The sequence below is a fragment of the Pagrus major genome, chromosome 3 (assembly GCF_040436345.1).
Source record: "Pagrus major chromosome 3, Pma_NU_1.0".
In the NCBI taxonomy this organism is placed as follows: domain Eukaryota; kingdom Metazoa; phylum Chordata; class Actinopteri; order Spariformes; family Sparidae; genus Pagrus; species Pagrus major.
Window position 1 is genome coordinate 8,444,469 of NC_133217.1, and position 64,270 is coordinate 8,508,738.

Here is a 64,270-nt window from a genome sequence, read left to right on the forward strand (position 1 = left end):
GTGGATAGACACCAGGATCGACATTGCAGCAGCAGCCTCAGTGCCTACACACGGGGGACAAAATGAAGGAGAGCACTTACAATGTGATATATTTATCTACTTTATACTGCGACTGGTGCAGTTTCCCTCAGGATAAATAAAGTGCTTTATCTTATCCCTACAGTAAATACCTTAGTGGTGAGGCTAAGACGTTTGACAGTAGGCCCTCACAAGCACTGAATGAATAACACTTATTGGCCTTAAAAAAGGGCAATTTAATTGTGATATTCAATGTCTTGTCTTCAATTATTACCCTTTTGTTTTTGCCAGGGGAAGACCACTGTCTCTTAAAGGAAAAGTTCACCCAAAAAAAGAAGATTCAGTCATCATCTACTCACTCCCATGCTGATGGAAAGTCGGGTGAATTTTAGTGGTCAACGATACATTTGTGGAGTTTGGCAGTAAAAGAAAAACACTGCAGCATTCTCCTAAACAACTGAAGTAGATGGGGACTTGTTTTAAAATGGAAGAAATAACACATGAAAAACAACAAAACAAACATAAAATGGCTCTGTACATTTCACCAGGTGTAATCTAAGTCTCTGAGATCCCAAGTTGATTTTAAGACATTATTTATGCCCTTTTTTAAGCTGAAATCTTCACACTAGTGGCTAAGCTAAAAGTATTAGCACGCACCTCATCTGAAGTGAGTGCATGAGCTTGACCCTGTTTTGCTATGAAGCCCCAGAATTGTTTTCTGGACTACAAAACTTCACCTGGCTTTTCATCAACATAAGGGTGAGGATATAATGACTGACTCATTTTTTGGTGTCTTGCACAAGGTCACTACAGATAGTGGATGCTTACCAACATGGGCTCAACACCTAGCGATCTAACTGAAAGAACCTCACCTGTAAGCAACTTTTGTCCTTCGTAATAATTCCCCTTCGCAAAACACAACTTTTTAATTATTTAGACTGAGGAGAGGAAAAAAAAAACAAAACAAAGGGAAGCCAGGTGGATGAATCCGAATAAATACACCTTTTATTTGACTGATTAACAGATCTGATTATACAAACGCCAACACAGAGCTCTGAAATAACAGGACCAATCAGCGAGACAATGACTGTACATTCTTGGTGTGACCCTCCCTCGTTCGGACCCCCTTGCCCACCCACCACCCCGCCCGCCCGCAGTAACTATGGAACTGAATCACTAGTGCTTCTTTCTGTACAAGTAAAGCTCAGCTACCCACCCACTTACTACCCTCTACCACCCTCCCATTCCAGTGCACTGTGTTATCTACAGGTTTGAGCAGAATGTATCACCACGAGGGGAGGTTTGGCCAATTGTAGAACTTGGTGCCCTGACGGACCCAAGAGTATTTCTCAGATGTGAACTCTGACGTGTATTTATTTGTCATGTTTGGTTCGTGTAGTGTAGCAGACAGGCCTGCTGTAATAATAGTGTATGCACTGTTTTAAGAGCTTGTAGTGTAAGAGCATAGTAATGTTTTTTTTTGCCTTTTGGTTGAAATGCAAACAGCCAAAAATCTCTCCTCGTCTAGGTTGAAGTAACTTCCTTAATATCCTAATCTGCGTCATTCTCACTCACACACACACACGCACACACACAAATACTGGTAAGTTTGTCCCTTCATCTTAAAAAAAAACTGTTTGCAATTTATTTTCAGGCATTTTTTTTTTGTTCTCAATCTCTTCCTCTGGCCAAGCGTGACTTGCCCCACATACATTAGACACACAATCACCCCTACAGTACCTAAGTGCAGATTCTTCAACATGCGCCCTTCAGCAGTTCCTACAGTAAAAACGCTAACTGTACCATCACAAGAAATGGATGGATAAAACGCCCTCGCTTTCACTCTTGCAATCAATCTTTTTCAACCTGCCTCTCACTTCATCCCGACCTCCACGCCCCCCCATTGGTCCCCCATACCCATTTACTCTCATGTAACAGACAGTCTCGTATGTAACAGTGACAAATACTCGCCCTCAGCCAAACAGCCAGGAGGAGAAGAGAGAGGGGGGGGGGAGGGGGGGGGGGGAGGAGGAGAACGAGGTGTGAGGAGAAAGTGAAAAGACGACGGGGAGGCAAAACTGTGTGTCCGCTCCTCCTTTTCCCCCCTTACACCCCTCTTTCTCCCCACATCTTGGTGATGGAGTGGAGGGTGAGAGCGGAGGGAGGAATTGACAAGGGAGGTGGAAGATGACTGAGGTGGAGGAGGGGGTGGGGGGAGAGAAGGAGAGCAGGGTGAAGTGTGTTGGTCTTCATGTGTCCTGGCCGTCGGTGGCAGGCGTGTCGTTGGCATTGGGCAAGTCGGAGTCAGTCTCCCGGCTGGATATGCGGTCCAGCTCCGCCTGTACATCGCCCAGGCCCAGTTTGGAACCTGCATCGGATACATGCAGACATACAAATGAGTTCTACGTCGCAGAGAAAACACCCAAATAAATAAAAACATTTCAACCAGTGCGATAAATAAGTGCATTTTCGCAGCAGTGAGCGGTTAAGGCACAATGCAAAAAGCACAAAGGCAATTACACATGATGAAAATAAGAGCTGGGTGAAACATTCTTATTGCACTAAATATGCCAATCATGCCTTTAGTATGAATTGTCCTTTTGTTAACCATTGAATGACAGGCGCATCATTTCATTAGTACGGAACAAGGTTTCATTCAGGTTTCTATGTTGTAGTATGTATGACATACTGAGAGCTACAACCATTAAAGCTGCTGGAAGTCATCATTTTTGCTAACTTGCTGTCCCTCCTCTCTACATCACCACATGAACACGCAGCGATAATTGCCAGACATAGCAGCAAGCAGGAGGACCTGCTCTCTGCATGACCGCCTCTTTATTTAGTTCTCTGTCCTGATTGGATAAAGTGGGCAGGGATACCAGAAAATGTCTTTTCTCTTGTCCTGCATGAGGGTGATTACTGTTGGAATATAGAGCTGTTTAACATTCAGTTCAATAAAAATTTATCACTACAGCAGTTTTAATTGATTAGTTGTCAACCATTAAACTAATCTCCAACTATTTTGATAATCGATTACTTGGTTTGACAAATTTGTGAGGAAAAATGTTTTAAATTCTCTAATATTAGTCTTTAAAATGTGATTTTCATTCATTCATCAGCTTTTTCACCATTTTATAGACCAAACAACTCATCGATTAATCAAGAAATTAATCAACAGACTGATCATAAACGAAAATAATTGTCAGTTGCAGCCCTAGATATACTAAATAGATATTATCTAGTTTAAACAGACCAACGTGGAAGACACATCGCAAATATATAACTTCCCTTATTGTCCAGCCTTAGTCAGAATCATGTGTAATGCTTGTGGCAGATGTTAGTCATGAGAAATGCAATGCAGCATGCCAAAACAAATGTGGAGGAGCAGAATGGAGTCAGGGAAGTTAGGAGGGGAGAAATTAAGAGGTGCAATTGTCATAAAATCATTAATCAATCAAGTGAAATCCTCTCATGACTGGGACTTTCTTCCCCAACCAAATAGGAGATAAGAAAAGAGTGCAGCCATGAGACATGTTGGCCTTTTTGCTTCTTTTTTAAACAGTTCACAAATCTTGCCACTTCTATGAAATCAATATACACCTATACTTATACATTAAAGCTAGATCCAATGAGACGTCTTCCCTTCACATTAACAAGACCCCTGAAATGCATATGGTGCAAAAGTGTTCAACAGCCATGGGATCATCTCCTGAACCACAACTGTGGAGATTTGCTTACTTCCTGACTTATAACTTTCATATAGTCTAATCTAATTATCTAAATTAATAAATTAATAGCTCATAAGACGTAAATGTGTGATACAGGAGGCTTGATCCCAGCATTGTTCCTCCTTGGATGCTGGAGAAAGTTGGAGGCTCAGGGGAGAGGGGGAGGGTGGGGGTCAAAAAGATGCTTCTGAGAGTGATGACGTACACAAGCGTTAATAAATGAGGATTATGTCTTTCACACACACCTTAACGTGGCCAGCATCCTCTGACTAGTGCACACACACACACACATTATGATGATGTTAACAGTGAGACTGCACAACAGGCTATGAGCATAGTTAAGAGTGAAAATATGTAAGATGATCATAAAGATGATGAGTGATTGTCCGTGTGGTTAGATGCACTCAGACCCTTTTATGACTCTTTACCATGTGTTAAGTTCATGTCTGGAGTAGAGGACAGGAGAGTGAAGAAGTGAGAAAATGAAAGATGGAAAATGGGAGGTGAAAACTGAAAAAAGAAGCTGAGTGATGACTGAAAATGACATTAAAGCCCAAAACACAATTGAATGAATTATTGTTAAATTATCCAACAAAGCCTCCAACACCTCGTGTGCATTCTCACCTGACTTGCGGACTGTTCCTGGAGTGTTGTTACCGCCACCTGGCGTCCCGGGCCCTCCTGTCCCCGCTTTCTTTGTCAGTAGACTGTTGAAAAAGTTGGCCAACACGCCCTCACTGGTCTGACCTGCAGCGAACAGCGACGAGAGTTAAAAACACACACACACACACACAAGCCACGCACTGACTGAGCGATGGTCATGGGTGCAGTGCTGAAATGCTCTGACGTACCCGACTGTGGCATGGCGTTTGCTACGTTGGCCGCTGCGGAGCGATTACTCGTTCTGGGGGAACCGGTGGGCGCTCTGCTGGTGGTGTCCTACGAAAAGCAAGAGTGTATTTCACACACATGGACACTGAAGGGACGGTTTCTTTATCCTAAGAGCCAAAACTAGGGGAAAAAAAGAGCACTCACCACTGGCCGCCCTGCTGTCACAGCGGGCTGTTTGGCAAGCAGCGACTGCAAATGAGAGCACAATATGCGCACTCACTCCAATTAGTATTTCATTAACATATCAAGACTCTCAAGTCACATTTAACTGGAGTACCAACAAGCAGCAAACCAAATGGCATCAACAAAATATGAATGTTTTCTGACCTGCAGTTTTACCAGAAACACTTGGTCATCTTCTGCCTGAATCTCCTTTTCATGTACAATCTGGTGACAGGGAGGAGAATTAAATCATTTTATTTAAGACCTTTTCGCATCTCCCCAACCTGCTGATAAAATAGATTGGATAAAACTGTCATGATCCCCGCAGGGATACTGGGTAAAGCTGAGTGCATCTGCTGTGAAAAATGATGTAGGAGGTAATGATAGATAATATTACGGCAGTAATCAATCTGTTAAGCTGCAAGCTTAGCTCGTTTAAGAGGATCTTTCCAAGTTAGACGTTTAATCACAGGGTGCCAACAGGTGTCAGACTCAGAAATGTTATGCTTTTTAAAGTATAAGTTCCCCCCAAAATGATAATTCAGTCATTGTCCACTCGGATGGAAAGTTTCCTAGTCCACAAAACATTTCTGAATGTTTTGCTGTGAAGCTCCAGAAATGTTTTGTGAACTATGAGACGTCACCTGACTTTCCACCAGCATGACGGTGAGTAGATAATGAATACATTACATGAATACAGCCTTTACCTTTCTGACTGGTGGTTTGACTACTACGTCCTCAAAGCTGTCGTCTGATTTTACTGTCTGGAAGTTCTCATGAAGTATGGCAATCTTCTTCTCATTGTCCCAACCTGATGGACTGATGGAGCAGAGGACAGGTTACAAACCAGATACAGGTGACCTCACAGTCCTCCTGGCACATATAAGCCCCGTTTCCATTGAGCAGCCCGGTTTAGTTTGGTTCAGCTCGTTTCACTTTGGAACGTGATTTTTGCAGACCACTGATTGGTCAGTCAGAACAGCCAGAGCCGTCTTGTCCTCTGCGCTCTGATGTGAGATCTCACTTCCTGCTTCTTCAGCAGTCTTCTGTCTCGCTGCCTGAAGCCTTTTCTCAAGTAAAGCTTGTTTCCTTGTTGTTATAAACAACTACACGAGTGTGCTGTGTGTAGAGATGAGTGAACGGCAGGAAGGCGACGATGAATGCGAGCGGAGCAGAAGGAACAGTTGCTATAACAGTCGGGCTGTAATGTAGAGTACAGGTCACAGTGTGTCAGCAGTTACCCCGAAGCCGGCCGGCCACCAACAATTAAGGGTACTTTTTGCAGTGGAAACACAAAGCACAGCCGGCGTTTAGGTACAGTTACCAGGGGTTACTTAGGGTTCAAAGGGTACTATACTGAAAGTACTTCAGTGGAAATGCAGCTATATACACACACAAAGGCAAGCTTACATGAAGACAGCATCTCTTTCCACCACTTGTGCCGGGCAGTGGAAGGGAAAGCCGTAGAGTCTGTGGACCAGATATTTGTACAGGATGTCCAGGTTCTTCATCTCCTTCACTGACGTGTAAACCAGAGACGCTCCGTCTGATACGGCTGTCAAGGATATTTTCAACAACACCATTTCTACATACAGGAACAGAAACAAAACGAACACCACAGTGATAAAACAAAAGCTACATCTCTTAATAACAGTAGCTAATTGATACCAGTACACAGAAAACAACTACCGTGCAGTCGTGGGATCGTTTGAAACGCAATAACCTTCAAAAATGTAATATGGTTTTCACTCGGCATTGACTAGAGATTCTGAAAAACAAACACTTTCAAACAATACTGGGGAGTCTATGACTTTTATCGAACTCTCGCTGCAACAAAGCAATATCAACAACAGCAGTTCGGATGCACTTACAGTGGCCAAAATCCAGCAATAATAAAACTGCTTTGGCCGGAGAACAAAACACCTTGTTATAGCGATCACTCAGCTGTATCACCATCCGTCATCTCTTAGCAGCTGGATGCTAGGAGAGCACAGGCCAAAATGTGAACGAATGCCTTAAATCTCAGCGTCTGACAGGAAGATCTGCAGAGTCAGTGGTATCGATCAACAGTTCCTTTGAAACCCCTGCGTATACTGTGCTGATCAATGGCTTCATTGTTATAAATCTGTTGTTTGTGCACCTTTTTGGCCGTGCACATCGGCTGAGGGCGGAGGCAATGTTTAGTGAAGGATACACTGCAGACAGAAACGTCTGATGTGAGACTGAATGAAGTCCAGGTGTTCGTCTCTGTAGTCGTGCTCCTTCTCCAACGTGCTGATGGCGTCACACTGAGGTAACATGAGCAGGTGTTAGACAGATGTGTGCAAGTACACGCAACACAATAAAAATAGAAAGACTTATCTTTAAATCTGCAGTGACTGAGTGTGTGCGCGCACCTTGGTGCAGACCACCACCACTGGTATCCCCAGGTTGTGTGTGAGTGTGTTGTCTCCTAACGGCAGCAGCACGCTCTCCTCATCTTCACTCCTCCTCTGCGGGGTGCCGTCCTCTCCACTGCCTGGCTCTGTGTACTCCTGGAACTGTTTTACAACTACACATACGACGATAAACAAAAAGTGAGACCTGACAGAAGTGACAGTTTTTTAAGAATGTTATCATTCTAATAGCTGGACTTCGTGAGAAAAATCCTTGGAGGGTTTTTTGGTCTGATGAAAAGCTTGAAAAATATTGATATTCGATACCATTAGATTTTTACTAAAAGGTAAATATAACAAAGATTGTGTACTGTGTGTCAGGAACAACAGCATGTAAATGAATACTTCTGTAGGAGGTGGGGCTTTCAGGTGGATTCAGAAGCGATATGCGTCAACACTTCACTGCTTTTGACAACACTATAAAGACGCTCTTCATCTTCACCAGGCTCTTAATGTCAGTGTGACTCACGTCTGTGCTCCAGCTCCCGCAGCGTTTCCGGGGCGACCCGGAGTTTGTCGATGTGTTCCCTCGCCACGGCGGCCCACTTCTGGAGAGAGTCTAGGGCGTTCCATGGCCGCGACATGTCAACTGTTATCAGCAGCAACGTGTCGCCGATCGAGTCCACTGGCACAGCTACGCCCTGCAGACCTTTGTGGTAAAGGTCTCCGTCTAACACCCAGGCATTACACCTGGTCTGGTCTGAACACACACGAGACGTATCGAGATAAATACACAATCCAGTCCAACAATACTGCTGGATTATTTTAGAGGTACTCTCTAGTGGAAAAAGAGACAACTGGTTACCATCAATGTCGTCGTCATGGACGCTGAAGTAGAGGTATTCCAGGCCACGCCCTTTCATGTACTCTTCAATCCCCTGTAGCTTCGCAACCAGGGTGGTTTTCCCCGAACCCACCTCACCTAAACACACAGACAAAATCAGTAAATAACTAAATTATGGATAGAGGACTCGTCCATACACAATCATCGGCTATAATGATAATGATAGAATAGTTTCGATTAGTAATTAATATTTGGCTAAAGCATGTTAAACGCCAACACGCCGGACCACAGCTGAAGGGTTACGATCATGTCTCCTGCTGTCCTCCCTCATGCTATGAGAAGTCCACAGTGACATTTCAAAATTGCTTCTTCTTCTTTTTTTTTTTTTTTTTAAACCAACATATCAAAACCAAAAGATAACTCAGTTTACTTATTACAGTTTATACACACTAGGGTTGCAGCAGTGTGACATTTTCACTGCATGATGACCATCACAGAATATATCACTGTTTCACGGCGTCAAGGTATACATACTATGACCGTTAAAAATATTGAAAGCAGAAGACGTTATTAGAATTTAACTAAATAGTGTGTCCTGACACGAAACTAGATATAAATTTAAATATATATCCAATAACAGACATTAAGCATGAGATGATTTGAAAATTTCATGTAATGATTATTCAATCCTACATAATTGTGATTCACAATATAAACCCGAATATCATTAATGTTCTTAAATCTTCAAAATAAAAACTAAAATTGCACTTTATCCTTACATTTTATTAGGAAACAAATATTTTATTGCATCACAGACAGGACACACATCTTTACTTTTTAGTGAAAAACAAGCAAAGAATCCTAAATAAGTCATCATAAATCATAAGGTGTTCCTGTACAAATAAAGGATAAATAAATGGCTGTAACCTCATCTCCCTGATATTTGATTTTTTTGACAGGCTCATCAATCCAAAATAAAATCAGGAAACCAATATAGGACTGTACGTCGGTGAGCTAGGCTGCTTTTTCAAGTCATTCATGTGAGGATATTCCCGATAATCCCGATAATGAAAATTCAACACAATCAACTTACTGTGAGTGCTCTTTATCACGATCTGTGATAAAAATCTTTTATCGTCCCGCGCCTTAGATAAGTAAATGTACATGCTAAGCTTCAGTTTTTATACCACTGTATACTCTGAAACCCAAATACACATAGGACAACTAAAAAGCTTCAAATCCAAAACACTGAGAATCTGGGAACATGTTTGGCATTTTCAGCAAAATAGTTGCAGATATATGTTCTGTCAGTGAGCTAATCTGTAAATCAACTCACGGATTCAGCTCTGCACAAACACATTTGTAGTGCACAAGTCCTGTAAACAATCCAATCTGTTTGACTAGAGCCACAGTTCTTGATCACACAGAGATTTTGCAGTTTTCATGCAGGATCAACAGCCTTAATATTTAGCTACAGTACATCTACAGACACTAGGCTGCACTTGTCCTGGCTTTTTGTTGCAAACCTCAGAGCACACAGCTGACATTGTTATTGTTTCTGTGCGTTATAAGGTCAAGACTGCATCCATCTTGCACCGTGTCATATTAACTCAACCGACAGGGGGACTCTCAATGCATCATAAAAGCAGAAGCTTGCTGATGTTGCCATTATAACATACCAGACAAATCTGTGCATCGGTAACCAACTCGCTGATTAGCTGGAATGGGTAGCAGGCTGCGGATTATCTCAGGCGGATGTGTGTGTTTGTGGTGTGTGTGTGTGTGTGTGTGTTTGACACGAGGACCGAGCGAGACAGGGAGGCACCCTGTCTGCTTGGTCACATAAAGCCCCGTTCAAAAACACACACACACACAGACACACACAGGCTGATGGTTTGTCTCATCCCCTCAGCATCATCTGCACCTAGCTGCTGCTGCTAGCATCGCTGGATGCTAGAATGACTTGCAGTGTTTCACAGCGGCCCGATGCTCCCCCATAACATGATGAGGGTGTGTGTGTTTGTGTGTGTGGGCGCGTGCTCGTGCGCTCAGAAAAATACACCTGTCTCTGTGTCTCTCTCTGTGTGTGTGTTAGTGTGTGCTAGCGGACGCTAGCGAGCTTTAAACACAAAAGCACCATCAGTCCGGTACAAGCTAGTTTAGCTATCGAGCAGTATTAAGTCTACCAGGGTGAGATGATCACCAGCTCCTGGGCTATTCAAGCTAACGATGCTTATTGGCTAGCCAGGAGGAGACTGCAGTCACACACACACACACACACACACACACACACACACACACAGGTACATAGATAGATAGATAGATACCCACCCATGACCAGGACATTTTTCCCAGACGGTAGCTTAGATCTTGAATGGGTTGACACTTCACTCAGGATGGTGGACCTGCAGACAGAACAGCCCCGTTACAACACGACCACACCAGGCTCGTTCATTCATGAGCAAACAACGGCTGACAGCAGAGAAGCTAAGGCGAGCTAGTGCTGCTGTGTCACCAGTCAGCCTGGTGCTGATGCTAGCTAGCCTCGTTAGCAAGCTAGCTGTCAAACCATCCTCCTCCCAAGCACAATGGAGCCCCTGCGCCCACAAAGCCCCCGCACGATAACCCGGCTCAAATAACATATCGCCCCACCATAAGTCCTGTCCGTCATCCTCCTCTGGGTTGGAGCTCTCCAGTGTGCTCTTAGGTCCAGTTGAGCTGGAGGATAATAATGCACTCCTCCCTGAAGTCGCCATCTTCGCAGGGTTTGTAAACCGAGCAGAGCGCCCGGATGTAGCAGCTGTGAGCTAACCTAGCCTGGTGCACCGCACGCCGGGGCCGGGGCGTGGTCCACCCGCACAAAGCTGGGGTCCCCTCTCCTCACATGGAAATGATCTCACCCGCAAAGTGACAGATCTGGGCTGACCATACACACCGAGGAAGAGAATCTAGACATGAGTATGCTATGCATGTAAAAAAAACCAACAAAAAAAACCAATCTGTGTTATAATGGGAAATGATTATGTATTTTATGTAACCTAATGTTTGTGCTAATTGGGATGCATAAATAATGAAACAGTCCAGTGGTATACAAACCCAGGGCTATTATGACAGTTACAGGCTATGATGAAATCAGTTGCCACAGTGTTGTCCTGGCCTGTCAGAATAAATTATCAGGATAAATGGGGCTTTCAAAAGAGCCACACAAATCCCTCTCAGACTAAATATCCTCTTAAAATGGTTGCTTCTAAATCAATGCCTCGATTTGTGAAGAGGTCTAATATATGGCACCGGGCCTAATCCTCCAGAATATAAAAAATTGTAATGCCATGTGGGGAATTGGAGGCACTTCAGATTGACTACCCTGTTATGCATAGACTATATTAGAGGTGGAGAAAAGGAGCAGCTGTGATTTAGATATGATAGCACATATCTAAATCTACATATTATGATAACACGAGGAGGCTTAAACAAGTACATCAGCCACAAAAAAAGTGACGCAACCCTTTTTAAATACATAAATACAGTTAAATAGGCTCACTTTGTTTTGTGTATATTAAAGGAGCACTATGTAGTTTTAATCAGCAGAGAAAGATCTTCATTGTCTGATTATTTAAGCCTAAACAAAGTAAATAAACAAACTCTCTTCGTTTTCATGACTGAATAAACAAGGTGACCTTAAAGGACAACGCAGTTTCATCCTGTTTTACTTTGTTTATATGTGGCGGACCCTGCCACCTTTATAGCTTCAAACAGTGTTCTGGGGAGTTTATTTTCCTCTGAGAAGAGCTTGTTTATTCAGTTATGGGGGGAAAAAAAATCTGTATTAGTCTGTATTATTAACGCATTAATATCTTAAATGTTAAAATTCTGAGTTTGATTTTCTTCTCCAAAATTAAAATCTATTATTTGCACGGCACCTGTCATACGAGACAGTACAAATATAAACTTAAAAACAAATGAATAATGACAAAAGTGTAATAATAAAACCAACAAAAAAGATTTTTTTGAAATGGCAAACAAAATATACACCTAAATGACCTCTAATATTCTGTTTATCACAGCCTCCTACATTAAATCCGAACCAGTGATTGTGGTGAGCAGCGTGAACTTTACATTAACCACAGAGTGGTCTCAGGTGTGCGGTCATCGCTTATTATAAACCCGCTGAGGCGCATCGCAGCCAATCAAAGCTGAGAGCCACAGCATCGCTTTCATACGTGGCAGCTGACCGACACGACCACCAGATGGCGCTGCCGCACCGCGCCCCGGACGCCGCTGGTCCCTGGGCACGGTGCGCTCTCTGCGGCCCCCGATGGAGCCAGCGGATTACAAACTCCAGTTAAGTGGCGCACCGTCCTCCTCCTCCTCCCCATCTTTCACCCCGAGTAAACCCAGGCGCACGGAGCGCATCCTCACCGTGCTCGCCCTGTGGGCATTCAGAAAGCAGCTGTGTGTCTGTCCGCGCCAAAACCGACTGAGCTCTGCAGTGTAGGGGGACCGAGGCAAACATATAGACAGAGAGTGAGGAGAGGGAGATGGGTCCGGAGGCGGCAGTGAGGCATCCGTGATTGTCAAGTAAACGGCGGCGAAGTTCCTCGGCTCCGCTCGGATCTTTTCTCCAGGTCGTTGAGGTGAGTTTTCTCTCTGCAGGAGATGCGCGCAGCCCGGATGGTGCATGTCCTACCTGGTGCATGACAGCTTGTACGAGCTATTCCAAACATTTGCCCTGGACATTTTTTCTGTAGATTGTGCTTTAAGTGACAGGCGTGCAGTGTGATGACATCAGATGTTAAAGCCTTGAAACATCTGCTTCATTTTCCAGGTTTAGCAGCTTGTGTGACTTTGTGTTAATTATTTGTTTGTGGAGCATTAACTATCATTTCAACAAAAACAAAAAAATCATTTTAAAGAGATGCACAGTGATCTGAGAGATTCTTTCTTGTTGGAAACACCTTGCCTGCTCCTCTTAGAAAAGCCTCTGCTTTAATGTTATTCTGCTGGAGTGTTATAAGACAAGATAAGCCATGTGAGAGGGGGAGATCTGCTTCAGCCTCTTGCTTCATTCACTCACTTGCCTGCCTTTCCCTCAGTTTTTTCTCTCACTCCATCTCTCTAATCCCCCCTCTCACAACCTCTGTCTCCCTCCCTCTCCCTCTCTCACAGCTTCTCTCTCTGTCAGCTCTAATAACACTGAGAGTTTGCAACACCAGGCTGCTTCACTTCTGATACCCCTCTCTCTTTGCTCACACCCAGCCGCCTTTCATGTGTCCACCCCGTCAGCTGAGCAGATTGCTGTCACCTGCCACGGTGATTAATAGCCCAATCCCTATAAGATTGCATAACATGCCACATAGTTTCTTCGGCCCATGTCTGTGCTTGTGGCTGGTGGGCGATGATGTTAGCCCTCTTTGTCTGTTAATCAATACGTGACCGAGCAATTACAGTGTACTTGAGTGTTGTGGACCTTCCTGCGGCTGAATCATTAGTGTCACATCTGTCACAGTCACTTTACACACGTGAACATGTGAAGGTGAATGGGCACACGCATGTACATGTATACACACACACACACTCGGTGAAGGGTCATGGCAATCGAGCTCTGCGATGATTGATTGGCACAGTGTGGAGAATAAGAGCTGACAGTGAGAGGCCTTGGAATAATTTGAAGAGCTCCAGCAATCAATCATTACTATTCTGGTTTTTGTTGCGGGGGTTATTTTGATTTACAGACACATTTCAGATCACACAAATCACTTTGTTGCAAAGTGTTCGGCATCTTATTCGGCAGGTTTCCCTTGTTTGTTTGAGACCATCGACAGTAAAACAGTGAAACGTTGCAATTCTCTGCCCGCCTCATGTTTATCAGAAAGTACAAAAGTACAAACCCTAATGCTTAAAGGGGCGCTATGTGGTTTTAAAGAAGAAATTCAAACTCAGAATTTGAATATAATAATAAAAACTCAGATTTTTTCCCCCCATAACTGAATAAACAATCTGTTCTCAGAGGAAAACAAGGGCCCAGAACACTCTGTTGCTAGAAAGGTGGCAGGGTCCGCCACATATAAACAGTGTAAAACAGTATGAAATTGTGTTGTCCTTTAAGGTCACCTTGTTTATTCAGTTTATTCAGTCATGAATAAACTGAATAATAATAATAATAATTGTTTAGGCATAAAAAATTAGTCAATGAAGATCTTTCTCTTCTTCCCCATAATGACATAGTGCACCTTTAAATCCTCCTTACCAGTGCATTCGACTGGTCTTACAGTACATAAACACAAAACCAAATCCAGTTGTCAGCCTCGGCAAAACCACCGTTTAGCTCTTTTTCCCCTCCCTCAGCTATTGCAAGATCCTGTAACGAAGTGCGATCTGAAAATTCATTGTCACCTCTGGCGATGTGCAACACATGTGACAGCTCTTATACAGTAGCTGAAGAAATCTTCCACATCCTCCTTCACTATCAGTGTCATCTGCTGTCAACCGGAACAGACAGGCATCTGCTGCTTCCCGCGCGCACACTCACATCCAGTGGCAGAAACGTAACCGCCGTGCAGGGAGGCACATAGGGGAAACACAAACCAACTGCACGCCACCTACACACTGGTCTGCTGTATGTGACACGGCTGCCCCGTGGCTCCGTCCACGTCCCTTTCACTGTATACGGCCCGTTCGGTCGGTGTGCTTAGCTAAAAATAATCAGCACCAGCCAACACACACATGAAACATGAATTATGGAAGACAGAGGGAAAGAGAGGGAGAGAGAGAGACATTCAGGTCAGAGTCAGACCCAGTTCCGAGAGCTTCGTTCCCTAAGGATGATACTACTAGACCGCTGCATTAATATTCAGTTTGTACCATCTAGCACATCAGACCTGCGGTTATCCTTTAGTTTAGACTAACTGGACTTGAGGCTACCCCAAGGTTTCAACCCAGTTCTCAATGCACATTAAGGGCTGGGAGAATGGATCCACGCATTTGGAGATTAATTATACATGCAATGCAGTGTTTCCAATATAAGTGTAACACATTTAGTGTGAGATAGACCCTGCCTTTGCAATTGTAGGCCTATTTGAAGGGTAGTGAAGGATTAGTGATGATGCTACAATGCTATAACATTAATCAATACCACTGTCATATCTTTCCATTAAATATGAAGCCACAGTCAGGAGAGAGATGTTAGCTTAGCTTAGCATGAAGACTGGAAACCGAAAATAGCTAGCTTGGCTCTATCTAAAGGCAACAAAATCCAAATAAATCTCACTCAGCAGTTTTTGTAAGAAATAGAGCAATGAGATTTAAAGGTGCAGTACGCAGATTTCCTTTTAAAATCCTTACACCTCGTTTTGATATAGCTCCTAGTACGTAGGTAATCCTAGTAATATGCCTCGGGTACGTTTAAGATTTTGCTTTAAACTTTTGCGAGAGATTTCAAACAGAGTGTATGCCCTCTGTGCCACAGGAAGTTAGCATAAAAGCGAATTAGCTAATTGATTAATGTAGCAAAACTCTATTTACAAGTTTTCTGGGTAAAAGTTTGATGGCGCAGTGAGCTGACATTGGCAGCATGCTAGCTGTGTAACACATCAAGTGCAAACATAGCGGTTCATACGTCACTGAACTAGCCTACGTACTAAATTCCATATTCTAAATGCTAAACTGGCTACACATCTGGCAGGCCAACCTCCTCAATGATTTGTCGCCATGCATTATTGGTCCTGTTCATGTCTCAATATTGCTCCATGAGCATATATCCACCTTACTCCTCACCTCCATGATACCTTGAACAAAGTATGGGCGCCACTTCTGCTGTGTGAAGTCACTTCCCCAGAACTGGTGTTGTCCATGGTAACACACTGCTTATCTTAATCCCATATTTTCATCCAGATGTAGATTAGTGTATGTTCGCGGTTAGCTTTTATTATTGCTTAGCCCATTTAGTTAACATATCTAAAGCCTTGAAATTCCCGCCAGTAGGTCAGTTATCTTAATACTTTGTTACTTACGCTAGTTCCGCCGAGCACCTCAAGTGTCACCAGTAATCATTTCCCCAGGAACCTCCCCAGTGACCTGTTTCCAGTCTTTATGCTAAGCTAACAAACTATTCCTTAAAGGTCTTGCACACCCACACATGTGTTTTCAGTACATCTGGATAATTACATCTCTGATCAGGGGTATACAGGAAATTACATTAAGTCACAAGAGGGACTATAAAGGGGCACTGGTTCTGCTCAAACAGGTGCAACAAAACTAAAATGAGAGTGATGGAGATGCCAATCAAGCTGAGCGTGCACACACCCACACAGCTCGGAAAAGAGGTTTAATTAAGCAGAATAATTGAAAACACCTGTGTGGGTGGCTGACGGATGTGTAGCACCTTCAAGATCAAGAAAGTTATCCCGTGTGATGCGTTCAATGTTATTGCTTTGCACGTGTGATGTTGACCATCATCGCTCTTGTGAGATGTTTTTAGCCATATTTTAATGGGTGTGGGAATACAAGGGCTCTCACCTTGAGCAAACGAAAAGCAGCAGATGTTTCCAGCATTTAAAGTGACGATGCGTGATGAAAAACCTGTTTTTGACCACTGACAGTTCATTTCACATTATCATGGGGAAAATCAGCCTGTGCCCAAGTGATTAAAGATGCTTGACAGGATTCTATTTAGAGCCCGTGAACACTATACACTCAGTGGAAACCTGAGGAGAATCCTGCAGATTTGTTCTGGTTACTCAGCAGAGCACACTGTATGTGTGTGTGTGTGTGTGTGTGCATATGTGCATTTGTGTTTGTTCGAGCTGATCTTAAAGAATGTGAAACATGCATTCAAATGCGTGTCTGCACTGACGTGTGTAAGTTGTTGTGTGTGTTTGTGTTTATATGGTACAGTATGTGCGCATCTGTGTGTATTTGGGGACCTTGTCTGATATTCTGTGGCTTCAGAGTCCTGACCTTGAACAGTTTGAGTACTGTCTGCTTAGTCAGGGCCACTGCATCTGCTCGAGTCAAAGCAAACAACGGTTCAAATGTACTGCAGTGCATGTGATTTTCTACTCTATCTATCTATCTATCTATCTATCTATCTATCTATCTATCTATCTATCTATCTATCTATCTATCTATCTATCTATCTATCTATCTATCTATCTATCTATCTATCTAAGAGACTAACCCTGTCTTTCATCCTCTCTCCCTCTCCTTCCAGTGTGTGATTGTGTGTTCAGCATGAGTAACATCTATGAGTCTGCCGAGGCCACTCTGGGCTTCATCAGCTCTCCGTGCCTGACCAAAGTGGAGCTGAGAGTGGCCTGCCGGGGCATCTCGGACCGCGACGCCCTCTCCAAACCCGACCCCTGCGTGGTGCTGAAGATGCAGTCGCACGGGCAGTGGTTTGAGGTACGGTAATGGGTTGGGATGAAGAGTTGAAGTGTTCGGTGGCGTGGGTGAGTGTGTCTCCAGTTCAGACAGACTGTTTCATGGACAGAAAATGACAGTATAATGGTCACATCAGTCAAAGACCCACGCTCATAACACTCGTTCGAAGGGCTGCAGGAGTGTGTGTCTGCATGCATGCGTGTGCAATCGGATACCTACTGCATATTGTTGCTGTATTGAATTAAAGGAGCCATTTGAAGTATTTTTTTATTCGCCGTGGGAGTAGAGCCCACACAACTGCTTGGCAACAATATGGCCTATAAACATGGGCTTTGAACCCTTTCAAACACTCCAGGGAAAAGAAGTCTCTTCAAGGTGACTTTGCTGTTCATGTTCAACATTATTATAATAATCTTCACCGTGTGTCCATGACCTGATGTGCGTATCAGACGTACGTGTCTTCATCTGCTCTTCAAGTTCTGCTGACTCTCTGTGATTTTTATTCTGTAGAAAACACTTGAAATTATTCATTCGTGTCATTGGGTTCATGTTTGACTAAATGATTGTGTGGAATCAAGGATCAAGTTATGTGTGGTGGAGAAAACATGATAAAGTACGCTCTAGGCTGCCCTTCAAGTGCCCTTTCTGCATGCTGGAGCCCAGCTGCATACAGCTTGAGCCCTTTTTATTTGTTTTGCCCCTGTCCCTCAAACATCCTGAGTCCTCCACTGGTTCTTCAAAATCATGAATGCTAATTATCATGGAAGGCAAGCTGAAATCATAACGTGCATAGATTGTGTTTTATCTATCCAAATGCTTTTGTCGCCCTGAAATAGAAACTGTGCTGGATTTGCTTCTCTGCTCGTCTTAGCCCTCCAACACAGTTTGTCTGCCCCAATCGATATATTAAAAATAATGAAAGCACCAAACACATTTCTTCCTGGAAGCATGGGCAGTTTTATCGGGCTCACTGTTCACAATGAAATGTTTAAAATAGATGAAGACAGTACCTTTCTGAGAATAGATTGTTTAACACTTGAAAAGTGGAGCAGAAATGCCAGTAAGTGCTCCACTTCCTCTCCTTTTTCAAGACCCAACCTGCTTTTTCAGACACTTCAGATGGAAACTCCACCGAAGGCTCACCGGCGGCAGTGGCACGTGTATTAGCCGAACTTTGCATGAACACAGCATGAGGGAAAGGATCAATCTAAAAAAAATTTCATCCATCTTTCTTTCTCTCTCTGGCTCGCTCTTATTTCTGGGAAAGTCAGACGTATGCTGAGTGGTTTGCCTTCCTTTTAAATATGTAGACACACACACGCCCACGCATGCACGCACGCACATCCTCACACATTCAGCGCTACAGTGACCCACTCTGACAGACAATTATACATGCACGTGGTTTCACACACACACATGCTACTCATTTACACAAACTGGCACAGGGACAAACTCGTGCACACACACACACACACACACACACACACACACACACACACACACACACATATTTCCACAGGGGCTCAAGATCAAGTGTTCAGAAAGTAGTGCAGCATTACTTTGTCTTTGGAGACTCCACAAAAAGCTACTTTGTACCACGCACTGGTGTGTGCGTCTGTGTGTGTGTGTGTGTGTGTGTGTGTGTGTATGTTACAGTAATCCACTTTGTGAGCATAGACAAATGTTATCAATGCCCATCAGATTCAGAGTCTCTTAATTGGATAATTGTTGAGAGAGAGAGAGAGTGTGTGTGTGTGTGTGTGTGTGTGTGTGTGTGTTTGTGTTTGCTTTAATGAGACGTCAGCCTATTGAGGTAAGTGTCACAAAAAGGCCAAATCTGTTTGTGTGTGTTTGTTGAGACTGCTGGTGTGCCATTCACTTTTGCGTCCGTGTGAATGTGTGTGTGTGTGCCAAAGGGTTATCAACAATAAAAGGGACCCAGTCGCCGCTGCAAGTGTTGGATTGGTTTTTGTTGTCAGCTCTGAGACAGACTTTTGTTCGGTTTTCTATTCCTTTCTGTGTCAGGCAGTTAGAGGGAAGAAAGTGCGAGATCAATGTTGCGACTATAGACACTTCTCTGTGTAGTCAAACAGCCTGTGTGATTTTGGCCATCAAGAGAAATCCATATTCGCAATTCTGAAGTTGATAAGTGTAAACAATGTGGTAATGGCTATTTGGGGTAATTGCTGCAGTGCTGAAAAGTCTGTTGAGGTTCACAATCAATGTTCCGTGGTGGTGTGTGGGTGTTGAATGAAACCTTCATACTTTGTGAAGACCATAAAAAAAAAACTCAATTTAAAATGTAGCAGGCAATGATAAAAGAGCACACATTTTATGAAACGCTACTTTCACACAGTCTGAGTCTGTGATCATATAAAGTCTGCGTCACACAAGAATAAGATGTAGTTGTTTATTAGATGTTTTGACCAGTTAGAGCTGTAACGATAAGTCGATTAATCGATTAGTAACTATTTTGATAATCAATCGTTTCAAGCTTTTTCATGCAAAAATGTCAAACATTTACTGGTTCAAGCTATTTGAAGGCGTCACTTTGGGCTCTTGGAAATTGTGAAGCATTTTCACAATTTTTCTACATTTTACAGACTGAACAATGACTCGATTCATTGTGAAAATAATCGGCAGATTACCCGATAGTGAAAAGAGTCCTTAGTTGCAGCCCTAAAATGTATGAGAGACCTCTGTGGTCCTACAAATGATTATAAAGTAGTTAATTTACTGATATTTAATTGGGCGATAAAACCAATAATTAATAGAGAGAGTTTACAGATTAGTGAATAAATACGTCAGTAAATAAATTACATAAAGCTATTGACATAAACTATTAAAGAGACTGATTCATACAGAAATAAAAAATGTAATTCGTATTTGTAATCAGTTTGACAAGATAGTTTTTTATATTTGTTATAGAATTTCCACCCACCAGATGCTTTATCGACCACATGATCCTCAGGTGGTGTTTGCTGTGGCAAAGCTGAGATCTTAAAGAAAATTGAGTCTTCAAAAAGTCCTTGAATTTGCTTCAGTTAACTTTGAGATTTGTGTGTGTGTGTGTGTGTGTGTGTGTGTGTGTGTGTGTGTGTGTGTGTGTGTCCATGCTCTCCTGCCTCTGTACACGTGCATGCAGGTGGACCGCACAGAGGTGATTCGTAGCAGTAGCGGCCCGGTCTTCTCCAAGATCTTCCTGGTGGACTACTACTTTGAGGAGGTCCAGAGGCTCCGCTTCGAACTCCATGACATCAGCTCCGGCAACAATGGCCTCCGCGATGCCGACTTCCTGGGAGCCATGGAGTGCACCTTAGGACAGGTCAGTGTGTCTTTTGTCTGTCAGTGCTTGGCCAAATGAGAGGCGTATATGAATGCGCCCGATCAGTTGTTTTCCTAGGATGGTGAAGGAATGACCTCACCTACTCTGCCTCTGATTGGCTAGTGCTCCTTGCCGTCGTTGGTTGAGTTAGTTAGGGTCAGAGCCCTTGAGTAGAGACAGTCACGTTATCTCCATCCACACCAATGGACCATTTTTTCACAGCGATAGCGGATCGTGGAGCCTCTCAATAGTTTCCGAAAGTTAGCCGCTAACACTAGCAGCGCAATGGAGTTTCAGCAGAAGACCATTTATGCATCTATTGACTACTAATTACCAAAAATCAACGTAGCACAGACTGGCGTGTATGATCCTTTGTAAAGAGCGTTGAGCTTGTTGGGATCAGCTAACGTGCACCATAATGAGGGTGGCAGTGCAACTTTAAGATTAGAGGTAGAAACTTTAGCCGTGCATGGAATCCTAATGTGATCTTTTCACTCGAGGTCGGCTACTGTCTCTATCTGCATTTACACTGAGCTTTCGTCGTCCTTGAGTGCCGAGTTACGTAAGGACCTGAGGGTGCTTTCAACTCTTTTCAAAGAATTTACATGAGCATATGCTAATACATATGGCCTTGTTTCTCCCATAATGGTGTTGTTGCCCCTCTTGATAATGATGTAGTTGGAATGAATGTGTAAAGATTTTGCTTTATTTATATTCTTCATAAATATATTAATAAGATCATTAAGTTGAGTAAGATGATTTCAGGGAATACCAGCTAAGCCACAGTGAGTAGATGGGAATAGAGAGAAAGCAGAAGGGACAGAGGCTGCACTAAAGTGCTTGTTTTCACTTCTCATTGTCGGAGACGCTATCAGCAACATAAAGCCGGTGGATTTACAATAGTTGGGAGAACTGAGATAATTGACATGGAAGAAGAGGATTTTGAAAGCGAGAGCCAGGGAGGTTTACAGAAATGCGATAGCACACTGCCAACATTTTATCTGGATCCACACTACAACATTCTGGATGCTGCTGCCTATTAAGAGCGATGTCAAAAAAAGACGGCATTATATCGGTGCAATATGAAAGCACCAGAGGCACGTATGAGAACTTCAGCAAGTGATAGAATCCGATCTGTTAATAGAAATCCATTATTGAGAAAAATGAGACTGACAGTGTCACATTACTGGTGTCATCACGGGGAAGTGTAGCCAGGGGGGAGGCGTGACACAGATGCATTGTGTCAGCAATATCGTCACAGACAGCATGAAAGCAATTATATGAGACATGCTGTCCTTAAAGTGTCTCTAATCAATATTTATACTGTATGGGTCACATGTGATAAAGTCACAGATAATTATCCCCTCAGTTTGACAGGGCTTTTTGTCTTTCAGCTTATTGTTTTGATTAGCTCGTGAATGTACTTGAGCATTTCACAGATGAAGATATTTTTCTTGGGGGCTGGTGGAGAGCTAAAAGAGAGTGAATATTAGACTTATATTCCTTCAGAGGCTAGAGCCACAAGACCAAATTAATGCTAATGCTGCTCTGTATCTGTTTAATGTGTAAATTACCAACTGCAACTTAAAAGTAATATGTCAGCGTTGTATTTACAAGCCTGGGGAAGGACCTCCATTTTGCTTGTACTGACATTTAATTTCAAAATAAAATATATTTAAAGCGACATTATGTAGAAATTGGCATTTTGTGCAATGCGGTGCCCAACACTGGGAACACAGGCAAGAACACAGTGGAAACAAGGGACAGGGTGAGGGGAAAACACAGGCTTTAATACACAGGTGGAACACAGGTGAGCAGGAAAAAACAGCGGGAAAACAGACAAAGACAGGAAGTGGAAAGTAAACCATGACACACCAGTAGAGAACCTACAAAATTAAACAGGAAATAACTGATTTAAAAACCCAAACCATGTCAGTGGTATAAATTTAATAACCGATGTGCTCCTGCAACCCTACCTGTGGACAGACTCTAAATCAAACGACCTCCTGTCATTTGAAAGCATTTCCAGTGCTGCCAATTCCACTGAGACCACCCACACCTCCCTCTGCATTTCACAGCTGCCAGGGTGGTTTTAGCTCATTGTTTCGGGTCGTACTTCCATGTGGTTGACTCCCAGTAGATCTCATCTACCTCCCCATGTAAACTTGAACAGCTGCTTATACAGCTCTTACAGCACCTGGCCAGCTCAGAATAGTAGCAGGTGAAAAGAGTCAATGAGCTGGCAGGTAAAACCAGTGATACAACAACAGAGAAAATTACATTTGACAGGTAGCGAGAAAGGTGACTCCGCCATGCTGTTTTAAGTCTGTTGGATGTGTAAGTAGGCAGTTGAATGCTAAAGTCGTTGACATCAGAGCAACACTAACAGGGCGAGCTGTCCCTCCGAGGGAGATTACCAGCGTATTTGAGCTGATTTTATGGAGTGTTTGTTTCAGATCGTCTCTCAGAGGAAACTGACCAAAGCTCTACTCAAACAGGGAAACACTGCTGGAAAGTCTTCCATAACGGTATGAAACTAGTTCAGCTCACCACACACACACACACACACACACACACACACACACACACGCACTCAAATCACACACGCACCACTTCTTGCACTCAGACACTGTGAAGATAATTAATTTGATGATGTTGCCTGCTCAATCTGTTCTGTTCCTCATTTCCATCTCATTTTCTCTCACCTCCTTCTTCTACCTCTCTGTCTGTCTCCCCCTCCTCCTTGTCCACCCCCTTTTTCCCCCTCCCCCCCTCCACTGTAAAGGTGACAGCAGAGGAGTTGTCTGGTAATGACGATTACGTCGAACTCTCCTTCAGTGCTCGCAAGCTAGACGACAAGGTTTGTGCGACTGTGTGCGCTCTCAAAAAGACTGAATTTTTTTGGGTTTTCCTTAGATAGATATGAGAGGAATTAATAATCAGAGATATGAGTTAGTTTGTGTGTGTGAGGCAGGTGTGTGTGGGTGGAAGCAACTCACACACACAGAAGTACAATGTGGCTTTAGAGGAGGCCCGCTGAGATAGGTGGGCACCCCCTCCCTTCTTCCCAATAACCCCCTCCTATCTCACCCACCCCACCACACACACAGATAACTATATTAATTTTCAGCCTCCGAATGCGCACACATGCACGCACGGCCACGGATGACTAATCCAAACAAGTTGTGCCTTAGGGGAAAATATAGAAGAAAGCATGGGAGGGATGGGTAAATTGGAAAGGACAGGAAAGGGATGGGTGGAAGAAACAGGGAAGAATGGGGTGAAAATAATGATTCTGTTATTATATGAATGATTTATGGTGATCAAAGGCAGTTCTGAGGCAGTGCCTTACATGCGTGTTTTTCTCTCTGAAGGATTTCTTCAGCAAATCAGACCCTTTCCTGGAGATTTTTAGAATAAATGATGACGGGACAGAGTCGCTCGTACACAGAACTGAGGTAATTACATCCACACACAAACACACATGTACATTTTCCATTTACCTCCTCAGATCTGTGTTTTACAAAAGCTGTGATGTTTTCTTAGACGGTCATGAACAACCTGAGCCCGGTTTGGAAATCCTTCAAAGTTTCCTTGAACACACTCTGCAGCGGTGACCATGACAGGGAGCTAAAGGTGAGTCTGCAGCTCTCACTGTTTTCTTTGCAGCTCGTAATAACGGCAAGATTATTTTATTTAACCTTGCAACAATCGGAGTGTGAAAATCCTTGGGCTGCAGCTCCCAGATAATGCACATTTGCAGGCAGAGGCCAAACAGCGGCCCTGAGGCATGCAGGCGTTCTTCCTTGTGCAGCAAACAAATAATACGATTTGTAAAACAGAAGTATTGTAGAAATCAAACCGAGCAGCCTCAAGCTTTTCCTTCCATTTTGTTCTCCGTGAGTTGACTTCAGGTCATGCGCCGCCTTTCCTCACGTCACTGTGTGGGATTTTGAAGAGTCGGACGGGTGTGAAACAGCTCGGCGGTTGTCCTAAACTCTCCCCTATACTTGCCAGAATAGATCTGCGTGTGCGCATTTATGTGCGAAAGCGGTGGCCGCACATCAGCTCCAAACAGTTATTCTTTCTCCATGAATAAACATGAGCTTGCTCATTAAATATTCAAAGGCGTCTTAACTCTGCATGGCTCCTGACAGCAGGAGAAAGGGCTCGCGCACACACACACACACACACACACACACACACACACACAGACGCACGACATCGGCTATGGTTTCCAGGGCTACCTGTTTGAAGCATCAGAGCTATAGTACGAAATGGCAGGGAAGAGATTTCTATTCACACCAGAGCTTCCTTTTCACTGGGCTTTTAACTGACCAATGCATAAATGCATAACCCTCCTCTGCAGGGTCTGTCTGTTTCCCCCCCCTTTGTATTTCGCCTTGTCTGGTTCTCAACCTTCCCACTTTTCTTTCCATCCCTTCGTCGGTCTTCCTCTCTCTACCTCGCTCTCCGTCCAACAGTTAGTATTCAGTGAATGGAACGTGGTTCTTCGTTTTTTCATTACTCTCTAGCACAGCTCTCGGCAACTTTAAGTGGAACCAAGGCTGCAAAAGCGAGCGCTTGCTCCCTCACATGCAAAAAACACAGACACGCACATGAAGCACAGATGATAACACACACACACACAGACCAAAAAAAAAAAAAAAACGACTTCAGGTGCAGGCACTTGGCAGCCTAAGTGGGAGACTGGAAATAAGGGGATTACCGCCGGTCGTTGTTTTTAATCAAGCGTTGTTGGATTGGTTCTGATCGCTTGCCGTCGGGGTGACCTCAGGCAAGAAGGTCACGCAGCTCAAGAACAAAATTACTCATTCACTCATTCAGCCATTAAAGGGGCACTATGTAGTTTTCGAGAAGACATTTAAACTCAGAATTTTAATGTTTAAAGTATTAATGAGGTAACAATACAAACTCAGAAATATTTATTTTGTCCATAACTGAATAAACAAGCTGTACTCAGACGAAAATAAGTTCCCCAGAACACTGTTTGAAGCTAGAAAGGTGGCAGGGTCCGCCACATATAAACAAAGTAAAACAGTCAACAGAAATTGTGTCGTCCTTTAAGGTCAGTTTGTTTATTCTGTTATTCAGTCATGAAATCAACGAGCATTTGTTTATTTAGTTTGTTTAGGCATAGAAATCATTCAGTTAAGATCTTTCTCTTCTGATTATAAATTTCTTCCCTAAAACTACATAGTGCTCCTTTAACCTTTGTATAAGCATTTTTTCTGTGTGTGTGTGTTAACATGTGTCTCTACTGACCATCTTTATTGAATATTATTGATTGTACAAACTGCAGCTGCCTTTTTTCCCCTTTTGAAGTGATAGGATTGTTTCTTTATGATGCGTTGAGCCTTGACCCCCCCAGACCTGCACTTGTCACTGGTGATTGAGGCCATTTTTCTTGTCTAGTAGCTCCTGACAGAAACAAACTATTACGCCTAAACACACACACACACACACACACACACACATAAAGCTATCTCTTAAGCCACGTCCCTCTCAGCATCCTCAGATTAATATTTCACCGCTCCATTGCCCCCCCACCAACACTGCCTTATCAATCATTCAGCATGGCATTTCCCTGCATGCCATGAGTGCATGTGTGTGTGCTGACAGTGTTGCAGCTGCGCTCTAACTGAATGAATGTGTGCGCCTGTGTATGCGTGTCTCTTTGTGTCTGTTCCAGTGCACGGTGTGGGACTGGGACTCTAATGGAAAACACGACTTTATTGGGGAGTTTCAGACCACCTTTAAGGAGGTGAGGGCAGAGCAGGAGGGCAAACAGGTGAGCACACACAAAAATGAATGGATAAAAGGGGGAGTGACTGCACACTGACTCACCACCAAGTTTATTTAGATCAGGGCTGCCCAAAATGGGGCCTGCGGGCTGAAGTTGGCCCACTATAAGGTTTGATTTGGACGGCCAGATGTTAATAGCGAAAAAAGTTAAAATACATTTTTTAAAATATTATGATTATTTATTATTTTCATGATCTGAGCACGGAGTGAAAAGTGAAAACAAATTAAGGAATTTGGAAAGATTAATCTGGCAAAACATTTTTTTTTCAGCTGATCCGTGTCTGGACTGCTAGATGCACTGCTAACTGAGCTAACTAGCTAATGGTAGCTACAATTGGCAGCAGTTAGCGGTTACTCTGCCCCCAAATAGTTTTTAGTATGAATTTGCCAGGATGCCAATTTTTACATATTGCACTTTGAAGTTATAAACACGGAAAATGGATCACCAGAATTTTTTTGTCTTTCAGAAGTTTTGCCTCTCAGGGCTTCCGTACAGTACCATTTTGCATCTCAATGATACTTGCTCCTTGCCCATGGTCCACCATTAAGTTTCAGTTGAGGCCCTCCAAAGGAAAAAGTTTGGGTTTGGGTTTTTCCTCACTCGAATCGAGGGTCTAAGGACAGAGGATGTCGTTCACTGTACAGATTATAAAGCCCATTGAGGCAATGTGATTATGATTTTGGGCTATATAAATAACATTTGATTTTGATTTGAACCCTGATTTTTCTCCGTTCAGTATGTTTCGAATGGTCACCATGCGTGTATATATACCAATAATTATATAATCTGCGCAGGGAATGATTACAATGGATTATAGTATACAATTAAATCTCCATCAAATATAGGTTGATATTATTATTATTTTAACCTCTTGGCATCAAAGTTTGAAGGCTAAATATAAATGTAATGTCCTCTCCTCTTCTTGGGCTCTAACGTTGTTGTTGCTGTGTATCTGATTGTTTCCTGGTGGTGACATTCTAAAGCACAATTAAACATGCCCACACCTCCGGACAACCCTGCAGGAAGTTGTCACGTTGCTGGGTTTTGTGTGAATTGTCTTCCTGTCTGCTGTTAATCTCTCTGCTCTGCGTGAGTGTCGCCCACTCCAACATTCAGCTCACACAGGCAGAGCCGGGGACAAAGACTAAACCTGGTTGCCATGCTTTCATAAAGTCCTGACCTCTTGCTGTTATTGGCTGCAGGGTATACACTATGCTCAAAGGCCAGAAACGTCCAAAACACAACAAAATATCACGAAAATAAAAAAATACAGCTTGAGGGCCAGGTTTCTGCTGATACAGACACTGCCACGCACTTCTAGATGGTCAAAAGTGATGATTCAGGGCGATTATTTTTGTATGTGTCTGTACATTGTGTTATTCTTTAGGAAATTCCTGCTTATTATGCCTTTAACATAAATGTGTGTGTGTTTGCCCAGATTCAATGGGAGTGCATCAACCCTAAATACCAGATGAAGAAGAAGAATTACAGAAACTCTGGTGTTGTCATTCTCAACCACTGTAAGGTGAAGTAACACTATATCCGCCTACTTCCTGCAGTCCCTCCAAGTCTCAAAGGGTCAAGAAGGGATGCAAATAATGATTGTTTTCATTATGAAAACAAACAAAAGTTATGTTTACATTCAGTGTTTTTCACTATGATTGCATTTTAACTTGATCATGATAGCGCTACTGATGGTCCAAAAACACCACAGGGCACTTTTAGTCTCTCAAATATTTTAACAAGTTCTGTCGATAGTTGTTTGAATTAATGTATAAATGAATGTCAGATAACTATGAAAAATGCCTTTCTACCATCTCCCAGTCCAAGGTCATGTCTTCCAATTGCCTGTTTTGTCCACCCTACAGTTCAAACCCAAAGATTTTAATTCACAATTAAGTAAAAAAGGGTAAATTCACCAATTTTACACATTAAGGTGTTTACAGGTCATGGAGAGAAAAATAGTATATAGTCCTTTTTGGCTCCATGTCACTCAGTGGTTAAGTTGCATTGTGGGTAATGTATGCACAAGGTTTTGAAAAGAAAAAGGAAAGTGTGGAATAAGTATTTTTAAACTATACATAATGAGTCCAACAGTGATATAAGAGTATAATTCAGACCAGTGGACTGCTTTTGTAAACCTGGTGCCTACATAACCCATGATGCAATTTAGCCACTGAGTGACATCACTGGAGGTAAGACCTGTAAACACACTTTAACGTGAAAAATGTGTGGATTTATCCTTTAATGTAAAGAAAACAATTTATTGATTATCAAAATTGTTATCAGTTAAATCTGTCTTAATTAGTGTCGAGTATCACCAGCACATCGACCTCAGCCACATGCACCTCATTCAGCTTTTAACATTCCCCCTGACAGATCATCAAAATGTATTCCTTCCTGGATTACATCATGGGAGGATGCCAAATCCAGTTCACTGTGAGTTTTCTCACATTTAATCTCCTCAATATAATCACAGCAGCATTTCATTGTCTCTGTCATGCCCACTCACGCTGTGTGCATGTGTGTATTTCTGTCCCAGGTGGCAATAGACTTCACAGCCTCCAACGGGGATCCCAGAAACAGCTGCTCCCTCCACTACATCCACCCCTACCAGCCCAATGAGTACCTCAAAGCTCTGGTAGCTGTGGGGGAGATCTGCCAAGACTATGACAGGTAGAGGCCACTCCATCAATCATCGTTTAGCTAATACTGACACACACACACACACACTTTCATGCACATACACACACTAGATTTTCCCTCTGAGGACCAAATCCTTTTGTGAAAGTCTGCAGGAAGAGATTTCTACGTGTTTATACATAAATCTCAAAGCTTTTGTCCATTATTTGCCCTTCCCTCAGTGTCTATTTTCCATCTTTCTCCAGCGATAAAATGTTCCCTGCGTTTGGTTTCGGAGCACTGATACCACCTGACTTCAAGGTAGGACGCTGCTGTCTTTCTGTGTGTTTGCAGTTGCAAGGGGGAGTTACGGCTTCTTTAGATTTTCTTGCAGAGGCACAGCTTGCTTTTGATCAACATGAAAGGAGAATGCATCTGTCAACCTGTAAATTGGACCCAACATGTTGTGCTGAGTGTTTGCTTTTAACGTGGCGTTTAAAGAGGCTTTGTGTTCTCCTCCCCAAATGAAGGTTTCACACGATTTCGCCGTGAACTTTGACGAGGACAATCCCGAATGTGCCGGTGAGCTGTCAAACAAACACACTTGATTTCTTCGCTCACGTTCATACATCACAGGATGGAAACAGTCCTCTGGTATCGCTGCTGAATACCTCTCATCTCCCCCTCGCTGTCAGTCCCATATTTCTCCCTCCCATATCTGTTCCCCACCCTCTGTTTCTTCCTCTCACACATGTAACCACACACATGCGGCTGGGAGATTTGTCGCTGTGCTGCAGGAAGTATTTCAGGCTCTAAAATACAGAAAACAACACTAATCTGTATGTGTGAAATGGGCTTCTGCGCTCGTCTCCCCACATTGCTGCATGCCTGCTGTGGATTTGTGTGTGTTTGTGTGTGTGTGTGCGTGTGCGTGTGTGTGTTTGGACTATATTGGAATGAAAAATGCCCAGTCACTCCGAAGTGCAATCACACGAGTCTGATATATTTTAGCAGATACTTTTTCATGTGCGAGGACTTTGACCTGGCGAGATCAGTGCAGTGCAACATACAGACACATAGACAGGAAGACAAATAACAAAGCAGCAAAAGTACACGTATGTGTGTGTGTTGCAGGGATCCAAGGCGTGGTGGAAGCCTACCAGAATTGCCTCCCCAAGATCCAGCTGTACGGGCCAACCAACATCGCCCCAATCATCCAGAAAGTGGCCTCGTCCGCCTCCGAGGAGATGCACACCAAAGAGGCCATGGTGAGAGAGAGAATGAGAAAGTCCGGCCCATTATGTTCCTGTTGTTGTGACTGTTTAGTGTTTGCACTGGCACTCGGGGAGACAAGGGCAAGACAAATTGCAGAGAACACACAAAAAGTGACACATCAGAGGAGGTAAAGGATGGGACAAAGAAGAGCAAAAAGAGATTAGTTTAGAAGGCGGGAGAGAAGACACTGATATTAATTTAATTCCAGTCATAAATTTTAGAGCAGAAATTCCTCTCTGCCTTAATGCCTCCTGCTTCTCCCCGGCCCTCCAGTGGATTAGAGGGAGTTTTATTCAAATTAGCCCCTGACAGAAAGCCACTTTTAAAACACAAAATTCATCGAACATCCATTCCTCCCTCCCCTCTTCCCTCCTCTTCATCTCCCACCAGGAATACTTCATCCTGCTGATCCTGACAGATGGCGTCATCACCGACATGGCGGACACAAGGGAGGCCATCGTGCACGCCTCCCACCTGCCCATGTCCGTCATCATCGTCGGCGTCGGCAACGCAGACTTCACAGACATGCAGATACTAGACGGGGACGACGGGATCCTGCGCTCGCCAAAGGGCGAGCCCGTCCTCCGCGACATCGTCCAGTTCGTCCCCTTTAAGGACTTCAAACATGTGGGTGATGGTTTGGGAAGAGGGGTGAAAGGGCTAGAGATAGAAGTCTTGAATTTCTGGAACGATCATAGAGCTTTGATAAATGCACTCAGGCAGAAAATGGGACTTATCTCTAGGGAAGTCAGTCAACATCCAGACATATACAAATGAGGCACTATATAAGAATGCAGCAGAATGGATTTTTGCACTCAAAGCAGATTTTTAGCTCTTTTATTCACCTTGCGTTGCTACTTCTTCACCGCCAGCACAAGTATAGAGGATACCGACTGTACTTAAAAACTTCGGAGCTCTCTCGAGCTGAGTAACTACATTAAAGGGAATAAGAAATGGGAGGTCATAAAAGGGGATCCAATCATAAAATGGTAAGGAGTTTCATAGCGGGGCCACAAGCTTAAAGTGAAGGCTTTGAATGGGGCTAAATAGGGCTTTAAATGTTTCAATACTGTTGCCAGTACTTAACTTGAGGTTCTGTGCTGATATTTATGATGCTGTGTGCACTTTCCTAGAAACCTCATCTTCTTTTCTTTTGTCAAAATAAGCAAAATTAACATATAGAGCAGTGGTAGGCTGAGAGCAACCCGTGGGTCACTTTTACATATGTTTTTGCATTCTGCTGCAGACAACAATGTAAACACAAGGCTCATGTAAATCCCAACAAATATGCTGTCATAACCTCTAATAATAATGTATACTCCTGCATGAGGATGAGCATACAAACCGCAGCTGCTGCGCCTTGTTCAGCAACAGGCTGTTTGAACAGTGTGTGCTGCCGAAATGAAGTCTAGTGAACCTACCAGTTGAATAACACGGATAAAATTATATAATCCATTTAATATAAAGGGACTTTGTAAGATTTGAGATAAGAATAATAACACAGTCCTCCTCTTTCAAATGAAAAGTGGAAGCCATAAGCAATAAAAATGAAACTCACACTGGGGTTTTGCTTATACGGCCTTAAGGCCCCGATCACACTGGGACTCGTCGCTTCAGGCCCAAACACTTCAAAAACACCTTGGAAAAGATTTGTTCAGGGCAGAACAGTGAAGTGTGCCTGTGGAGTGACGCTGTGTGCACAACAAACCGATCATACGTAACAGAAAAAGCGGTGCGACTTGGCGCCTTTCAAAGGTGCCATTTAGAAATTCATGCTCAAAACAAGCAGGGGGCAGCATTTCACTAGAGTGACTGCTAAGTGCTGCTAACTGTAGCTGCCCTTAGCCAGTTTGTTCGGTTAGCTCAGTTAGCTGAGCAGCTACCAGTCCAGACTAGGAGCTCGGGGAAAATGAGGGAGTGTCAGTGTTTACACTGCTGGCACAGGAGTTTTGGACCTGGACGTGCCAGGGCTAGCTGGTTAGCATGCTAACTTCAGTAGATATATCTGCAACACAGTGCACGGATGTTATAACGTCAAAACTGTTCTTTCATCCAACCATTAATCAAGCAGCCCATTGTTTTTTTGTAGTACCACACAGAACATACACAATCTTACATGAGTCATTTCTTGCCTAATGAGTATGAACATAAGCTGCTGTGACGTCTGTTGTTGGATCCTAAAACAAACCAATTCATCATTTTTAGTCTCAAATGGATGGCTGTAACCGATTAAAAAACATACATATTGAAATAGCTTTATCCCCATACCTGTAAAATGTTGGCTTTCCAATGAACATGCTGAAAAACTGCCCCAGAGCTGAACTTAATTGCTCAGCCCTGATTTAGAGGACGTCTGATAAAAGTAAACAGACTACGTATCAGACCAAATCCATTTTTAGTTACGCAAAAATATCTTCTTGGAGCAGACTAAGCAACGCCTTTTAAAAAGTTGTACTCCAACAGTGGCTCTACAGTATCTGTGTGTGTGTGTGTGTGTGTGTGTGTGTGTGTGTGTGTGTGTGTGTGTGTGTGTGTGTGTGTGTGTGTGTGTGTGTGTGTGCACGTATGTGTTCGTGTTGGGTGGGTGGCGAGCAGTGCTGTATTCAGGGGGTAACGAGTGTGAATGTGTGGGCGTAATATGCTTGGTGTGCTCGTCAAAACACATCAGCTATCTGCTCGCCGTGTGTTTGTGTGTGTCTCTCTCTGGTGGCATTAATTTTTCCCGGCTTTGACAGGGTCTGTTTGGTTGGGTCTGTTATGGTGAGTCAGGTCCGTGACAGGTTGAGAAATCAACCAATTACATCCCAGCTAAACAGAAAGAGAGAGGTGGGGGGGTGTAGGAAGGAGTTGAAACATCTAGTTTACCCAAAAGTACATAGAGAGGAGAGGTGAAGAATACATCTGGAGGAAGAGGAGGTGGAGGGAGAGAATAACATCGCCCGGTGGTGGCGGCTGCGGTGCTGGTGGTGGTGGCGGTGGTGTTGGAGGGGGGTCAACGGGAGACCGGAGCTAAAGACAAAAGGGAGCGAGGGAGTGTGTGACAGAGGTGGAGAGGTGATTTTCTGCTCTGTCGTTTCTTTTCAGAAGGGATTAGCAGGACGGAGCTGCTGTGTGACAGGCAGAGCGGGGGGATAACAGGTAGATAGGAGCAGGGAGAGCAGGAGGGAGGGTGGAAATGAGAGAAGAGGGGGTGGGGAGGGGTGGGTGCACTTTGATGATGCATTGTCTCGGGGAATTATGTGAGACGGAGTACGACAGACTCTCTGACTTTGAGGATTCAGAAGTGTGTGCGGTGTGGGAGGATGTGTGTGCATGCAGACAAGTGGCTGGCCTGGACGTGTGCAGTTGAGTGTATTTGTGTGTGTGTGTGTATAGAAATGTAATTTCTTTTTCTTCGGTATCAAGTGTAATTGTTATAAAACCTGCTGAATGTTTGACACTTTCACTGTACATTTAAAGGAACAGTCTACCATTTATTCACATACTTTGATGGATTAAAACAGGGGTTCTCAAAGTGCGGACCACAGGCTGATGGCAGCCATCTGCAACATTCTATGCGGCCCCTGAACGTGACATGAAATGCATCCATTATATTTGAATTAAGTCCATTTTTTTTTCAATAAAAAATGTCTTGACAAATCTCACACAACTTTACATACATAACAATGTTGGTTTAGAAAAATCGGTTGGCAGTACAAAGACAGAGACAAGATCATATTTACATTGTGTGTCATGTACAATACAACAGAAGACCAGCTTTCTATATAAATGTCCCTCCGCAGTTGCCATACTGACGTTATGCTTTCCATACAGTTCACGTCCTTGAATCTCCCGGTCCATTAGTCCAGGGTAGGTGGGTGAGGTTAAAGCCATTTTATTGTGATCATTTAAATACTCTGAGCATATACATATAGATCGTTTTACCCAAACGTCCTTGAATCAACTTGTATGGTTCAAATTCCCAATTTGTTCTCCCAAATGATTTGTAATTAAGGACGGTCCTAAAATCTGTGTATTAAGCCTCATCCTCTCCAACAGAGAGGCTGCTTAAGCATTTATGGCAAGACATTCAAGACTCTTCCAACCCATCATCTTCAATTATCGTGTGTCAAACTTCCCCCAAGCAAGAGTCAGGTTTGGAAAAACAACTTAGAAAGCTACTGGTTGCATGGCAACTAGTGGCAGACCTTGACAGGAATTGCGTTCTGTCATCAATGCAGTACTCTAACTATAAGTAGAAAAACTTCAAGGTTACGAATGGCTCTGATTACTGCATAAAGAAAAAGTTTTCATCTGTTAGGTTTAATTCAGCATATATTGCATTATTTAAGGTTGCAGTAGTTCCTTTTAGAAGAATGTACCTTTTCCGTGAATAATTTGAAAGGGTTTCTTGAGCCGTAAGTCATCACAAACCTTTGTTTACACTCCAACATCAGAGTTTTAATTATGATAAATCCATGGAGCCAATGGAAACGAACAACACTGGACTGCGTTCCATTATTTACTGACAAAACATTTTACACAATCCTTTATTTTGCATTGTGTAAAGATTGTGCTTTCATGCCTTGTTTGTTATGTGAAGATCTGGTGCGTTTTTCTCCTTGAACTTGGTTGGAGAGGACAAAAAAGTGAAAGCAGGGATGTATTGAGGTTTTCATACGTCTGTTCAGATTAGTCTCACTGGTTCTGGACCTTTGACAGCATCAGGCCGCTGTCAGGCATGTGACCTCTCTCTCCTTCTTTCTGTCTGTCTTGTCTGTCTCTGTGTTTCCAGGCCTCTCCAGCCGCGCTGGCTAAGAGTGTTTTGGCAGAAGTCCCTAACCAGGTGGTGGATTACTACAACGCTAAAGGCATCAAACCCAAGTGTATGTCGGACTACGAGTCCACAAGAACCTTCAGCCCCTGACGAAGGAATACATGCAAACATACACGTAAACACACACACACACACACATATATATATATATCATATATATATACGTTATGTACTGTATAATACATATACACATGCAAAAGCACAAGAACACATACGCACACGAATAAACATGTACACTCCAGCATACTACATACATACAGTAGTCTAGCTCAGAGAATTAGCTCGTTCTGGTGAAACAATTTGAACTACTCCATTGATGACTATTGCATGTTTGGCCACAATGGCATCACCTGGGAAATTATTACTATCTACTGTATATCTGAAAGATGTTTATAGAAATAAGAGCAGTCTTCTGAACCAGCATGCAGACTCAGACCATAGCCCACCCAAAGAAATGACACTCCTACCTTATTTAGATAACTAGCAAGTATGTAGACCAAAAGATTTGTGGGTAGAGAAGCCAAAATGTGCGCCTGCATAGTTGGGAATGCTTAGAATTAGCATTGCAAATGTTATTTATGGGAATGATAGCGTCCCTGTTAGTGCACTGCATAACTGCATGCATAATTCAGCTCCTGCTAATATCCAATCTCCAGTAGTCGCTTGCTAGTTATGAAATAAAGTATCTCTGTCATTTGAGTGACATTCAGGGTTGTCGTGGGTGTTTTGGGTTCTTTTCTACAGATTTTGTTGGAGATTTTGCTAAATGGAAATGAAAAAAAAACAAACAGAATAATTGTAATAATTTCTTAATAACCTTCTTACATTGTAAAGAGTTTTGGGAGGATAGCAAAGCGTGTGTAGTAGACACTCATCTGTGAGCTGAACTGTTTTTTTCTGTATTCTGCATGTTTATTATAATAAAGATACTTTGGTTTTCTCATTTTTGTGTGATCTGATGTTTGTGTGTATGTGTCCTTGTGTTAATGATGTTGTGGGGACATACATAAATTCACACTGTTACATAAAGGGGACTAATATCACATTTTTGGACAAATGACATGCAAAGTAAACCATAATAACCACAATTTCAAAGACTTGTTTTTGTTCAATGTTTGGGTTAATATTTTGTGTGTGTGTGTGTGTATGTGTGTGTGTGTGTTTGTGTGTGTGCAAGCATGCAGTGTGGAGGTATAATCAAGAATAACAAAGGCAGAGCAGGTGGCCGCCTGTTAGTTGAATTATTTTTGAGTTTCTGTCTCTTTGTTTGACACTGAATATGCAGACTATTTGTATGTGCGGGTTAGATATCACACATCTCTCTGTCTCTCTCATGACAGCCCTGGCTTGTTGTTGAAAAAACCATCACTTCACAAAACTTCCAACTGCGACACACACTTTCTTAACACACACACATCCACTACGTCTCTCTTTCACTCTTTCCATGTATCCTGGACAGACATTAAAATGCAAGAATAAATTGTTTCAGTAATCTCCATATAGTTAATTAGGATGAACGAAAGTTGAGCTGTCCTGTGAGTAATCTCCATACGTGCCTCTCTCTCTGACAGTCAGATCAGTATTCACCACATGAGCCTTCTGATATCTCTTTCAGAGACCACCCACATCAGAAGGGTTACAGTGAGAGAGACTAAGAGGATCCGTTATATAAAGGCTGGAAGAAGCCACTTAAATGAGAGGGGGTAATCATGCTCTGCTTAATATATTATATTCTGTTATGTTATAAAACCTAATATAATATTTCAGTACAATTAAATGAGACAATGAGGCAATAGTAATTATAATTTAATAAAACAATTTCATGTGAAACAGTATATTGTTGCAATTCAGGAGATATCATGTAATTGAGAAATCATTGACTTGCTATATTGTCCTTTATTGATATACATACATATATAAATAATACTTTATTGATCCCAGATGGGAAATTGATGCGTTACATTAGCTCCTTCTAGAATAGAAATCACCCTATAGAGATTTAATAAAATATAAATAGAGGAAACAATAAGAAGAAGAAGAAGAGCACATAAAAAAGAAAAAGAAAATATATAAGTAGTAAAATATAAAACAAAATTCATATTTGTCCTGCTTTCCTGTTCAAAAATGTAAACATCAACATTTCCATGACAACTGGACAAACTCCATCTGTGAAGAAGATCACGTGGATGATTGAAAGCTCCAGAACTGCTAAATGGACCCCAAAGGTGAAATTGTTTCATCATTTGCTGTTTCCAAGGATAAGAATGAACTCACCATTCATTATCGTTTTGTTGCTGTTGCTGTTGTTTTTGTTTTTTGTTTATTTCATCAAGCCCTCAGCAACATTACGTTTAAGATAAACATGTACACATGATACCGAGTTTAATATCACTGTAGATATCTGATGTTTGCTAATAATTACAACTGGTGGCTGTGCGGAACCTTTGGCATGAGCCTCAGCTCCGCGGAACTGTTTTGGTCACGTACCGGAAGCAGCCAGGGTGACATTTGTACAGGACGATAAGGAAGGCATGGATGTGCATATGTTATGAGAGCCATGCCCTTCTAGTTCGTGTGTAGTTTTGTATATTTATGTTTAAGTGTATATATTAAAGAGCGTAATGGCGGCTTGGAGCTGTCGGTTTCTTCTTCAGCGGGGAACTCAACTCGTTTCTCTCCGAGCAGCAGCTGAAAGGTGGCTAACGTTAATGCTAACTTGCTAGTTATGCTAATGTGACTGAAGTTAAATTCAGGGTTGCTAAGCTAAACCAGTTGCTGCGGTGACACAGCAGTAAAGTTATTTAGATTAATGATGACGGTTCTTGTTGTTTTACCGCAGCCTGTTTTATTTGCTAATGAGCTAGCTAATGTTATCTTTTTTCATTAAAAATTACATTTAAGCTAACGTTAGCTGAATTGTCTTAGATACCAAATGACGTAGAGAGGTAATAACAAACCTGTCTTACTACTTGATTGCAAATATTTCTCTTCTTTTTGATTCGTATTGTTTTACATAGCTTAAACGTTAACTGGGGCATTTGTGGAGTGTTTTTACTTGTATGGAAACTTTGATATTTTCAGTGCTCTACAAATACCTAATGCTTACTGTAGTTACTGTTAAAGAGGACCAAACTCACAAGTCCCACTCAGCAAAGTAATAACTGAGTAATGCGTCGATAGCCATCTGCAAGCAGACGTGGGCAGAATATGCCACCAGAGTTCATTGAATCCTGAGTGTCTTTCTGTATCTGCCTTTGACTCGTCATTAAGCAGTGACATTTCTGCACTTGAAATGCCCAATCTGTCCGTGTGAAAGTGTGGACATGCTCGTCACTCATCAGCAAGGACACCCTCAGTGACTCTGCAGCAGCAGATTGATGAGTGATGACATGTGTTCGACTTAGTCTTCTGAAGTGACAGAGAGGAGTGTGAGATCTGAAACAGCAAAGCAAATTTCAGTGACGGTTCTGCAGTGAATACATAAATTAGTGCTGGAGTGATGATCCTCCTTTAATTAGTTTAGCAAAAATGGCATGTCAGCTTCTTAGATTTGCTGCCAATTTCTGTTTGATATTGTCATGTAATGTGTTTGAGCTAGGGACTGTTTATCAGACCACTCAGACCACCTTGGACTCTTGGAAATAGCTATTTTCTGGTCTATTGACCAAAAAATGTGGAATATTACTGGTCATGGCAAATAAAATGATTTAATAGCAATCGTAAGTACGTGTGTATTTTACGTGGTTTTGATTAGAAACAGTTGTGAGTATCTGTCTGGTCGTCATTACTCTAACTCTGGACATAAGTGATGGTCTTCCTGTTTAGTAACTGCACTCATTTCCCTAAATTTCTTCTCCTGCAGTCCTTCCCATTTGGTTGGTTGTATCAGGACAGTAAAGACCACGACATGGTTTGATGAACACCTTACAGAGGATAATCAGGAGTACATGAGGAAGAGCACGGCAGAGGAATACAGAAGACAAACAGCTGAAAAGCTCAACCCACTTAAAGATGAGCCCTGGCAGCGACACGAGTGGACAGAGGGTGGGTGTCACGATTAGTGAAAACTTTGCACACTTTGAGTCCTCGTCGTTAAGGCTCACACTTTAACTGTCTTTTCATCTGTTTCTCTTTCCAGGAAGTCGAAGAGTTGGATTAGTAGCCGTGAAGTTGGGAATGGCTCCTGTCTGGTCAAAGACGGGAGAAAGACACGTGGTCACCATGTTACAGGTACGAAACAGACACACACCTGCTGTGTTTTCTGCTGTGCTTTAGCATTCAAAAAGGCTGCCAGCATTCTTCAGGAATCATTGTGTGTGTTTATTGTTGTCATCCATAATGACAGCAGGTCAGAAAAGAAGTCAGATAAATTGGATTGTTCTGTGGGAGGAATAGCAAATATTGAACACTTTGGCACAGGCTGTGATCGTGCATTTGAAATGCCTCAGTGTTTCTCGACAAGCTTCTCCTCCCTTACAGCGAGGTTTAAACAGGAGATATTTAATGCCAGGTTTAGTTAAATCACGTTGTAATCTCATCGGCTAGTCTGTCAGTGAAGTAAATTGAAAGCAAACTGTGGCCGTGTGTGTTCACTCAACACTTTATTGCATAACAAACTCAATTTCAGTAACATGTCAGTGTTAATAGTCAGACAATGAGTATCAGATTTAAGGTTCTAAAGAAACTTCTATCCTCATCTTCTGACTCACTTTCATCACATTAAGTTTTTTTAAATTATTCTTTTCAGCTGACACAGGAGCAGTCTGTGCTTGATGAAAAGTAGAACATTTAAATTTACTTATTCAGGCTGAACGTACTCCCACCACTTTGGTATTTTGGGACAAGTGTTATCTCAAGTGAAACTGAAAGTACGTCTGCACTCGTGAATAAACACAGTGAAGGTTTGATACTTGCTTTTTCAAAAGAAAATTTCACACCTGTGCGATTAATTGTCCTCCCCTTTACTCTTGTGTTTCATTTATTACAAAATGCTTGTGATGTCACCCTATTTTATTTAGCTATGTCACTTGTATAAGTTACCCTGAGGCCCAATATTAAGATGTTTTACACCAGTGATTTTCATCTAATTGCATATTTGTTTACGTTGTAGGTAGGGAAAAAATGGGTGCCACAGTCAAAAATGCAGTCACACTATGACTATTGTTAATCCAGCCTCTGTTTCTTTTGTTTTTTCAGGTGCAGGACTGCCATGTCATAAAGCACCTGTCCAAGGAAGAATTTGATGGACACACTGCCGCCCTTGTGGTAGGAGGGAAAAACGTATCACCATTCCATGTAAGACGTAGCAGTTAATACCATAAAAATACATGTGTAAGGTTTTTATCTTAGCTGTGAAAGTGGATGTGTTGACATTTTATGAATCTGTTATCTTTAAAGTGGCTATGATTGATATTTTTTGCAATAACAATATTTTGAAAGACAATATGAAAACAATGAAAGGAGTCAATCATAGTAAAGAACATACTGAGAATTATCACCTGAATCTGCTTCACCTGAATTGGGCTTACAGAGCTTCATAGCACATTGTTTAGCTGTCTTGCCTGCAACTTCACTGTTTTGCTTCACTCACACCACCATTCTAGCCTCGTTTTTTAGATGAAGAAGGCAGCTGTTTTCAGTGAAAAAGCTCTGAAAACCCACTGGACTCTAGAACATGATTGGAGAGTTAGCAACTAGCTGGTGAACATAGTGGAGTTTTATCAGCTTAAGAGCCAGATATTTCCCACAGGAGTTGAGAGAGACCAAGCAGTGGCCAAAAAGTTACAAAAAGTCTGTTTCTGAAGGTTTAAAAGTAAGAATTTAATTCAGGAAAGCAAAACTACTGCATGGGTTATGCTTTTGATAAATAATAAATCTTTGAGGACAGGTCATAGAAAATGGAAACACCCTATGAGAGGTCCAAGCAAAAACAAGAGGGCTGATAACTTGCTGAAAGCAGCCACTATGGCTTTTTGTAACTGTAATCGGATCATATGTATATAGTTCTATACGAAAGCAACTAGACTTGCCTCTGTGTTTGAGTTTCTTGAAGATGTTTCCCCTCTTCAAAAGACATGAACAAAAGGGTTAACCACCCTGCAAGGGTTAAAAACTTACGACTAGCCACCAGTCAGACCTGAAGAAGCCTCTTGGGTGAGAGGTGCCTTTGCGTAGCAAGTAGATCTACCATGACCTGGATGACTGAGAATCTTCACAAATGTATAGGATCATGGTAAGATGCTGAATTACTGTTAAGATTAGCTGAAATACTAAGTTACTGTATGAGTAGCACAAGTGGAAGAAAAAAATCAGTCAGCTAACTGATATACAGCTGTATTTACCCAAAGTTTGCTAACATTTTCCACTATAAGCTACTCAACTAACACAAATCTGTTTTTTAAGTGGCCACTCCTACCAAGCTGGAGCTAACCATAGCAGAGTGAAGCATATATTAATGAATCCCGTAAAGTGATAGTTCGGGTCTTTTGATGTGGGGTTGTATAAGGTACTTATCCCTCGTCAGTGTATTACCTGCAGTAGATGACCATCAGCTCTCCCCGTGCGGAGAAGCAGCACATAACACCGACAGGGAAGCAGAGCATTGCACTGCTCAATGGTACAGACAGCAAGATGTATTTTAGCCACCTAAAAGAAGGCACACCTAAAAATCCTTTTAAGTGTACGCTATATTTTGAACATTTTTGGCACCTTACTTTGCCGTCAGACAGCCCTTTCCTTTGGCACAACATTCCCTCAACTGTGCAACGTCTGTATGCGACGACTTTCAGTGGATGTCTGACGGCAATGTAAAGCACCAAAAATGTTCAAAATATAGCGTACATTTAAAAGGGGATGTATTTATTCAGGTGGGCCATGTTTTAGGCTGAGCTGTCAGTCATCTACTGCAGGTAATACACCTCATACAGCTCCGGATCAAAAGACCTAAACTATTACTTTAAGTCTACTTTGGTACATCAGTCATTCAGTTACAAAACTATACAATATACTGTCTTTAAAACCAGGTTGTTAGAGGCTTACCTTTTTCCTTAAAAAATGTCCGATGGCACAAAAGAATCCTTAAATGTTGATCTGTTGTACAGATGATGAAATCTCTTCACTGTTTCCAACCTCTTGGTAAGAGAAGAGCCTGTGTAATTGCTGTAAGACTTGTAAAATAAAATCCTCAAGGTTAAGTCTTCTCTTTCAATTGATGATAAGGCACACTGTTATACATGTATTCGTTACAAATCGTGTCCACCAGCTTTTAGTGTCGTGTCCATGGAGAAGGAAAATCTTAAATTATAAAGCCAACCATAATCTGCTAGTCATACTAGTCCAACCAGACGAAGACGGACTGGCGCAGCTAAACCACCAAGTATTTTAAATTTAGCCACTGTGAATTTAATTTCTTCTGAAATCACCTTTTATTTGTAAGAGGACGAATGTTTCATTTCTTCTCTCGATAATTAGACAGTCTTGCTTTAAGCAAAATGAAGTGTTTTGAAATGAGATGGAAACGTTTCCTCGAAAATATGAATTTGGGAGGGAAATTATACTGAAATACTATTTCTGTGTTCAGTAATGTGGCAGCAGTATTTATAAGCAGCTGTCTTGGCACAGAAATGTGACACTTTGAATTATTGTGTGCTCATTTATTTTTCCCTCCCAATAGCTCTAGAAATTGCCAACATTATTCGACTGTGCAATAAAAACATTTTTACACCATGAATAAATCATTAAATAGGCCATTAGATAAAAATCTCAGCATTTTAGACAACGACCTAACAATTACATGACTCGTACTGTAAATAGGACTGAAATTGAGGACTTGAAGTGTTTGATTTGTATTCAATTGTAACGTTTGAGAATATCATATCTTCTCATACCAGTCACTGTGTTTTTAGTACCAGCAGAGGACCGCTCGTTTTAGTTCTGGCTACGTTTCGTAATCATGCAAAAAAAAAAAGTAAAATCATATCAGTGTGACAGCTTTATGAAACATAACTGAATTTTGTCATTTCCCTGTATGATTCAGCTCATATCAGTCCTTCCAGCTCTTAGACCCTTTATGAATACAGACCCATAGCCAGGAAATTATACTCACCCTCTAACCATCAGTGACTGTATTTCATCTGATGTGTCTTAAGAAATGGGATCCAATAGATTTCATTGCTGCTACCTCTCACCAGCAATGACAGGCACACACATATTTGAAAAGTGTCTTTCATGCTCGTAATAAAGTCTGAGGTCACTGCCTCACACTGTAGGTGCATAACACTGAAACGTGAGGTGACAGACGGCACTTCACTGTCTCTTCAGCTCACTCTGAACCGATACCTCCTTCTCAAAAATGGTTTCAAAGAAGTTGTTTTAAGAAAATCACTCATTAGCATGTGTGAGGGTGGATTTGTCCTTAAAATGTTATATCTGTCTGTTTAAGATTTAAAAAAAAACCCAAACAAAAGAACAAGGATGAATAAATCAAGATGTGATTTATTCATTGAGTGTGGATAGTTGCTTGATGGGCTGGTGTCTGGGTTTCACTTGTCGAACGTGAAGTTGTTTTCAATCCCCCTCACGCAGCCTCTCCAGTCAAAGGCAGAGTTTGTCGGGAGTGTGAAGCGTTGGCAGGCTGCTTTTCAGTCAACAGAAGGGGAGAGAGAGTTTAGAGTGACTGGGATGAGAGTGAGCCGAGTGAAAGCAAATGTCAGAGGCACTCTCCGCCAAAGTGTGCATGTGTATGTATGTGTGCATGTGTGTTTGGCACCCGTACAGTCATAACAGGCCCACAGTTAATTTTTAAATGCCAAAGTCCAACTGCTGCTCACTGCTCTTACTTGTTTTTACCACTTTTGATCACTGTGTTTGTTGTTGTATTTCTCCTCTCCTTCCATCGCTCTGACTGACAGAGGACTGAAAGTCAAATGGAGATGTTCAGGAATGCAGGAGTGCCTCCGAAACAGAAAGTCAGCACGTTTAAAGTCTCAGACAACGCCCTCATCAAGCCAGGTATACACACGTCTGTCGAAGGAACCCTTCTATTAGCTTGAAATTAAAGCTGCCCTCATTCACATCACTGTCCATGTCACATGCTGTTTTCTACAAATTTAGTAATGTAATCTTGTTTGCGGTGTTTTCAGGCACTCCTCTGTTTGCAGCACATTACCGCCCGGGCCAATATGTGGACATCACAGCTAAATCGTAAGTTCTGCTCTGCCAGATTTCCCTCTCCTCTTGGCTTCCTTTCCTCCATCTTAACCTCCCTCAGCTCCATCGTCACGTTCTGAAGATAGATCAGTTACTGACTTTGGAAGACGGCTCAATCCTCTCTTTTTATATCACTGTCCTCCAGAGTAACATGAATGTAAATCTAAAAATATGAATTTTCTTGTGTTTGTGTGTAGCATTGGTAAGGGTTTTCAAGGTGTAATGAAGCGATGGGGGTTCAAAGGTCAGCCAGCCACCCACGGCCAGACCAAAACTCATCGCAGACCGGGAGCGTCTGGACCTGGAGGGGTAAGAGAGACACACACACATACACACGCACACACTGTGATTCTCAAGATTCTTATCCGTGCCAGACATGAACAGTTGGCTTCCCATAATCCAGTAATGTGAGCGTGTGTGTCGTTTGTCATCTGTGTCTAGGATCCAGCCAAAGTTTTCAAAGGGAAAAAGATGCCCGGCAGGATGGGCAACGTATACGTCACGGCTCATGGACTGAAGGTACACACACTCAAAAGGACACATTCAGAGATGTTGTTTTAAACTTCTTTGTCCTTGACTGCAATTTCAGTTCAATATTCTCTCATCTGCCTCGTCGCCGTCTCTCTCTCTTCCAGATATGGAGGGTCAATACCAAGTATAATGTGCTGTATGTTAACGGCTCCGTCCCCGGCCACAAGAACTGCTTACTGAAGGTAAAAATAATCATGCACGCACACACAGACACACTCGGGAGTAATGTGTGAAGTTGAAGGTCAACCGCAGCGTACTTAGTGTTCTGTCAAAGACCAGCGACCTTGCACCTGTAAAACTTTGTCATACCTGCAAGACAGTGTGATCTATCTTCATTGACACCGTGCTGGTTCAGCAGCGTGTGCGTGTGTATGCATCTATTTATGTTTGTGTGTTTTTCTGTGAGGGAGTGTGCGTCTCAGTGATGTTGGTAATATCCACAGCATCCATCGCCATACTCAGCATGTTGTGTTCGCCTTGTGCGTGTGCACGCGGACACACACGCAGCCTATTATTTGTTTTGCAGACAAGCGATAATGAATACAAATGTGCATTGCATTTCACCCAGCTCAGCTGTCTTACATGGGCACACACACACACACACACACACACACACACACACACACACACACCTGGAGCCACTTCAGATTATATTACCCTAAAGGGTACACATGCAGGTTAATAACGTTAGTTCATTATGTTTGTTTTTATTATTCTCTGCAGACTTAATAGCTTTATGTAAATGAGGAACAGCCATGTTTTATTGATTAAAATTAAGACTATAGGGCTGCAACTAATGAAAATTTAAATGATTGATTAAATCTGTTGTTTGTTATTTTATGGTTAACCGATTAATCATTAGGCCCAGCGGTTGTCAGACATGAGGTTGGGGTCCTCTGGGATCTATAAGACCATGAGGTTGGACTGCAACTAATGATTTGAAGTGTTTTATTTACAGTGAATCTGTTATTTTCTTGATTTATTGATTAGTTGTTTGGTCTATAAAATGTCAGAAAATTAAGAAATATGTTGTGTTTAATAGTCCAAGATGTAAAATGTCTTGTTTTGTCCACAACCAAACGATGTTCCGTTTATTGTCAGAGGGAATAAAAAAAAAAACGAAAATACTCACATTTAAAGCCCCACTCCAGAATTTTTTAATGCACACTGTTCGCCAAATATTTTTTGAAAAATAACATAATTTTGTGCTCAAACTTGGCGCACTAAGAAGGGAGTTTGAGAAGCCAGAGAAGCACAGGCGGTGTTTCCCGAAGTGCCATCGGCTCAAGTTTATATGGTGTTAAAGAGGAACGAGGCTCCAACCCTTGTGTGTGGGGTTGAGCGAGAGAGAAGTGGCTGCACTCAGAAAGGGGTTGGCGACCGGTGCAGAGGGAAAGTTGTCTAGTGACAGTAAATGTACAGTACAGGTTACCATGAATAAACTCTGCAGCTCCTCAATACCAAAGGAACTTATGTTAGAGTGACCACTATCACACTTTCTGCTATTATCTATGCTTTTGCTATCCATGATGTCGATCTTGCTAGAACATCACTCTGGTTGTGATGGTGATGGTTAACATCCTGCTATAAACCACAGCCCCATTCTCTGTTTGAGAAAGATATTGACCATTAAACAGGAAGAGACACTGGCTGTAGTGGGACTTTAAGAAGCTGGAATCAGAGAATTTTGACTTTTAATTTCTTAAAACGTTACTACGACCGATTAATTGATTATAAATGTACTTATCAATTCATCGTTGCAGCTCTCCCATGGGTAAAATGTTTGAGTGAATGAATATGATTCACGTGGAAACACTTCCACCAACACTTGAAGTTTATTTCCGACCATAATTGTTGTTTGGTTGAAAGAAAATCTACATGAATGTTTTCTGCTTCTGAAGGGAAACCTTTCAGAAAAAAACACTGCTGATTTAATCTAAAAAAAAAAAAATGTAATTGGAAAATAGTAGCAAATGCCTGTAACAAAACACACAATGCAGGTTTTGTTCTACCAATGATTGAAAACCCCAAAATGTTTTCTTTAGAATGAAATACAAAAGAAAAGCAGTAAACCGTCACCTTTGAGAAGCTGGAAAATGCAAATATTTGGAATTTTTGTAATAAACGATAGCGATTATCAAAGTTGTTAGCAATTAGAAACACATTTTCTGTCGCTAATTGTTTCAGCACTAATTAAGACAAGTGTCCTCACTGCCCTTCACACAAGTGTGTGTCTTTGTGTTTGTTCCAGGTGAGAGATAGCGTTCTTCCAACCAGAAGCTCCACCCTGCTCAGCCCTCCTTTCCCTACCTACTTCACCGAGGAGGACGGCAACCTGGATGAAGACCTGTACGACGACGACTATTTCATTCACACAGAGCCATCATTAACACTGACCTGACCGCACACACTCATACACACGCATACACACACACACACACACACGACATGTTTTCACCTAAATCCTCAAACTGTCTGGATGCTGTAATAAAGAGTAATTCCTTTGAAGATCTTGAGCTTCTCTTGTTTTTTTTGTTTTGTGTGTGTGTGTGTGTGTGTGTGTGTGTGTGTGTGTGTGTGTGTGTGTGTGTGTGTGTGTGTGTGTGTGTGTGTGTGTGAGTGAGAGTGAGATACAACAGCACCAAGCCCGTCTGTTTGATCCAAACAGTTATTACGGTCCCTTTCCCCCGAAACCATGGTAACTGTAGGAGTGATGATGTCACTAGAGGATCCCCAAGCAGAGAGAGGAAAAATAGACAAAGAAACTAAACAAGAGAGAGGCAGATATTGTGGAGAAATGTGCAATATCTGTGCAGGACGCAGGATAAGATGAGGGAGGGGGGGGGGAGTGGAGGGTGAGCTGGATACAATGAGCCTCAGAAAGCAAAGAGTGAGGGGAATACAGACACAGGAGGGAAAGGGTATGTAGGTAGAGATGAATGGGGCAGAAGGCATGGGAGCTAATACAAAGGAGTATAAACAAGCTAGGTGAAAGAGATGAGTTGGCGAAGGTGTGGAGAGCGACTAACAAAAGGAGAGGCAGGGATGGAGGCTTACAAAGGTTGACATTTGTGCATAAGAGGATAAATGAGGACATTAATGTTGCAGCAGGAACTGCTGGGCGCTTAAGTCTGTGTGTGTTTGTGTTCAGCAGTATTTAAATGAGAAAATCTCAAGCTGGGGGGCTGCCAGAACCCCTCCTCGCCTTCTCGGGCAATAAATAATCACATGAGAATCATGTCCACCGAAGTGTTCGACTCTTGTTCAGTGTAGATGTATCCTCAGAGGCCTGCGTGTGACCGAGTCCCTCTCTGTGTGGACCTCTGCTACATATCTGCTGCTTAACTGACAGCAGCAAAAATGAGCCTTTTGTTCGAAACACTGACAAGTCGCAGTGATGCCTCACAGGATACCCTGCAACAACTGCGGATACTCGCACAGCTTGGATGCCTTTTTCCCTAATTGAAGCAACACACAACGGGCAGACTCAGAAAGGCGTAACGTGCAGTAGCTGCTTGTCATTTAGATGAAAAAGATGTAAGGTGATGATTCAGTTTGTGGCAAACAACGTCCTGCTCTATATAACATGCCACAGCTTGTAGGTCCATAAGGCAGCAGCAGGTTCTTTGAAATGGTAATGATATCGTTTGAAAGTCCTGCTCTGTGGAGCCTGCACATCATCAGGCTCTTGTGGGGGTGGACGAGAGGAGAGCAGAGAGGGGAGGGAGGTTGAGGAGGGGGAGTGTGTGTGTGTGTGTGTGTTGATGCCTGTTAAAGCAGCAGAGCAGAAAGAGAAGACGATGAGCTCCAGCCTGGTGTGTGTGTTGAAAGACCAGTAGGTTAGTCAGTTTTTCCACTCAATGAGCTAATGACCTGAGTCAAGTCAAAAGCACCTGGAATTTCGGATGCATTCAAGTGCAATCAGTGGGGAATTAAAAGCGGGGATGCAATCACCCTAAGCAAAAAGGCCAAAAGACATCCTTGTTAACCTGCCAGGGGGTGTGGTAGGTTAACAAGGATGCATTTTAGTAATTTCGCTCCGTCCCCTAGTAGAGAGTGCAGGAGTAGAGAGGTTATTTAGTTGCCGGACTCACTGATCCTTTATCTGATTGAAGCGCACGTTAGAATCCATGGATCTGAAATATCAGTGACCTGCCTGTACTATATATTGATAAATCCACGGCGCTGTCCGTGGTGCTGAAGTAACGGACAGATTTGTAAGCGCACCTTTTTCTTTCAGTCCCGCCCTTCTCTTAGTTTGGTCTTGGATCTATACTATTATCTAAACCATATAGTACAAATACTCAGCTCTATACTATATGCAGCCTGTATGCTGTATAGAGTAGTGCCACCTTAAATCAAGATAATAAGTAGCAACATGTAGATGGAAGAGCAGGGCACACTGCTGCCTGTAGTGTTCCTATAATATTTATATGATCTTTAAGTAGCCTCTATGCTGCTGCAAATACCCCCCAGACAAAGTGCCCTCTAGGGTGCTACAGTTAGCAGCAGTTAGCGGTCACTGTGGTGATATGCTGCCCCCTGTTTATTTGAATTCAACAGGTGGCAAATTCTTACATACTGCACCTTTAAAATATTAGGCCTATTCACAGACAGAACTCTCAGCGAGGGCTAAAACTGACTATTATTTTCCCGACTGAAGAATCTGCTGATTATTTTTTCTTAAATAAATGAGTAATAATTTGACAGAGAAATATGAAAATCACACGTTTACATCTTGAAAATGCGGGAGGTTGCAACAGAAGAAAGTTTGGGATAATTGTTAAAAAATAACTACTGAGCTTGATTGCTTGATCAGTTATCAAAAAAGTTGTTAATTTTCAGATGATAGTTATTGATTTAAACAGTGTTAACGCAAAAGTGTGCCTTTTTGTCAGCATTCACACCTGAAAGACTTGCCACTGACTTTTATTGAGCCTATGGCCTAGTCCACACATACACGGGTATTTTTAAAAATGCATTTTCTATCCTCCTCCGGTTTCAAAAACATTCCCGTCCACACCAACGGTATGAAAACGCAACTGTAGGCTGTCATATAACCTCTACGGTAAGGCCACATTGGCCAATCAGAAGCCCGCCAAACAAAGGAGACAAGGCCAAAAACTCTGGTTTTCCTGTCTAAACATAAACACTGAAAATGGCATTTCTGAATATCTTCACCCTGGCAGCAGTTTTCCAAAAGCTCCATTTTCAGTGACGTGAAACACCGTTTACGTGTGCAAGGAAGGCCAAATAGAAAAGGCTTTGTTTTAAGAAATACCCATGTATGTGTGTACGGGGCCTATGAAGACTTCTGCAGACTATGACTTGCCTTGACAGGACTTGAGGATCGTCTTGACCCAAATCATTAAAACCGCAGATGAGTTGTTGAGCAGTGGGAGCGGATTCAATTTAAAGACAACATGTCCAAACAAGCCTCTGGACTGAAGTCACCACTCTCGCTGAAAACCCACCAGTTCTGCAAATCTAGATACTTAAGCGCACCAACACCACCCACAAACACCACCCACCCGTTTTCTTGTGTGTCAAACCGTCTGACATCTGATCCCTAAATCCATTTGCATTCGTTAATTAAAGAGCCGGACGAGTTTCGTCTGAAACTAAACGTTTTCAGGGAAATTACTCAGAGTGTCTGAGCGAAGGTCGGCCTGTGAGTTTGACCCCCGTCTGACATGATGGATCTGCTGCTCTCCTTCTGCTGGCTCAACACATGGGAGATCTGATTTCCATTAGCGAAGAGGAGACACACACGCTTTTGCCTTTTTCACACACTCCTACTGAGATAGTCTCCCTCGCTTTCACTTTAATGCCTCTTTAGCACGCTGCACCCAAGACTGGTCAGCACTTAATGTTGCTGCTTCATGAACTCACCTGCATCTCACACACACACAAACACAAGAGCTCAGTACGTTTGTGTGTTCCTTGCGCTATGAATTATTGAGTGTGTTATTTGAGGGACAGCTGGCTCTTGAACACATTAACTCCCTCAGTCAGACAGCCAGTCATATACAGTCTACAGTGACAGGAGAGAGGAGGGAAATGAGAGAACGTTAATGCAATTTCACACTGACTTCAGCATCAGCGGCTAATGATATTCTAAAGTGTTTATATAAGCTCTTGAGTCAATTAACATCAGTAATAAAAATGAATTAATCTTTTCACCAGAAAGAGAACATTAAGTTATTTTTATTAGCCTGAATGCAATCACTGTCTGTAAGACAAGGAGCTGGAGTGACATTTGAAGTTTATAATACAGCCACTTGTGAATTGATTGTTTCTTGCTCTGTCTGTACCATGTGTTGCATAATGTTTTGTTTCCCTCGCGGCGCAATTTTCCGAGAGCAAAGAGGCAGCACGAGTGACTCAGATTCTGAAATGATGTGTGTACATATGTGCACAGCTTGATGGCGAGTAAGTATAGATATTTGAATTTATGTTGCTTATTATGATTGAATCCAATGAGAGGCATTTAAATGGGAACACAGAGAAGAACCCTGCGAGCACGATTAGCACCACACGTCCCTCTGAGCCTCACTGCCGGTGGTCCTGCTGTGGCGAGCCCCTCCCAATTGTGCACACCTGCGTCTCATGAGTGAGCGTGCGTTGTGTGTGTGTGTGTGTGTGTGTGTGTGTGTGTGATGCCCCCCCTGCCCATGTTGTTAAATTTGGGTTCCTTCCTTCCAGCACCACTGTGTGAGAGCAGGGTGCAGCCTTTGGGTCCCCACCTTCGTCTCCACAGGTGTTCCTATCCTGCCCTCAGATATCATTTGTGTGAGTGTGAGTGTGTGTGTGTGATTGTGTGTGTATGTGTGTGTGTGTGTCTACTTATTTGACCTTACAAAAGCAGCCCTTCTCATTACCTTTCACTGTCTCTTTCGGTCTCTCACCTGTCACCAGCCTTGGATCCCAGACATCTCCATGGTAACAAGGACCAGTGTAGGAATGGGAAAGAAGAGTTGGCATGTGAGTCAGGAACAAGAGGACGGGAAAGTCTGGGAACAAAGATCAGCCAAATAATGTTGCGTTTAGATGCTTAGATACGCACTCAGGTCTTCGACTCACGTCTCACAGATATAGCAAAGTGGGTCGTTACATCATTACATGTTCAAAATGTCTGCAATCATCCTCTAGCATTCACACCAGCAGCATGTACTGTCAAAGAGTGCGCTATGAGGTGGGGTTTAAATGAGCCGTGTTGTGACTGCGAGGTAAATGTCAGCAGTTTTCAGCCGGAAACCTTCGCCACAAGAATGTGACCGCGGGACATCAAGTAAATCAATATGGAAGCCAAGGGAGGAGGCTGAAGGTGGGGGGTAGAGAGAGGGATGTTACCGCAGGTGAAAAACAAAATGACAGCAGCAAAAGGAGGAGAAGCAGGAGAGAAGGAGGAGGAAGACGACTGGAAGAGGTGACCGAGGGAAGAAGTCGATATTGAGAGGAGTTAACTTCTTTGTCTGATCTTTGACACTGAAGGATCAGGTTAATCTGTGACATTATCTGTGTGTCTGTGTGTGTGTGTGTGTGTATGTGTGTGTCATAAAAGCCATTAAAAGACCAAATCCAATAATGTGTATGTGTGTCTCTTAATACTTTTCAACGTCCTTGTCCTTGGCTCGAAGTCCAATTCATTCCTTTTTTTTTTTTTTTAAAACAAAAGGTCACTTTGGGCAAAAGTTACTGAAACAGGAGTAAATGATGTATTTCTTAGGACTATTTTCAGCTGCAGATTGATATACATTTCAAAGATTTAGGTTTATTTATATATCATCCTGCAACACAGCTGTAGACCCTTTATGCCACACACAACACAACAAAAACACATATATATTTAGCAGATGCTTTTGTACATTGGACTTATAATAATTCATACACTGATAGCGGTGGCTGCCTTGCAAGGTGCCAGCCAGCACATCAGGAGCAGTTTGAGATTCAGGATCTTGCCCAAGGACACTTCGAAATGCAGACAAGAGGAATCGAACCAGCGACCTACCAATAACAAGATGTTGGCTATACCACTGAGCAACAGCCACGTTCAGCCATTTTGAATAAGCTTTTTTTCAGTTGACAAGTGTCAGGGCCAACATTGTTCCTCCAGGGAGTGTTTAGGAGCGTGTTTCGGGCCGTTTGGAGAAGGCTGGCACCCCTTTGTACGGGTGTTTTTTCCAAACTCATACTTGGACTTTGGCTTAGTGCATTAAGGCATTAAGGCAGGCCTGCAAAGTGAATGGGATGGATCAGAGGTGAAATTTGACAAAGTGTCAGGGCCAACATTGTTCCTCCAGGGAGTGTTTAGGAGCGTGTTTCGGGCCGTTTGGAGTAGGCTGGCACCCCTTTGTACGGTTGTTTTTTCCAAACTCATACTTGGACTTTGGCTTAGGGCATTAAGGCAGGCCTGCAAAGTGAATGGGATGGATCAGAGGTGAAATTTGACAAAGTGTCAGGGCCAACATTGTTCCTCCAGGGAGTGTTTAGGAGCGTGTTTCGGGCCGTTTGGAGTAGGCTGGCACCCCTTTGTACGGTTGTTTTTTCCAAACTCATACTTGGACTTTGGCTTAGGGCATTAAGGCAGGCCTGCAAAGTGAATGGGATGGATCAGAGGTGAAATTTGACAAAGTGTCAGGGCCAACATTGTTCCTCCAGGGAGTGTTTAGGAGCGTGTTTCGGGCCGTTTGGAGTAGGCTGGCACCCCTTTGTACGGTTGTTTTTTCCAAACTCATACTTGGACTTTGGCTTAGGGCATTAAGGCAGGCCTGCAAAGTGAATGGGATGGATCAGAGGTGAAATTTGACAAAGTGTCAGGGCCAACATTGTTCCTCCAGGGAGTGTTTAGGAGCGTGTTTCGGGCCGTTTGGAGTAGGCTGGCACCCCTTTGTACTGGGGTTTTTTCCAAACTCATACTTGGACTTTGGCTTAGGGCATTAAGGCAGGCCTGCAAAGTGAATGGGATGGATCAGAGGTGAAATTTGACAAAGTGTCAGGGCCAACATTGTTCCTCCAGGGAGTGTTTAGGAGCGTGTTTCGGGCCGTTTGGAGTAGGCTGGCACCCCTTTGTACTGGTGTTTTTTCCAAACTCATACTTGGACTTTGGCTTAGGGCATTAAGGCAGGCCTGCAAAGTGAATGGGATGGATCAGAGGTGAAATTTGACAAAGTGTCAGGGCCAACATTGTTCCTCCAGGGAGTGTTTAGGAGCGTGTTTCGGGCCGTTTGGAGTAGGCTGGCACCCCTTTGTACGGGTGTTTTTTCCAAACTCATACTTGGACTTTGGCTTAGGGCATTAAGGCAGGCCTGCAAAGTGAATGGGATGGATCAGAGGTGAAATTTGACAAAGTGTCAGGGCCAACATTGTTCCTCCAGGGAGTGTTTAGGAGCGTGTTTCGGGCCGTTTGGAGTAGGCTGGCACCCCTTTGTACGGGTGTTTTTTCCAAACTCATACTTGGACTTTGGCTTAGGGCATTAAGGCAGGCCTGCAAAGTGAATGGGATGGATCAGAGGTGAAATTTGACAAAGTGTCAGGGCCAACATTGTTCCTCCAGGGAGTGTTTAGGAGCGTGTTTCGGGCCGTTTGGAGTAGGCTGGCACCCCTTTGTACGGGTGTTTTTTCCAAACTCATACTTGGACTTTGGCTTAGGGCATTAAGGCAGGCCTGCAAAGTGAATGGGATGGATCAGAGGTGAAATTTGACAAAGTGTCAGGGCCAACATTGTTCCTCCAGGGAGTGTTTAGGAGCGTGTTTCGGGCCGTTTGGAGTAGGCTGGCACCCCTTTGTACGGGTGTTTTTTCCAAACTCATACTTGGACTTTGGCTTAGGGCATTAAGGCAGGCCTGCAAAGTGAATGGGATGGATCAGAGGTGAAATTTGACAAAGTGTCAGGGCCAACATTGTTCCTCCAGGGAGTGTTTAGGAGCGTGTTTCGGGCCGTTTGGAGTAGGCTGGCACCCCTTTGTACGGGTGTTTTTTCCAAACTCATACTTGGACTTTGGCTTAGGGCATTAAGGCAGGCCTGCAAAGTGAATGGGATGGATCAGAGGTGAAATTTGACAAAGTGTCAGGGCCAACATTGTTCCTCCAGGGAGTGTTTAGGAGCGTGTTTCGGGCCGTTTGGAGTAGGCTGGCACCCCTTTGTACGGGTGTTTTTTCCAAACTCATACTTGGACTTTGGCTTAGGGCATTAAGGCAGGCCTGCAAAGTGAATGGGATGGATCAGAGGTGAAATTTGACAAAGTGTCAGGGCCAACATTGTTCCTCCAGGGAGTGTTTAGGAGCGTGTTTCGGGCCGTTTGGAGTAGGCTGGCACCCCTTTGTACGGTTGTTTTTTCCAAACTCATACTTGGACTTTGGCTTAGGGCATTAAGGCAGGCCTGCAAAGTGAATGGGATGGATCAGAGGTGAAATTTGACAAAGTGTCAGGGCCAACATTGTTCCTCCAGGGAGTGTTTAGGAGCGTGTTTCGGGCCGTTTGGAGTAGGCTGGCACCCCTTTGTACGGTTGTTTTTTCCAAACTCATACTTGGACTTTGGCTTAGGGCATTAAGGCAGGCCTGCAAAGTGAATGGGATGGATCAGAGGTGAAATTTGACAAAGTGTCAGGGCCAACATTGTTCCTCCAGGGAGTGTTTAGGAGCGTGTTTCGGGCCGTTTGGAGTAGGCTGGCACCCCTTTGTACTGGTGTTTTTTCCAAACTCATACTTGGACTTTGGCTTAGGGCATTAAGGCAGGCCTGCAAAGTGAATGGGATGGATCAGAGGTGAAATTTGACAAAGTGTCAGGGCCAACATTGTTCCTCCAGGGAGTGTTTAGGAGCGTGTTTCGGGCCGTTTGGAGTAGGCTGGCACCCCTTTGTACGGGTGTTTTTTCCAAACTCATACTTGGACTTTGGCTTAGGGCATTAAGGCAGGCCTGCAAAGTGAATGGGATGGATCAGAGGTGAAATTTGACAAAGTGTCAGGGCCAACATTGTTCCTCCAGGGAGTGTTTAGGAGCGTGTTTCGGGCCGTTTGGAGTAGGCTGGCACCCCTTTGTACGGGTGTTTTTTCCAAACTCATACTTGGACTTTGGCTTAGGGCATTAAGGCAGGCCTGCAAAGTGAATGGGATGGATCAGAGGTGAAATTTGACAAAGTGTCAGGGGCCAACATTGTTCCTCCAGGGAGTGTTTAGGAGCGTGTTTCGGGCCGTTTGGAGTAGGCTGGCACCCCTTTGTACGGGTGTTTTTTCCAAACTCATACTTGGACTTTGGCTTAGGGCATTAAGGCAGGCCTGCAAAGTGAATGGGATGGATCAGAGGTGAAATTTGACAAAGTGTCAGGGCCAACATTGTTCCTCCAGGGAGTGTTTAGGAGCGTGTTTCGGGCCGTTTGGAGTAGGCTGGCACCCCTTTGTACGGGTGTTTTTTCCAAACTCATACTTGGACTTTGGCTTAGGGCATTAAGGCAGGCCTGCAAAGTGAATGGGATGGATCAGAGGTGAAATTTGACAAAGTGTCAGGGCCAACATTGTTCCTCCAGGGAGTGTTTAGGAGCGTGTTTCGGGCCGTTTGGAGTAGGCTGGCACCCCTTTGTACGGTTGTTTTTTTCCAAACTCATACTTGGACTTTGGCTTAGGGGCATTAAGGCAGGCCTGCAAAGTGAATGGGATGGATCAGAGGTGAAATTTGACAAAGTGTCAGGGCCAACATTGTTCCTCCAGGGAGTGTTTAGGAGCGTGTTTCGGGCCGTTTGGAGTAGGCTGGCACCCCTTTGTACGGGTGTTTTTTCCAAACTCATACTTGGACTTTGGCTTAGGGCATTAAGGCAGGCCTGCAAAGTGAATGGGATGGATCAGAGGTGAAATTTGACAAAGTGTCAGGGCCAACATTGTTCCTCCAGGGAGTGTTTAGGAGCGTGTTTCGGGCCGTTTGGAGTAGGCTGGCACCCCTTTGTACGGGTGTTTTTTCCAAACTCATACTTGGACTTTGGCTTAGGGCATTAAGGCAGGCCTGCAAAGTGAATGGGATGGATCAGAGGTGAAATTTGACAAAGTGTCAGGGCCAACATTGTTCCTCCAGGGAGTGTTTAGGAGCGTGTTTCGGGCCGTTTGGAGTAGGCTGGCACCCCTTTGTACGGGTGTTTTTTCCAAACTCATACTTGGACTTTGGCTTAGGGCATTAAGGCAGGCCTGCAAAGTGAATGGGATGGATCAGAGGTGAAATTTGACAAAGTGTCAGGGCCAACATTGTTCCTCCAGGGAGTGTTTAGGAGCGTGTTTCGGGCCGTTTGGAGTAGGCTGGCACCCTTTGTACGGGTGTTTTTTCCAAACTCATACTTGGACTTTGGCTTAGGGCATTAAGGCAGGCCTGCAAAGTGAATGGGATGGATCAGAGGTGAAATTTGACAAAGTGTCAGGGCCAACATTGTTCCTCCAGGGAGTGTTTAGGAGCGTGTTTCGGGCCGTTTGGAGTAGGCTGGCACCCCTTTGTACGGGTGTTTTTTCCAAACTCATACTTGGACTTTGGCTTAGGGCATTAAGGCAGGCCTGCAAAGTGAATGGGATGGATCAGAGGTGAAATTTGACAAAGTGTCAGGGCCAACATTGTTCCTCCAGGGAGTGTTTAGGAGCGTGTTTCGGGCCGTTTGGAGTAGGCTGGCACCCCTTTGTACGGGTGTTTTTTCCAAACTCATACTTGGACTTTGGCTTAGGGCATTAAGGCAGGCCTGCAAAGTGAATGGGATGGATCAGAGGTGAAATTTGACAAAGTGTCAGGGCCAACATTGTTCCTCCAGGGAGTGTTTAGGAGCGTGTTTCGGGCCGTTTGGAGTAGGCTGGCACCCCTTTGTACGGGTGTTTTTTCCAAACTCATACTTGGACTTTGGCTTAGGGCATTAAGGCAGGCCTGCAAAGTGAATGGGATGGATCAGAGGTGAAATTTGACAAAGTGTCAGGGCCAACATTGTTCCTCCAGGGAGTGTTTAGGAGCGTGTTTCGGGCCGTTTGGAGTAGGCTGGCACCCCTTTGTACGGGTGTTTTTTCCAAACTCATACTTGGACTTTGGCTTAGGGCATTAAGGCAGGCCTGCAAAGTGAATGGGATGGATCAGAGGTGAAATTTGACAAAGTGTCAGGGCCAACATTGTTCCTCCAGGGAGTGTTTAGGAGCGTGTTTCGGGCCGTTTGGAGTAGGCTGGCACCCCTTTGTACGGGTGTTTTTTCCAAACTCATACTTGGACTTTGGCTTAGGGCATTAAGGCAGGCCTGCAAAGTGAATGGGATGGATCAGAGGTGAAATTTGACAAAGTGTCAGGGCCAACATTGTTCCTCCAGGGAGTGTTTAGGAGCGTGTTTCGGGCCGTTTGGAGTAGGCTGGCACCCCTTTGTACGGGTGTTTTTTCCAAACTCATACTTGGACTTTGGCTTAGGGCATTAAGGCAGGCCTGCAAAGTGAATGGGATGGATCAGAGGTGAAATTTGACAAAGTGTCAGGGCCAACATTGTTCCTCCAGGGAGTGTTTAGGAGCGTGTTTCGGGCCGTTTGGAGTAGGCTGGCACCCCTTTGTACGGGTGTTTTTTCCAAACTCATACTTGGACTTTGGCTTAGGGCATTAAGGCAGGCCTGCAAAGTGAATGGGATGGATCAGAGGTGAAATTTGACAAAGTGTCAGGGCCAACATTGTTCCTCCAGGGAGTGTTTAGGAGCGTGTTTCGGGCCGTTTGGAGTAGGCTGGCACCCCTTTGTACGGGTGTTTTTTCCAAACTCATACTTGGACTTTGGCTTAGGGGCATTAAGGCAGGCCTGCAAAGTGAATGGGATGGATCAGAGGTGAAATTTGACAAAGTGTCAGGGCCAACATTGTTCCTCCAGGGAGTGTTTAGGAGCGTGTTTCGGGCCGTTTGGAGTAGGCTGGCACCCCTTTGTACGGGTGTTTTTTCCAAACTCATACTTGGACTTTGGCTTAGGGCATTAAGGCAGGCCTGCAAAGTGAATGGGATGGATCAGAGGTGAAATTTGACAAAGTGTCAGGGCCAACATTGTTCCTCCAGGGAGTGTTTAGGAGCGTGTTTCGGGCCGTTTGGAGTAGGCTGGCACCCCTTTGTACGGGTGTTTTTTCCAAACTCATACTTGGACTTTGGCTTAGGGCATTAAGGCAGGCCTGCAAAGTGAATGGGATGGATCAGAGGTGAAATTTGACAAAGTGTCAGGGCCAACATTGTTCCTCCAGGGAGTGTTTAGGAGCGTGTTTCGGGCCGTTTGGAGTAGGCTGGCACCCCTTTGTACGGGTGTTTTTTCCAAACTCATACTTGGACTTTGGCTTAGGGCATTAAGGCAGGCCTGCAAAGTGAATGGGATGGATCAGAGGTGAAATTTGACAAAGTGTCAGGGCCAACATTGTTCCTCCAGGGAGTGTTTAGGAGCGTGTTTCGGGCCGTTTGGAGTAGGCTGGCACCCCTTTGTACGGGTGTTTTTTCCAAACTCATACTTGGACTTTGGCTTAGGGCATTAAGGCAGGCCTGCAAAGTGAATGGGATGGATCAGAGGTGAAATTTGACAAAGTGTCAGGGGCCAACATTGTTCCTCCAGGGAGTGTTTAGGAGCGTGTTTCGGGCCGTTTGGAGTAGGCTGGCACCCCTTTGTACGGGTGTTTTTTTCCAAACTCATACTTGGACTTTGGCTTAGGGCATTAAGGCAGGCCTGCAAAGTGAATGGGATGGATCAGAGGTGAAATTTGACAAAGTGTCAGGGCCAACATTGTTCCTCCAGGGAGTGTTTAGGAGCGTGTTTCGGGCCGTTTGGAGTAGGCTGGCACCCCTTTGTACGGTTGTTTTTTCCAAACTCATACTTGGACTTTGGCTTAGGGCATTAAGGCAGGCCTGCAAAGTGAATGGGATGGATCAGAGGTGAAATTTGACAAAGTGTCAGGGCCAACATTGTTCCTCCAGGGAGTGTTTAGGAGCGTGTTTCGGGCCGTTTGGAGTAGGCTGGCACCCCTTTGTACGGGTGTTTTTTCCAAACTCATACTTGGACTTTGGCTTAGGGCATTAAGGCAGGCCTGCAAAGTGAATGGGATGGATCAGAGGTGAAATTTGACAAAGTGTCAGGGCCAACATTGTTCCTCCAGGGAGTGTTTAGGAGCGTGTTTCGGGCCGTTTGGAGTAGGCTGGCACCCCTTTGTACGGGTGTTTTTTCCAAACTCATACTTGGACTTTGGCTTAGGGCATTAAGGCAGGCCTGCAAAGTGAATGGGATGGATCAGAGGTGAAATTTGACAAAGTGTCAGGGCCAACATTGTTCCTCCAGGGAGTGTTTAGGAGCGTGTTTCGGGCCGTTTGGAGTAGGCTGGCACCCCTTTGTACGGTTGTTTTTTCCAAACTCATACTTGGACTTTGGCTTAGGGCATTAAGGCAGGCCTGCAAAGTGAATGGGATGGATCAGAGGTGAAATTTGACAAAGTGTCAGGGCCAACATTGTTCCTCCAGGGAGTGTTTAGGAGCGTGTTTCGGGCCGTTTGGAGTAGGCTGGCACCCCTTTGTACGGGTGTTTTTTCCAAACTCATACTTGGACTTTGGCTTAGGGCATTAAGGCAGGCCTGCAAAGTGAATGGGATGGATCAGAGGTGAAATTTGACAAAGTGTCAGGGCCAACATTGTTCCTCCAGGGAGTGTTTAGGAGCGTGTTTCGGGCCGTTTGGAGTAGGCTGGCACCCCTTTGTACGGGTTGTTTTTTCCAAACTCATACTTGGACTTTGGCTTAGGGCATTAAGGCAGGCCTGCAAAGTGAATGGGATGGATCAGAGGTGAAATTTGACAAAGTGTCAGGGCCAACATTGTTCCTCCAGGGAGTGTTTAGGAGCGTGTTTCGGGCCGTTTGGAGTAGGCTGGCACCCCTTTGTACGGTTGTTTTTTCCAAACTCATACTTGGACTTTGGCTTAGGGCATTAAGGCAGGCCTGCAAAGTGAATGGGATGGATCAGAGGTGAAATTTGACAAAGTGTCAGGGCCAACATTGTTCCTCCAGGAGTGTTTAGGAGCGTGTTTCGGGCCGTTTGGAGTAGGCTGGCAACCCCTTTGTACGGTGTTTTTTCCAAACTCATACTTGGACTTTGGCTTAGGGCATTAAGGCAGGCCTGCAAAGTGAATGGGATGGATCAGAGGTGAAATTTGACAAAGTGTCAGGGCCAACATTGTTCCTCCAGGGAGTGTTTAGGAGCGTGTTTCGGCCGTTTGGAGTAGGCTGGCACCCCTTTGTACGGGTGTTTTTTCCAAACTCATACTTGGACTTTGGCTTAGGGCATTAAGGCAGGCCTGCAAAGTGAATGGGATGGATCAGAGGTGAAATTTGACAAAGTGTCAGGGCCAACATTGTTCCTCCAGGGAGTGTTTAGGAGCGTGTTTCGGGCCGTTTGGAGTAGGCTGGCACCCCTTTGTACGGGTGTTTTTTCCAAACTCATACTTGGACTTTGGCTTAGGGCATTAAGGCAGGCCTGCAAAGTGAATGGGATGGATCAGAGGTGAAATTTGACAAAGTGTCAGGGCCAACATTGTTCCTCCAGGGAGTGTTTAGGAGCGTGTTTCGGGCCGTTTGGAGTAGGCTGGCACCCCTTTGTACGGGTGTTTTTTCCAAACTCATACTTGGACTTTGGCTTAGGGCATTAAGGCAGGCCTGCAAAGTGAATGGGATGGATCAGAGGTGAAATTTGACAAAGTGTCAGGGCCAACATTGTTCCTCCAGGGAGTGTTTAGGAGCGTGTTTCGGGCCGTTTGGAGTAGGCTGGCACCCCTTTGTACGGGTGTTTTTTCCAAACTCATACTTGGACTTTGGCTTAGGGCATTAAGGCAGGCCTGCAAAGTGAATGGGATGGATCAGAGGTGAAATTTGACAAAGTGTCAGGGCCAACATTGTTCCTCCAGGGAGTGTTTAGGAGCGTGTTTCGGGCCGTTTGGAGTAGGCTGGCACCCCTTTGTACGGTTGTTTTTTCCAAACTCATACTTGGACTTTGGCTTAGGGCATTAAGGCAGGCCTGCAAAGTGAATGGGATGGATCAGAGGTGAAATTTGACAAAGTGTCAGGGCCAACATTGTTCCTCCAGGGAGTGTTTAGGAGCGTGTTTCGGGCCGTTTGGAGTAGGCTGGCACCCCTTTGTACGGTTGTTTTTCCAAACTCATACTTGGACTTTGGCTTAGGGCATTAAGGCAGGCCTGCAAAGTGAATGGGATGGATCAGAGGTGAAATTTGACAAAGTGTCAGGGCCAACATTGTTCCTCCAGGGAGTGTTTAGGAGCGTGTTTCGGGCCGTTTGGAGTAGGCTGGCACCCCTTTGTACGGGTGTTTTTTTCCAAACTCATACTTGGACTTTGGCTTAGGGCATTAAGGCAGGCCTGCAAAGTGAATGGGATGGATCAGAGGTGAAATTTGACAAAGTGTCAGGGCCAACATTGTTCCTCCAGGGAGTGTTTAGGAGCGTGTTTTCGGGCCGTTTGGAGTAGGCTGGCACCCCTTTGTACGGTGTTTTTTCCAAACTCATACTTGGACTTTGGCTTAGGGCATTAAGGCAGGCCTGCAAAGTGAATGGGATGGATCAGAGGTGAAATTTGACAAAGTGTCAGGGCCAACATTGTTCCTCCAGGGAGTGTTTAGGAGCGTGTTTCGGGCCGTTTGGAGTAGGCTGGCACCCCTTTGTACGGGTGTTTTTTCCAAACTCATACTTGGACTTTGGCTTAGGGCATTAAGGCAGGCCTGCAAAGTGAATGGGATGGATCAGAGGTGAAATTTGACAAAGTGTCAGGGCCAACATTGTTCCTCCAGGGAGTGTTTAGGAGCGTGTTTCGGGCCGTTTGGAGTAGGCTGGCACCCCTTTGTACGGGTGTTTTTTCCAAACTCATACTTGGACTTTGGCTTAGGGCATTAAGGCAGGCCTGCAAAGTGAATGGGATGGATCAGAGGTGAAATTTGACAAAGTGTCAGGGCCAACATTGTTCCTCCAGGGAGTGTTTAGGAGCGTGTTTCGGGCCGTTTGGAGTAGGCTGGCACCCCTTTGTACGGGTGTTTTTTCCAAACTCATACTTGGACTTTGGCTTAGGGCATTAAGGCAGGCCTGCAAAGTGAATGGGATGGATCAGAGGTGAAATTTGACAAAGTGTCAGGGCCAACATTGTTCCTCCAGGGAGTGTTTAGGAGCGTGTTTCGGGCCGTTTGGAGTAGGCTGGCACCCCTTTGTACGGGTGTTTTTTCCAAACTCATACTTGGACTTTGGCTTAGGGCATTAAGGCAGGCCTGCAAAGTGAATGGGATGGATCAGAGGTGAAATTTGACAAAGTGTCAGGGCCAACATTGTTCCTCCAGGGAGTGTTTAGGAGCGTGTTTCGGGCCGTTTGGAGTAGGCTGGCACCCCTTTGTACGGGTTGTTTTTTCCAAACTCATACTTGGACTTTGGCTTAGGGCATTAAGGCAGGCCTGCAAAGTGAATGGGATGGATCAGAGGTGAAATTTGACAAAGTGTCAGGGCCAACATTGTTCCTCCAGGGAGTGTTTAGGAGCGTGTTTCGGGCCGTTTGGAGTAGGCTGGCACCCCTTTGTACGGTTGTTTTTTCCAAACTCATACTTGGACTTTGGCTTAGGGCATTAAGGCAGGCCTGCAAAGTGAATGGGATGGATCAGAGGTGAAATTTGACAAAGTGTCAGGGCCAACATTGTTCCTCCAGGGAGTGTTTAGGAGCGTGTTTCGGGCCGTTTGGAGTAGGCTGGCACCCCTTTGTACGGGTGTTTTTTCCAAACTCATACTTGGACTTTGGCTTAGGGCATTAAGGCAGGCCTGCAAAGTGAATGGGATGGATCAGAGGTGAAATTTGACAAAGTGTCAGGGCCAACATTGTTCCTCCAGGGAGTGTTTAGGAGCGTGTTTCGGGCCGTTTGGAGTAGGCTGGCACCCCTTTGTACGGGTGTTTTTTCCAAACTCATACTTGGACTTTGGCTTAGGGCATTAAGGCAGGCCTGCAAAGTGAATGGGATGGATCAGAGGTGAAATTTGACAAAGTGTCAGGGCCAACATTGTTCCTCCAGGAGTGTTTAGGAGCGTGTTTCGGGCCGTTTGGAGTAGGCTGGCACAACACACGTGTCATGCGGGTGTTTTTCCAAACTCATACTTGGACTTTGCTATGGGCATTAAGGCAGGCCTGCAAAGTGAATGGGCATGGATCAGAGGTGAAATTTGACAAAGTGTCCCAGCCAACATTGTCCTGCCAGGTGAGTGTTTAGGAGCGTGATTCGGGTCCGTTTGGAGTAG

The 64,270-nt window shown here is 43.7% G+C and overlaps 3 protein-coding genes across 3 annotated transcripts; 2 read left to right on the forward strand and 1 right to left on the reverse strand.

Moving 5' to 3' along the window:
* Window positions 1-992: 992 nt before the first annotated feature.
* On the reverse strand, window positions 993-10,842 carry dync1li1 (dynein, cytoplasmic 1, light intermediate chain 1). The gene is made up of 13 exons (XM_073463254.1): window positions 10,671-10,842; window positions 10,350-10,423; window positions 8,040-8,156; window positions 7,704-7,934; window positions 7,196-7,350; window positions 6,994-7,087; window positions 6,210-6,345; window positions 5,507-5,618; window positions 4,965-5,024; window positions 4,782-4,826; window positions 4,598-4,685; window positions 4,371-4,493; window positions 993-2,386 (listed from the first exon to the last, which is right to left on the reverse strand). Exons 1-13 carry the CDS (start codon window positions 10,772-10,774, stop codon window positions 2,268-2,270), a joined length of 1,458 nt encoding a protein of 485 aa, XP_073319355.1. The 5' UTR covers window positions 10,775-10,842; the 3' UTR covers window positions 993-2,267.
* A 9,796-nt stretch (window positions 10,843-20,638) lies between these two features.
* Window positions 20,639-35,351, forward strand: LOC140993732 (copine-4). Its single transcript, XM_073463255.1, has 14 exons — window positions 20,639-20,721; window positions 23,178-23,249; window positions 23,507-23,581; window positions 24,096-24,179; window positions 24,268-24,357; window positions 26,435-26,533; window positions 27,987-28,073; window positions 28,928-28,987; window positions 29,091-29,224; window positions 29,437-29,491; window positions 29,701-29,752; window positions 30,305-30,438; window positions 30,836-31,072; window positions 35,220-35,351. The coding sequence occupies exons 1-14, from the start codon at window positions 20,701-20,703 to the stop codon at window positions 35,349-35,351; spliced, it is 1,332 nt and encodes a 443-aa protein (XP_073319356.1). The 5' UTR covers window positions 20,639-20,700.
* Window positions 35,352-37,764: 2,413 nt separating this feature from the next.
* mrpl3 (mitochondrial ribosomal protein L3) lies at window positions 37,765-47,507 on the forward strand. Its single transcript, XM_073463541.1, has 10 exons — window positions 37,765-37,956; window positions 39,124-39,305; window positions 39,400-39,491; window positions 40,458-40,556; window positions 44,171-44,270; window positions 44,402-44,462; window positions 44,666-44,777; window positions 44,910-44,987; window positions 45,104-45,181; window positions 47,251-47,507. Exons 1-10 carry the CDS (start codon window positions 37,883-37,885, stop codon window positions 47,398-47,400), a joined length of 1,026 nt encoding a protein of 341 aa, XP_073319642.1. The 5' UTR covers window positions 37,765-37,882; the 3' UTR covers window positions 47,401-47,507.
* Window positions 47,508-64,270: the final 16,763 nt, after the last annotated feature.

What these genes read in the sequence shown, in the direction of transcription:
- dync1li1 (XM_073463254.1), bottom strand. Translation starts at nt 10,774, where the DNA reads ATGGCGACTTCAGGGAGGAGTGCATTATTATCCTCCAGCTCAACTGGA. An exon ending in GAAAGAGATGCTGTCTTCAT is followed by an intron (nt 5,619 to 6,209) that starts GTAAGCTTGCCT and finishes CTGCTCCATCAG; the next exon opens with TCCATCAGGTTGGGACAATG. An exon ending in TCAAACCACCAGTCAGAAAG is followed by an intron (nt 5,025 to 5,506) that starts GTAAAGGCTGTA and finishes CCCTGTCACCAG; the next exon opens with ATTGTACATGAAAAGGAGAT.
- LOC140993732 (XM_073463255.1), top strand. Translation starts at nt 20,701, where the DNA reads ATGGAGTGCACCTTAGGACAG. An exon ending in ACCATGACAGGGAGCTAAAG is followed by an intron (nt 24,358 to 26,434) that starts GTGAGTCTGCAG and finishes TGTCTGTTCCAG; the next exon opens with TGCACGGTGTGGGACTGGGA. An exon ending in TCATTCTCAACCACTGTAAG is followed by an intron (nt 28,074 to 28,927) that starts GTGAAGTAACAC and finishes TCCCCCTGACAG; the next exon opens with ATCATCAAAATGTATTCCTT.
- mrpl3 (XM_073463541.1), top strand. Translation starts at nt 37,883, where the DNA reads ATGGCGGCTTGGAGCTGTCGGTTTCTTCTTCAGCGGGGAACTCAACTC. An exon ending in GAGCGTCTGGACCTGGAGGG is followed by an intron (nt 44,778 to 44,909) that starts GTAAGAGAGACA and finishes ATCTGTGTCTAG; the next exon opens with GATCCAGCCAAAGTTTTCAA. An exon ending in ACAAGAACTGCTTACTGAAG is followed by an intron (nt 45,182 to 47,250) that starts GTAAAAATAATC and finishes TGTTTGTTCCAG; the next exon opens with GTGAGAGATAGCGTTCTTCC.